Raw genomic sequence first — 72,089 nt, forward strand, 5'->3', positions numbered from 1 at the left:
TGATCTTGGTTAGAAGATATTATGAATAAAACTTTTTGCTGAATCATTAGGAAGATGCCTGCATTAAAAGTTGTTAAAATGGGTTTACTAGATAGAAATTGTGGAGAGAGCGGGAGAGTGTCCAGGGAAAGAGAGTTTTCTTAGTAAATTGCCTTTAATGTACCACTATTGGGCACGTTTAACGTTTAGTGGGCAAACTGTATTCTAAAAAATATTCTTATTTTGTTAAGATTTATATAAATATACGAGATTGTATGTCTCATTAGTAAACATTTAACTTTTTAAACGCGGGTGAAACTGCCGGGCACAGCTAGTCGGTTAATAATGAAAAATAATTAATTACAAATAATTATATACCCTTAATTACCGTAACAAGGTTTTGATCGTGCTATCTGCTCGATGTTTTAATTTTCATACAGTATTTTATTCCAAGGCTGAGTAGAATAAAGTATAATTTATTAGGGGTTTCTGACAGAGTACATGTATGCAATTTGTATTGTACAGTTAAAATGAAGTTTAAAGCATTCTCGCATAATTTTGACACGTTCTATACGTACGCAACTTTAAACTCAGTTCTAAGAATATGCTCCCTCAGTTATATTTACCGGGACGGAACGAAACTTAAATATTCGAGTTCCATATTCAAGATTATTTTCTACCTGGTATTTATCAGCTTGTTCAACTTTCTGCTCGTGTTCTTCAAGATTCAAACTGCCGATATCGTGATTATTAGCACATTCAAGGATTTCATCCAAATGACATTTATATTGGCTTATTTCCAACACCTTACCGATTTGTACTTCGTCTATAAGTATGGTAGAGAAACCGCCTTGGAGTACTTCAGGGTTTACGATCATGTTGACAGAACCCTAAACATGACTTATTATAATGTTATCAAGAGAAACATTTCTTACCTAATGATCTTCATCACAATTTCTGCTGTATCGTGCATTTTATTTGATGGCTTCTTGAGGTATATGTTTGTTAATTGGAGTAATGCAACTATTGAATGTCTAAACAATTTATATTTTTTGGTCCTGATACTGATCGTCATCGATATTATCGCACATATAACTCAAGTACAATTTCGTTTAAAACTGATGGGCGATGTACTAGAAGATTTTTATTTGTCGACTGAATCGTTACCAGAAGTTATGAAGGAAATAATCATAACCATAAAAGATCAACCGAAAAATGAAAAAGTTACGAATCATTTAGATTTATTAAAGACGATTTGTCTTAATCGAAATTATTCAATTCTAAAACTTAGTAGATGCTACTTGCTGTTACTCGAGCAAACAGATTTTATTAACACTATTTTTGGAATCAGGGTAAGAGGTGTAAATCTAATAACATACCTTACCTATATATCCATTATATATCGGAAAGTTGTAGACAAAACGGTTAACTTATGTTTCAGATGTTGTCAACGTATATCATTTTTCTGATTGACGTCACGATTTTGTTAAATTTGCTGATAAGAATAATGTTAGGAGCATTGGTACAGTATATATTGAGTATCTGATTTCACAATTAATAAAACGATCAATTTAAATTTTTGAAGTTATTTATTATATTTTAGGTAGTAAAAGTTAATATCTCGATATGGTATCCACTGGCATCAATCATCTTACATCTCTACACTCGTGGCTCTATCATTTTGTGTGCACTGTATAGAGTGGAGCAGAATTTCAAGGAATTGAAACGGATAGTACGAGTCGTGGACCTCATACTTATTAATAAGAAGATAAGTAGGTTTATGTCATATAATTTCCATTTATAAAAACTGAATGAAAACAACAATGGACATAAGATCTACAAATAAGAATATGCAAAGAGCAAATGGATATAAAAAGGACAAAATCTTACGATTTTGATAGATTTTTACTAATGATAGATTTATTTTCAGACATTGAAACGAAGGATGCATTGAAACAGCTTCGAGACCTGGTAATATCGAGGCCTGTCCAGTTCCATGCAGTTAACTTCTTCACGCTCGACTACCGATTGCTAGTCTCCATAACATCTGTGGTTGTCACGTACACATTAATTTTCTTGCAGTATGTGAAATAAAGGAATAGGAATAAATGTTTCTTAGGAATGGTGTTGTCCTGCTAATTCATCATCAATAAATCAGTAAGGCTCTACAGAAACCTAATGTTAGCATGCGTTTCTTTGTAAAATATAAATTTCTAAATTATTATAAATGTCCAAATTATTATTATTGTAATTCTAATATCATGATTAATAAATAGTTAATTGAATATCTTCTGTTATTATATTATCTTTTGGATATCTTAATAGTTTCCACGTTTAACCTACATAACCCATGAATTAGGTTAGGTTAGGTTACTCACTCAATAACTAAAACTTATTTGTACCGTCTAACTATGTAAAACGATCTGTAGTTCTTTACTACATTTTATTTGCTGATGGCAATTCTGCTGATACATATCTATGTTTACTGACGAGCAATTAAAAGATGAGTGCGTTGATAATAATGCCTATAAAATAGCGAAGCTATATGGCAGTCAGTTTTATGTTAAAAGCATGTTGGTTTCAACAATAAAGGTTCGTGATGTGCGTAGAAGTAATGAAATATATGGTACTTTTTACACGGTTAAAATATTAAATTCAGTTTTAAGACTAGTTGGCCTCAGTTGCATATATCATGACGGATCGAAAATTAAATATTCTTGGTCGATAACTAAAAATCTTCTCCTATCACTCACGTTTGCAGCCTTAAACGGGTTCAATCTTTTCCGCAAGCTTAGTATGATGGAAGGGCATTTCACGTTTACGTTTAAAGACTTCATCAAGATTTTATTTTTATTTGGATATGTGCAATATATCATTGATTTGTACTGCGTTCACAAATATGGAAGACAGATTTGCTTGGAGTACTTCAACATTTTCGACCACATCGATAAAATATTGGGCATGGAATATTACAACAACATCAGGAAGTTAATTATTAGAACCCTGATTACTTTTACTACTTTTGCGGTAATCAGTACTGTTTTCGACGTAGGTGCCTGGTACATCAGCAGTGGTTCGATATTCATTGCAGTGAACATGTTTGATTATATTTACGTTATATTGAGACAATTAACCATTGCTGATTATATAGCACAGGTCACTCAAATCGAGTATCGCCTAAAATTTCATGAAAATTTACTTCATGACTTTTATATGATGTGTGAAACTCTACCAGGTGTGATAAAAGATATAGTAGCAGAAAAAGGTATGAATAAATGTAGAAAAAGAATAAATTCTGTACAGATAATACCAGATAAGATCAGAATACTTGATCAGATCACGAGACTTGGTAGCTGTAATTTACTAATTCTCGAACAAACGGCATATACAAATTCTATGTATGGGATAAGGGTAAGAATACAAATTGTAATGAAATAACTAAGTATTTTATAAATAATAGAAATATATTGAAGTTTTACTATTTAAGGTAATGGCAGCATGTTTGACTATATTGATAGACATGATTATTTTAATGAACGTAGCTATACGAATTTTGGTGGGAACTATTGTAAGTACAAAATTGTTTATAATACCAAATTTAAATTGCCGCATTAAGTTTAAGATATTTAACGATAAAATAGATAGATTATATAAGACCATGTTGGTAGAAAACGTTTGCTGACATTTTTGTTAAGTATGATTATAAAAATAATATCTACGTCATGGTCATTTTCTTATTTTACTGTTATGTGTAAAGGAGGTTACATTTTTTATGTTGTTGTAAATAAATAGATTGTTTGTTTCCTTAATAAATAGATAAAATGTTTTAGTCCTTTGTAATGTAACATTGGTACTGAATGTTAATACATACGGTACCAATGTTCTGATGAAGGAATTAATGGATTTATTTGTTAAAAAACATGCGTTGTTTAATATATGTTACATTGTGTAGTATTTGTAATAATTAGTATTATGAAATTGTATGTTTTACTTAAAGGCCTTGAGCACTTTAATAAAATTGCCTTTCGTGTCGAGTATTTTCAGACTATTTTTATGCGCTTTGGTGCTTCTATGTGCAATGCATAGATGTGAACAAACATACAAACAAAATGAACATCTAATCCTACTTATTTACTACTTGTTAAACAACAAGAGAATTTGTAAGTCAAATGTATTTAAACAAATATGTAAAGATGCTTGCAATGTACTTTTTAATCTATTGACAGCCTTCAATAAGAGTCTTGAACTTGGGCTTCACTATGCTTGTGATGCTAAGATGGATGATGCTGATTCCAGCGATTTTCAGTTTTAGTCTGTTTTCTTTAGGCCATGAGGTCTCCTTATATTTAGTACCAGTTAAATAATATATCCATTGCAGTGAATATGTTTGATGGTGGACTGCATGCTCGTCTGCTACTCCTATATAATATAAAAATAACCTTAATATACATAGTTAACGATATAACAATATTAACCAAAGAATAAAAAAGCATCTTCACTAACATTTAAGTTGCTATACTAATTACTAAGATTACAATTCTTTTTATTTTCAGCCACAGAAATGAAAGAAACTCTTATAAATCTTCAAGCTTTGATGACCGCATGACCTATACAATTTCACGCATTAAAATTTTATAAATACGACTACACCCTACTTCTATCAGTCACGTCTGTAGTTGTTACTTATACTATGATATTTTTGCAGAATTTCAAATAAGTATAATTCGTATTCGTATTATTAGTTCACTAATTTGTGCAACCGACATTAACTCAAGATGTTTCATTATCATATAAATTTATTAGTTCGCCCTAGTCTATATAATTAGTCATCTGAAACCTTTTTGTAATATTGATATTTTTTATCATTATTTTCCAATTAATATATTGTCGTTTTCAATATTGTCGTTTTCATAAGAAATATAATACACTTAAACACAAAATATTCGTTTTCAATTATTTGATGGACCCAAAATATTGCCTTGTAATATAATTGATCAATTTCTGTAATACGGGATTTAATTAAAAGATTCGCGTGTTGATAGAACGTGTCAACAAAAACCAGTCAAGTCCCTGACACACTCATGTCGATTTCGAAAATGAACGTTCGCGACGTGCGTGGAAGAAGTGAAAAAGTGGACGCATTTTATACTCTGAAACCTTTGAATTTCGTGTTGAGCTTGTTCGGCCTTAATTGCATCTATCGAGATCGCGATGGCACTTTTCTAAAATCCGATTGGTCCTGGCCCAAAGTTTCGTTTCTGATACTCCTATTCGGTAGCTTGACTTTGTGCAATTTATACAATAAGTTAAATATTTGGAACGGTGTCATGACTTTTACGTTTCAAGACGTCGCACATATGGTCTTCTTAATTGGATACTTCCATTATTTGCTAGACTTGTTTTACGTTCACAAATACGGGAAAGATAAACATTTGGTTTATTTTCGGGTATATGAGCACATTGACGGCGTTCTGGGTATGATTTACTTCAGGGAAATTCGAAGAAAAACGATTAATCTGTTAATTTCCTTCACTGCGATGAGCATCATTAGTAGTGTAGCAGATTCTGCTGCTTGGCTCATAAGTTTAGGGATACCACTTATTGTTGCAGATTTTATCGATTACATTTTTATTATAATACGAAACCTCGGCATGGCTGATGCCATATCTCAGTTTACTCAGGTTTTTTATAGGCTTAGGAATATTGGAGATTTACTTAAAGAATATCACTCGTTAAGCGAGACTGCACCGGGTGTAAAATATATTAATGATAAGAAGAATGCCATCAGAAAAGTATGGAAGAGGACAACTCATCCACTTTCAATTAGAACCATGGATCAATATGAGTTCTTGATAACGAAGCTTAGTGAATGTTATTTGCTGATTCTTAAGCAATGTGACCATATTAATGCCATGTATGGAGTCAGGGTAAATTATATCAGCATTTTGCAAAATTATTATATTACCAGTTAATTTAACAAACTACAGTTAAATTTTGTTCAATGTTTTGAAAAACATGTTTTTTTATTTACTTATTATAGTCTAGGTACTGTAATTTTTCAGATTTTGATGATATGTTTAACTAATTTAATAGATGTTATAACATTACTAAACATAGCCATAAGGATCGCTCTGGGTTCATTGGTAAGTAAATTATAGATCAAGATTTTATTTAAACGTGGTTTACCATTTTAAAATTACTATTGTATACAATTAGTACGAAGGTACGCCAATTGGTCAGAAACTACTCCTCTCAAACGATGGGCCCTATATTCGATTTCTCTTAAAATGTTCACTTGGCCAGGGGGGTTGACTGTAGCCTAAACTCCTGAGCCTATAATTCTGAGAGAAGACACGTGCGCAGTAGTAGGGCTGTAATGGGGTTGACGAGGACTTTTATACGATATTATACGTGTTCCTACAGGATGTTAAAAATTCAATTTATACAAAGTTATACCATGTACATACATATATTTTAATATTTTCTGTTACCCACAGGTGGTACCGCATGGTCTTCTGCCGATATTATCAAGTTTATTAAGAATATTAGCATGTACCCTTATGCTTGTATTCGAAGTATACAGATGCGAGCAAAACTACAGTCAAGTTGAAAGGATAATTCGCTATGTAGACTACTTACTCATAACCAAGAAGATATGTGAGTATATTTTCAGATTATGTTATTTTAGGACCATATCTTTAACAAAATACCTTGAATTATTTATGCATTTGAAATACCTGGCAATGGCAATAGATTATTTCATTCTAAAGTGTCATTTTCATCTTTTAAAAACAGAAGGATTTGTTATTTTTCTGAACGTGGTATAGACCTATTTGCGTAGGTATATTCTTAGTAGTAAAGAAGAAATACACGTCGAAGTAGTAGCAGCTCCTGGATGATCAGAGAAAGTTTTGTAGAATAAAAGTATTTTTTATTACAGCTTTCGAGGCGAGAGACAAGCTACGGAACTTCCGCGCGCTGGTAATTTCGCGTCCCGTGCAGTTTCACGCCGTTAACTTTTACAAGCTCGACTGCACCTTGCTACTCTCCGTTGGATCTGTCGTCGTTACATATACTATGATCTTGCTGCAGAATATGTCGTAAATTAACTAAGTGTGTAATAAAATTATTTGAGAAATTAAACTGTACCGATTGTTTAAGCACAATTAGATATTTTTAAATGCTAGTAAAATGATTACCAATTTTACTTAAAAACTACTTACATTGATAAATTTATCAATATTATCAAATAAATACATCAATAATATCGTCGTTATTACTTCTCACCTGTCACCATATCGTACAAATATGGAAATTAAAAAACATTTAAACACAATATATTCCTTTCCAATTATTTGATGGAACCGAAACATAGCCCTTTTACATGATTGATCTATTATTGTAATAAGCGATTCAATTACCGTGTTGATAGAGACAACCAGTCAAGTCTTCGACACACTCATGTCGATTCCGATAATGAACGTTCGTAACGTGCGTGGACGAAATGAAAATCTCGACGCATTTTATACTCTTAAACCTTTGAATTTCGTGTTAAGGATGCTTGGTCTTAATTGCATCTATCGCGATGGGGCTGTTCTAAAATATGATTGGTCCGTGGCTAAAACTACGATTCTGATACTTCTATTCGGTGGTTTGAATGTATTCAGTTTGTACTATAAATTGTATATTTGGAATGGAGTCATATCTTTCACGTTTAAAGATGCCATACAAATTGTCTTCATATTCGGATACTTTCAGTATTTGTTAGATTTGTTTTACGTTCACAAATACGGGAGAGATCAACTTTTAGAGTATTTTCGTATATATGAACGTATTGATAGCGTTCTGGGCAAGACTTACTTTAGAGAAATTCGGAGCAGTACCATTCATTTATTAATTTCCTTCACTGCTATCAGTTTTATTAGTAGTGTCATTGATTTTTCTGCTTGGCTCATGACTTTTGGCATGCCAGTTGTTGTTACATTTTTTATCGATTACACCTACGTTATGATAAGAAATTTCAGCATTGCTGATGTAATAGCACAGGTTACTCAAGTTTTATATAGGCTTAAAAGTATCGGAGATTTATTAAAAGAATATCATTCGTTGAGCGAGATTGCACCGGGTGTTAAAGACATTATAGATGAGAAATATAGTAGTAGGAAAGTATGGAAGAAGACGTCTCATCTAGTTCCATTTAAAACTATCGATCAGTATGAGTTTTTAATAACGAAGCTTAGTGGATGCTATTTGCTGATTCTTGAACAATGTGACCATATTAATGCAATGTATGGAGTCAGGGTAATTTCTTTACAATGATTTATTTTAAACATTATTATTGGTATACTAGCGTTCATATTTAAATGAATTTTAATTGAGTTGCTTTGACTATAAGTTCCAGTTCATTTATTAAGGCTTACCGTAATTTTCAGACATTGGCGATATGTTTGAGTAATTTAATAGACATAATTATTTTATTAAATCTAGCCATAAGGATTTCTCTGGATTCAATGGTAAGTAAATTATATTGTAATAAGAAGATATGTACTCGTATATCTTTGTATATTACGTAGGTGATATCCAAAGACGAAAAAATAATAATGTCACAACAAGATTTTATTGCGAAAATATTTACTATCTTTTTTTAAGAATAATATTACTTAAATAACTGCTTCGGTCTTATAATATATATACGTGTAAAGCCTATGAAAAGTTTCAATGTACACATTCTCATATATTATTCTCATTTATGCGATATCTCTTATAACTATATTTTTTTGTCGTTTTTCATTACTCGTGCCTTTATCCATAGCGAGTTTACTATCATGGCATTTATCCAGCATTATCAAGTTTAATACGGACATTGGCGTGCGCTTTGGTACTAGTTTACGAAGTATACAGATGTCAACAGACCTACAATGAGATTAACAGAATTATCCGCTATGTAGACTATTTACTCATCACCAAGAATATATGTGAGTATATTTTTCTTTCATTTCAAGTGTACTACTTTTCATTACATCTTCATATCGTTGCATGAAACCACAAATATTTCATGTTTGTTTTATGTATATTGTAATTTTATTGTCATCCATAATACCTAATTTATTGTTAGGTTATTTACTGAGTTCTAAATTGTTGTCTTTTGGGACATCCTTGTATGCATCCAGCCCTCTCGTTTACGGCAACAACTTTTTTCGCGCTAAAAGTTTTAATAAATAAATATTATATTTTTTAATAATGGAATTATCTTTTGTTTCCTTCCGTATCTTTCCGTTTACGAAACACCTTTTAAAGTGGTAGCGCGTTGATATTTAAAGAGTTGAGTTCCATAAGAACCAAATTTTATAATAATGAATACCATTTGAACTTGAATAACATTTAAATTTCTTTAATTTTAATAACAATGTCAAATCATTTTCAAATTATATTCGTTACAGCTTTCGAAGCGAGAGACAAGCTACGGAACTTCCGCGCGCTGGTAATTTCGCGTCCCGTGCAGTTTCACGCCGTTAACTTTTACAAGCTCGACTGCACCTTGCTACTCTCCGTTGGATCTGTAGTCGTTACATATACTATGATCTTGCTGCAGAATATGGATTAAAGTGATGTTTTCGTCGGCGAATTAGGCAATGAAATTTCAAGCAGTAATCCTTAAGAGTTATTGATTTCCTTAATGTCTGCACATCTAAACTAACTTAAGTTATGTATGATGTAGGGTTAAATTGTTCTACAAATTAAATTATTGTAACAACATTTTTAACTTTGCGTTGTTACACTTTATATGTTCTTAAATGCTAGTGAAATGATTTGTAAAACACTGAATACTAAACATTAATTAATTAATTGTCTTTTCATTGCAAATTCGTGTAAATTTTATTTAATTTAATTACAACTAATACTAATACTATTTTTTTAACACTAATTTTAATTTACATCTAAAAACTACATATTTGTAATATGAATACATTTAACTTCATTACTTTCGAGGTATGTGAATAACAGGTGAATAAATAGGAAATAGAAGTTTCATATTCAGAACTGTTGTGGCGTAATCAGAAAGTGTATGTGAGCAGTCTGACACCAAATGAGTTCCAGATAGAATTGTGTAGCTCGCGAGTGAGTGATATAAAAGATATATATCTTCACCAAAAAGCTAATCACTCATCAACTCCGACGGATTTGAATTATATCTTTATATCCGCATCACATGGTTTAGTTCATAGATTCAAACGATTCCGGATATAAGATCTTCTTCAACTCAACAGTGTTATACTAGCTCGCGAGTCGCGAGTGAGCGATGAGTCAAATGAGCGACTGACTGAGAGTGAGTAGTGAGCCTGATTCGAGTCAAATGCGTTGATTGAGATATATAACAGTTACGGTTACGTATTAAACACTAAATTAAAATATTTTATTGCTAATACATGGAAACCGGGATATACAAATAGCGTTGGCTGTGATAATTCATATATAATTTCTTGCCAGTTTTGTATTAATTATAGGAATCAAAAATGTTGTCAAAACATTTTGATCTGATTCTCTGATATACTGATATAAAATGTCGCGTATCTTTACAGAGCTACTGAGCTAAATTGAGCTATTGAGCTAAAAGAGTGATATATATCACTGAGTTCAAAAGATATATATCACTCTTTTCACTTTAGTGATACATTTTGCGCAACTCTAGTTCCAGATTTAGTCCTCAGATCGGACTTAGAACCCTTTGGAGTATATTTGGAGGCATTTGTCCATGGCAGCTATGAATGTAGAAATTAATATATATGTGTCAGCTTTAAAAATATTTTAAATTATTAATACCTTATAACTATTAGTTACTTATATTACTTACATGTTATATACAAAGACAGACTTAATCCACAGGTTAACCCAAAATGTTAATAAACTTTAATAATTAAAGTTTATTAAACTTCATTACTGCTAAACTACTTAGTCTCTCCAATGTGCTCTAGATAATCCATAACCTATATATGCGAACACAGACAATTAGGCTTCATTCGCGCGGAATTCAGTGTTTGATTTTTTGCACATAAAGGGAATAGGCTGTGGAAACAACTGCGGTTAAATCCGTCATACATCAAATGCATGAATAAAGGCCTGGCCAAACAAAATGTATTGTAGCGCCGCGTACGGCGTAATTTACGCCGCGTTCTAGCGGCACTAAACAACGTACTATTTCAAAATCAATACATTGGTATCACATGTCTTTAATAGTTTTTGGACAATAGATTCGCTATTGAGATGTTGAGTGATTCAGATGTGGAAGAATTATTACGTTTGTGCCAATTATCATGATCAAAGGGAATAAAACAAAAATATTTTTTTTTTAAATTATATTTTTCTATAGTTTTTTATAAGTATCATTTATAATATATATAAATATCTATTATAAAGTAGAGTTTCCGAACGCTTACTATTCGTTTTTCAGTCGGAAAATAAATATTTTGCAAAATTACGCCCGGCGCTAGTACGCAAATCTGTAAAAAATGTTAAAAATCTTACGAATATTTAATAAGGTTGATAAGCAGAGATATATAACGGAAAATTCAATCATCATCTCTTCAACCCTGATAATGCAGAGGAGCCTCCTGCCTCAAGCATACATGTAAGATATCTGGAACTCACGAATATCTGTAACGTTATTTTTCCGCCAAACGAAACCACTTGCCAGTGAATGGAAGATGTAAATTTGATAAAAAAATACGAGTTTTTGTATAGTAGGACTGGCCATTATTGTAACCGAGATCTACTATTTACTAATTAGACTTGCCCTATTAGAAATTTCGATCGTCGCCGTAACTCAAAAACTTTTTAAAGGACAATGCCCATGAAAGTATGGACCGCCGTCCAGAGTTGCATCAAATTGTAAAATGTAGTTCGATTAACATATTCCATTTACTTTAAAAGGTAGTAAGTAGGTAAAAAAACCTGAAATAATCTAATCATGTTGCTAAATAATGTAAAAAATATAGATAAATGTGAAAGGTATATGTAAATACAAATAATCAGCAGCTTAAATAGATTCAGTAGCAAAAAACACTAATATTTCCAAGAAATTATTTTATTTGACTCAGTTACACAGTTTTGGTAGACACAAGTACAACAGTTTCATTATAATACATAATACAGTTTATCACAGATGATGATTTTATTCATCATACTCACACTCATTGAAAAAAGTATGTAAATATGGTGGTGGAACATTGAAGTCATTAAAGCGAGCCCAACTTAAAATTCATACCATAGTCAATACGTGTGTAACCACAAAAAGTACAAGCATTGACAAACACACAAGAACTAAATCTAAAAATAAAACGCCATTGCCTTCAAACGCCAAAACACCTTGCCATCAAATTGTCACTTTATACATCGTTTGTAATTATATTATTTGTTAGTCAAAACACTAATAGATCTTATTGAATTCCGAGTATAAAATACCGCCATTTTAATTTTTATGAACAACAATCAACATTTCGTCTTATTTTATCTTAAATGTAATCCTCTGTTCAAAGAAAGTATTTTGAACGACAAACTATGTAAAAAAAAAAACAAAAAATAATTTTAATATTAAGTACTTTCATTTTGACGCATGAGAAAAATCATTAGTCAAAACACTAATAGATATTATTGGAATTCCGAGTATAAAATACCGCCATTTTAATTTTTATAAACAACAATCAACATTTCGTCTTATTTTATCTTAAATGTAATCCCCTGTTCAAAGAAACTATTCTGAACAACAAACTATGTAAAAACAATCAAAAAATAATTTTAATATGAAATACTTTCATTTTGACGCATGAGAAAAATCATTAGTCAAAAGAAAATGGTCGATGGAATCCACTTGATGGAGAGTAGTCATTATCCCCCACCGAATGTAATCGATTCTCAATATCATTGGCTAACTACTTGTTGGTGACAACAGAACCACAGCAAAATAATAGGATGACGATGATTGAAAGGTGTCTCGGTACTTATTACTGGTTTAGGCAATAGTATATCGATGGGTTTAGGCTATAATAGTTTACGGCGCTGACTTTGACACTTTTAGAACTCTCAGTCGTGAGGATTCTTTATGGAAATTTAAAAAGTATGAGCATTTATGCTCGACCATAAGTACATAGAATTCATGCCATATTTGAAGTTTAGTATACGAGTCATTACCACTGAACATCGCTTATGTACATTGCATATGTACACAACATCGCTCATCTCTGCTGTTATAAACAATCATTGGTTCTTCCATAATAAAGAAAAAAATGGTTGCCTGTAAAGTCGGTTTTACGGGCGAAGATTTTACGTGACAACGTCTTTTTCTCGGTAGAATATTTATTGATATGAATATAATTAAATTGCACAATAGGAACAAGGAATTGAATGAAAATAAGAATTGCACAAATTTTAACTATAGAAATATATTTTGTTTAGTCTCTAGTGCTGCGCGCGCGGCAGACCGATCATAGTTGAGTGGGAGAGAGACGCAAGGCATTCGGCGGGCCTCTCTCTCGTTCGGTGACTCATCGTAACGTTACCGGGCGTTACACTTTTTCATAAGTGACTCCCAGCCGCAACCTAATTTAAGACGTTGTCACGTCAAAAGGTATGATGTCATTCCAACTACATAATGAATTCACTGAAATAGGACTTCAACCACAAAATTATTCTGTAGAAGCAATACTTTCCAGCGAAACAGCACGAACAACTAGACAATCAAATAGCCATTAAAACTATTGCCTTATAACCTAATAACTTAATGATTCCACTAAAGAATATTGCAACGATTCCGATCAAAATAAATGCCTGGAAAGCACTTTATGGATTGTTTTATTAACTCAAAAGAATATTCAATAACGACGAACATAAAAGAGAATTAGGAATATTTTTATAGGTTTTCATCTTTTATTTTATATCAGAGGGTGCATTTTGCAAATTTTTTGTTATATTTGTCTTAGTTATAATTCCTCTACATTTTAACTTCATTGCGCATCGTCGTTGAATAGTTATTTTTTATTTAATTATAATTTGTTTGAACACGCTAATCCCTAGAAATACAGATTCGATTAGAATAAATCTTTTCAAATTTGATACATGATTTATTTACAAAGGCTTTAAGCTATAATTTATTAAAAACGGTTGCCCGGAATGAAGGATACAATCAACTAATTATATCAAGTTTGAGCTCTCTATATCGCTAAGTCTTATACATAAAGGAGGTCTTTTAAACTGGTCGTACCGTGTTAGCCGATGATTTAAATACTGATCTTGGTTATAAGATATTATGAATAAAACTTTTTGCAGAGTCAATAAGAGGATGCCCGTATCAAAATTCGTTTAAATGGGTTTACTAGATACTTTTTAATAGGTTTACTAGATATTAAGTGTGCAGAAAGTGGAAGAGTTTCCAGGAAAAGTAAGTTTTCTTATTAATGATTAGTGGCCAATCTGGCTATATGTTGTTTGATAGACTACACTTTTTTAAGAACATTTTGGCTGATAGTTTTAATATACCGCAGCTTTCCATGAAACTGATGTTTCCTATCTCCAGCCTAAAGATAATGTGTAATGTTTAATGCTAATATCTCTCATATTCTAGGCTTAAGTTGGAGTTACCCTTATACTTTTACTGGATAGCTCTTTGCTTTATGTAAACTAGAAACTTAAAAAAATCAGGAAAAATATTCTTATTTTGTTAAACTTCATAAGTATATACAAGATTAAATGTCACATTAGTAAACATTTATCTTTTTAAACACGGGTGACACCGCTGGGCACAGCTAGTCGCTTAATAATGAAAAAATAATTAATTATTTACCCTTAATTACCGTAACAAGGTTTTGATCGTGCTATCTGCTCGATGTTTTAATTTTCATATAGTATTTTTATTCGAAGGTTGAGTAGAATAAAGTATAATTTAGTAAGAGTTTCTGACAGAGTACATGTATGCAATTTGTATTGTACAGTTAAAATGAAGTTTAAAGCATTCTCGATTAATTTTGACACTTTCTATACGTACGCAACTTTAAACTCGGTTCTAAGAATATGCTCCCTCAGTTATATTTACCGGGATGGAACGAAACTTAAGTATTCGAGTTCCATATTCAAGATTATTTTCTACCTGGTATTTTTCAGCTTGTTCAACTTTCTACTCGTGTTCTTCAAGATTCAAACTGCCGATATCGAGATTACTAGCACATTCAAGGATTTCATCCAATTGACATTTATTTTGGCTTACTTCCAACACCTTACTGATTTGTACTTCGTCTATAAGTATGGTAGAGAAACCGCCTTGGAGTACTTCAGGGTTTACGATCATGTTGACAGAACACTAAACATGACTTATTATAATGTTATCAAGAGAAACATTTCTTACCTAATGATCTTCATCACAATTTCTGCTGTATCGTGCATTTTATTTGATGGCTTCTTGAGGTATATGTTTGTTAATTGGAGTAATGCAACTATTGAATGTCTAAACAATTTATATCTTTTGCTCCTGATACTGATCGTCATCGATATTATCGCACATATAACTCAAGTACAATTTCGTTTGAAACTGATGAGCGATATACTAGAAGATTTTTATTTGTCGACTGAATCGTTACCAGAAGTTATGAAGGAAATAATCATAACCATAAAAGATCAACCGAAAAATAAAAAAGTTACGAATCATTTAGATTAATTAAAGACAATTTGTCTTAATCGAAATTATTCAATTCTAAAACTTAGTAGATGCTACTTGCTGTTACTCGAGCAAACAGATTTTATTAACACAATTTTTGGAATCAGGGTAAGAGGTGTAAATCTAATAACATACCTTACTTATACGAGTATATCCATTATTTATCGGAAAGTTGTAGACAAAACGGTTAACTTATGTTTCAGATGTTGTCAACGTATATCATTTTTCTGATTGACATCACGATTTTGTTAAATTTGCTGATAAGAATAATGTTAGGAGCATTGGTACAGTATATATTGAGTATCTGATTTCACAATTAATAAAACGATCATTTTAAATTTTTGAAGTTATTTATTATATTTTAGGTAGTAAAAGTTAATATCTCGATATGGTATCCACTGGCATCAATCATCTTACATCTCTATACTCGTGGCTCTATCATTTTGTGTGCACTGTATAGAGCGGAGCAGAATGTCAAGGAATTGAAACGGATAGTACGAATCGTGGACCTCATACTTATTAATAAGAAGATAAGTAGGTTTCTGTCATATAATTTATATTTATCAAAACTCAATGAAAACAACAATGGACAAAAGATCTACAAATAAGAATATACAAAGAACAAATGTATATATAAAAAAAACTGTCTTATGATATTGAGAGATTTTTATTGATGATAGATTTATTTTCAGATATTGATACGAAGGATGCGTTGAAACAGCTTCGGAACCTGGTAATATCAAGGCCTGTCCAGTTCCATGCAGTTAACTTCTTCACGCTCGACTACCGATTGCTGGTCTCCATAACATCTGTGGTTGTCACGTACACTTTAATTTTCTTGCAGTATGTGAAATAAAGAATAAATAATACATGTTTCTTAGGAATGGTGTTGTTCTGCTAATTCATCATCAATAAATCAGTAGGGCTCTACAGAAACCTAATGTTAGCATGCGTTTCTTTGTAAAATATAAATTTCTAAATTATTATAAATGTCCAAATTATTATTATTGTAATTCTAATATCATGATTAATAAATAGTTAATTGAATATCTTCTGTTATTATATTATCTTTTGGATATCATAATAGTTTCCACGTTTAACCTACATAACCCATGAATTAGGTTAGGTTAGGTTACTCACTCAATAACTAAAACTTATTTGTACCGTCTAACTATGTAAAACGATCTGTAGTTCTTTACTACATTTTATTTGCTAATGGCAATTCTGCTGATACATATCTATGTTTACTGACGAGCAATTAAAAGATGAGTGCGTTGATAATAATGCCTATAAAATAGCGAAGCTATATGGCAGTCAGTTTTATGTTAAGCATGTTGGTTTCAACAATAAAGGTTCGTGATGTGCGTAGAAGTAATGAAATATATGGTACTTTTTACACGGTTAAAATATTAAATTCAGTTTTAAGACTAGTTGGCCTCAGTTGCATATATCATGACGGATCGAAAATTAAATATTCTTGGTCGATAACTAAAAATCTTCTCCTATCACTCACGTTTGCATCCTTAAACGGGTTCAATCTTTTCCGCAAGCTTAGTATGATGGAAGGGCATTTCACGTTTACGTTTAAAGACTTCATCAAGATTTTATTTTTATTTGGATATGTACAATATATCATTGATTTGTACTGCGTTCACAAATATGGAAGACAGATTTGCTTGGAGTACTTCAACATTTTCGACCACATCGATAAAATATTGGGCATGAAATATTACAACAACATCAGGAAGTTAATTATTAGAACCCTGATTACTTTTACTACTTTTGCGGTAATCAGTACTGTTTTCGACGTAGGTGCCTGGTACAGCAGCAGTGGTTCGATATTCATTGCAGTGAATATGTTTGATTATATTCACGTTATATTGAGACAATTAACCATTGCTGATTATATAGCACAGGTTACACAAATTGAGTATCGCCTAAAAGTTTATGAAAATTTACTTCATGACTTTTATATGACCTGTGAAACTTTACCAGGTTTGATAAAAGATGTAGTAGCAGAACAATATGTGAAAAAAGTTGAAAAACGACTTAACTCTTTACAAATACCAGATCAGAATGAAATCACGAGACTTGGAAGCTGTTATTTACTAATTCTCGAACAAACAGATTATATAAATTCTATGTATGGGATAAGGGTAAGACTAAAAATTATAATGAAATAACTAAGTATTTTTTAAATAATAGAAGTATATTGAAGTTTTCCTATTTAAGGTAATGGCAGCATGTTTGACTATATTGATAGACATGATTATTTTAATAAACGTAGCTATACGAATTTTGGTGGGAACGATTGTAAGTATAAAATTGTTTATAATACCAAATTTAAATCGCCGCATTAAGTTTAAGATATTTAACGAATAAAAGGTAGATGATATTATTATAAGACCATGTTGGTAAAAAACGTTTGCTGACATTTTTGTTAAGTATGATTATTAAAATAATATCTACGTCATGGTCATTTTCTTATTTTACTTTTAAGTGTAAATGAGTTGAATTTTTTCATGTAGTTTTAAATAAATAAATTGTTTGTTTCCTTAATAAATAGACAACATGTTTTAGTCCTTTGTGGATGTGACATTGGTACCGTATGTATGAATTCTGATGAAGGAATTAATGGATTTTTTTTTGTTATCTGTTACATTGCGTAGTATTTGTATTTATTAGTATTATGTAAATTATGTGGTGTACTTACTTAAATTGCTTGAGCACTTAAAAATATATTTTTTATTTTCCAGAAAATTACACTTTATTCAGGGGCATTGCCTTTCGTGTCGAGTATTTTCAGACTATTTTCATGCGCTTTGGTGCTTCTATGTGCAATGCATAGATGCGAACAAACATACAAACAAAATGAACATCTAAATCGACTTATTTACTACTTGTTAAACAACAAGAAAATTTGTAAGTTAAATTTATTTAAACGAATATATAAAGATGCTTGCAATGTACTTATATTTAATTTATTGACAGTCTTCAATAAGAGTCCTGAACTTTGACTTCACTATACTTGTGATACTAAGATGGTCTTAAGCCCTTGCAATCCAGCGAATTTCAGTTTAGTGTGTTCTCTTCAGGCCCTCAGTTCTCCTGATATTTAGTACCAGTTACATAATACATCATGCAAGAATAAATAAAGATTCGTTGCGATTTTAAAATCTATGTTTAAGCCTCATGTAGTTAACGATATAACAATATTAACCAAATGATAATAAAGCAGCTTTACTAACTCGTAAAAGTGCTGTACTAACCGTTTTATACTATGTATCGTGTTTTGCTAATCATATTGCTAATCATTAAGAGCACAATTGTTATTATTTTCAGCCACAGAAATGAAAGAAACTCTTATAAATCTTCAAGCTTTGATGACCGCAAGGCCTATACAATTTCACGCATTAAAATTTTATAAATACGACTACACGCTACTTCTATCAGTCACGTCTGTAGTTGTTACTTATACTATGATATTTTTGCAGAATTTAAAATAAATGTTATATGAATTAGTTTTATCACTGATATTAGTTCAATATCCTGTATAACCAATATAACTACAAGATGTACAATTGTATAATTATAAAACCCAGTTATAAGTTCACCTTAGTCTACTTCTACTTAGTCTTGGAATCCTTTTTGCAATATTGATATTTTTATCACTATTTTCCAATTAATATGTATATCAATATTGTCGTTTTCATAAGAAATATAATACACTTAAAAACAAAATATTCGTTTTCAATTATTTGATGGACCCAAAACATTGCCTTGTAACATAATTGATCAATTTCTGTAATACGGGATTCAATTAAAACATTCGCGTGTTGATAGAACGTGTCAACAAAAACCAGTCAAGTCCCTGACACACTCATGTCGATTTCGAAAATGAACGTTCGCGACGTGCGTGGAAGAAGTGAAAAACTCGACGCATTTTATACTCTCAAACCTTTGAATTTCGTGTTGAGCTTGTTCGGCCTTAATTGCATATATCGAGATCGCGATGGCACTTTTCTAAAATCCCATTGGTCCTGGCCCAAAGTTTCGTTTCTGATACTCCTATTCGGTAGCTTGACTTTGTGCAATTTGTACAATAAGTTAAATATTTGGAACGGTATTATGACTTTTACGTTTCAAGACGTCGTACAAATAGTCTTCGTAATTGAATATTTCCATTATTTGCTAGACTTGTTTTACGTTCACAAATACGGGAGAGACAAACTTTTGGACTATTTTCGGGTATATGAACACATTGATGGTGTTCTAGGTATGATTTACTTCAGGGAAATTCGAAGAAAAACAATTAATCTGTTAATTTCCTTCACTACGATCAGTATTATTAGTACTGTTGCAGATTTTGCTGCTTGGGTCATAAGTGCAGGATTGCCACTTATTGTTGCAGATGTTATTGGTTACATTTTCATTATAATACGAAACTTCGGAACGGTTGACGCCGTATCTCAGTTTACTCAGGTTTTTTATAGGCTTAGGAATATTGGAGATTTACTAAAAGCATATCACTCCTTAAGCGAGACTGCACCGGGTGTAAAATATATTATTGATAAGAAGAAAGGCATATGGATGAGAGCAACTCATCCACTTTCAATTAGAACGATGGATCAATATGAGTTTTTGATAACGAAGCTTAGTGAATTGAGACGTCAATGAAACGACGGGGTTAGCGCCAGACTGATTTATTAACATACCCGTATTCATTACATATTTGTTGCATCTTCTCCCTTCTAAATTACTAACTTATACCTAAACAGATGAGTATATAAACTTAAGATGTAGACTAATCTAATTTCTTAGGCGTATTTTTATTGGCACGATAATGTGCGCGTAAAGCTCGCGCAGAAGCGGCCGGCGCCGGCTTGGGTGTCTGCGGCCGCACGGGAGATGGTGTAGGATCGGTTCCGGCCACTAAATCGGATTTCTTATTAGACTCCTCCCCCTCGACTTCGACAACCGAGCCGTCGGACGCGTCCTCAAATGTGTCATCGGCACCTTTTCTAGCCGCCGTCTCGGATAAACTTGAATCTAGTTTCGCCGTGTCAATTTCGGGGGCAATGCTAGTGCGAGATAGTGAAAATCTATTTTTATTGCTAATAATTTGATCAGCGTGTCTCCGCCACTGCACTCCGCGACCTACGTCTATATTATAAGAGACCGGCCCAGTTTTTTTAACCACTATCCCTTCGGACCACTTATCTCCCCCCGCGGAGTAATCCCTCGCTAACACCGCGTCCCCCACGCCGAAGTCGCGCGACGTGCCCCCGGCGGCTCGCAGCTGCCGCTCCTGCGCGGCTTGCACTCTAGCGGCCACGTCGGGGCGCAGTGTATCTAGTCGCCCGCGGAGCCGTCGGCCTTGTAATGCCACCGCCGGAGACACGCCAGTACTCGCGTGCTCGCAATTTCTATATTGAAATAAAAATCTATTCAAGGCCGCGGCGATATCTTCGCCCTCATATACGGCTCGTTTAATAGCTTTCTTAACCGATTTTACTGCATTTTCGGCGGCGCCGTTACCTTGCGGTCTGTAAGGTGCCGATGTCACATGTTTAATACAATTTTTTGAACAGTATGATTTGAATTCGTGAGAAAAGAAAGGCGGGCCGTTGTCCGTCACGAGTTGAGACGGTAAACCGAACCGTGCAAAAATACTACGAAACGCGGCTACCGTCGATCGGGCGTCCGTTGATCGCATGGGGATCGCCTCGATCCACTTCGAATGTGCATCGATAACGACGAGATAATTTTTACCCGCACACATTCCGAAATCTGCGTGTAGTCTTTGCCAAGGATTCATCGGGAATTCCCAAGGATGCAGTTGTGCATGCGGTGGTGCATCGCGGACCGCCCTGCACGCATCACACCGACGACATAATTCCTCTATGTCCCGATCTAAGCTTGGCCAATACACATAACTTCGTGACAAATTTTTCATTTTACTAATTCCTAAATGACCATCATGTATTTCTGCTAAAATTCGCTTTCTTAGGTTCACCGGAATTACCACTCGATATTTAAAAATAATACATCCTAACTCAACTATTAACTCGTGTTTTCTGATAAAGTATGGCTTTTCTTCGTCACAACTCGTGTCCAACGGCCAACCGAACTGAATATAACCTTTAATCTTACAAAGAAGCTTATCTTTCTCGGTCGCCCTAGCTACTTCGTTACAGCTAACCGGTAACATTTCTTCAACTAAATTTATATAATCTATAGTGTCCACCACGCGACCCTCCTCAGCCAGAGGTAATCGAGACAAAGCATCGGCCGGACCGTTGTCCGCCGATCGCACGTATTCCACACTGAAATCATATGCGGCTAACCGTGCAGCCCACCTTTGTAATCTACTCGCTGCCGTCTGTGGAATACCGCCCTTTATACCGAAAATATGTGACAGCGGTTGATGGTCCGTACGCAACAAGAAATGTCTCCCGAACAAATATTGATGGTGTTTTGTAACTCCGAACAGAATAGCGAGCGCTTCTTTGTCAAGTTGGCTGTAGTTTCGTTCAGACGCCGCAAGCGTGCGTGACACGCACGAGACGGGGCGCTCGCTGCCGTCCGGGTAGCGGTGTGCGAGCACTGCGCCTAGCCCGTACGCGCTGCTGTCCACTGACAGCACCAGCGGCCGCCCCTCCTCGTAATATGCCAATACGCGTTCGCTAAGGAGGGCGCGTTTGGCTTCCAAAAATGCACGATCGCAGCGTGCGTCCCACTTCCAAACGATGTCTTTCTTTAATAATTGGTGTAAAGGGTGCAGCAGGTCGCTTAAATTTGGAATAAATTTACCGTAATAATTTAACATGCCCAAAAAACTTTTTAATTGAGAGACATTGTTTGGAAGAGGTGCGTTCGATATCGCCTCCAATTTTGAAGGATCTGGGCGCAACCCCTCCTTATTAATAATAAATCCTAAATACTTAACACTTTTCTGCAAAAAACTACATTTAGTTCTTTTGACCGTAAGCCCCATCTCACGCAGCCTTTCGAGTACAGCCCGTAAGTTAGCCAAATGTTCCTTTTTATTCGCACCTGTTACACATATGTCGTCTAAAAATACTACAGAACCCGGTATCCCGCGTAGGGTCTCTTCCATCAGTTTCTGGAATTTCTCGGGAATACAGCACAACCCGTATGGCGTGCGACGATACACAAAGGTCCCAATATGGGTAGTGATAGCAGTTAGTGGACGTGACCCCTCGGATAGCAAACACTGCTCATACGCGTGAGTTAAATCTATTTTTGTAAATTCCTCTCCCCCACTAAGGTTTGCAAATAATTCCTCGATTCGCGGCAACGGATAAGGGTCTCTCTTTAATTTAGGATTAATGGTGATCTTGTAATCCCCGCAAATTCGTATATCCCCATTTTTTTTTACGACCGGAACGATCGGCGTTCCATAATCAGAGTACTCGACACGATAAATCGTTCCGTCGGCTTCGAGTCGCGCGAGCTCTCGCTCGACCCGACTGCGCAGCGCAAGCGGCACGGGCCGCGCGCGTACATACACCGGTGTCTCGTCAATCAGCTGTAGTCGAAGGGCGCGCTTGCATGTTCCTAACTTCTCATTAAATACTTCCGGAAATTCTTTACATAATTGATTCACGAATCCGTCCTCAAGTATTTCGTGAAGATTTATTTGGCTTACGTCGAGTGTACGCAACCATTCTCTCCCCAATAATGGACGTGAACCCCCTTTTATAATATACAAACGTAAAGATTTAGCCACCCTTTTACCTATTCGCGCATCCACCTCTATATACCCGAGCGACTCGATTCGTGAACCAGAATAAGAACGTAAAATTAAATTGTCACTTATAATATTCTTATGCAAAAATAATTTTCTATACATTTCCTCGCTAATCGCGGATATACGACTGCCTGTGTCTATTTCACACTCGACCACCACCTTTCCGTCTAAGGTTACGTTAACAAAATAAGGTTTGTTACCTTGAGCTGCTACATCGATATTAAACATATCATCCGAGTCGTCACTCACGTAATTATGTCGACTATTCACTCGACCACTGCCGACCCGACCACTTTTACACATCACTTTCAGATGACCCCTTTGATTGCACTCATCACAATTATAATGAATGTACCGACACCGATCTGCGCGATGCGCCTTGCCGCAGCGCCAGCATGTAGGGATGCCTGCGCCCGCGCCGCCGCCGCCGGGCGCTCCACCGCCCGCGGCCGGGCGGCCGCCGGGCGCGCGCGCCCGCGGTCCGCGTCCTCCGCGCGAGAAATGCAGGCCTTCGCCCGCCTCACCACCACCAGCACCCGAGGTCTCGGCTGGGCCCGTGCTCCCGGCCACCTCCGCGTGCTTCTCCGCGGCCTCCAGAGCCAGCGCCAACTCCACGGCTTCTTTATATTGAATCTTCTTTTCAGCGAATATTCTCGAACGCATGACGTCGTTCGCAAGTCCCGACACGAACTGATCTCTTAAATTTTCTTCGAGTGTAGAACAGTTCTTACATTTTCCAAAGTTACAAGTAGCTGCGAGATGTTTAAGCGCTTGTAGGTATTCCATAAGAGACTCGCCCGCACGCTGTCGACGCAATCTAAACACGTGGCGTTCAGCTATTTCGGACCTTTGAGGCTCCAGGTGCTCTGTTACCAATTTCACTAATTCGTCGTAAGTTTTATTTTCAGGCAAATCCGGCGAACACAAATCACACATTAACGAATATGTTGTTTCACCCACTACCGTTATTAACATCGGTACTTTTAATTCGTTTTTTATTTCGTTAAGCAAAATATATTGATTTACGCGGCGGATATATGCTGGCCACTGTTGCGAATTAATGTTAAAAGGTTCCAACTTTCCGATCGGCATCTTTGATTATTGCTTAGCACACGCGGTTACAAAAGAATATTAATTACGCCTCGAAAATCTCGTCGCCAGTGAGACGTCAATGAAACGACGGGGTTAGCGCCAGACTGATTTATTAACATACCCGTATTCATTACATATTTGTTGCATGAATGTTATTTGCTGATTCTTAAACAATGTGACCATATTAATACCATGTATGGAGTCAGGGTAAATAATTTATAACACAGCATTTTACAATATTACTATACCACCAGCAAATTTAACTAACGGCAGTTAAATTTTGTTTAAAGAGTTATTTTTAACCGACTTCCAAAAAGGAGGAGGTTACTCAATTCGACCGTATATATTTTTTTTTTTTATGTTTGTTCGGCGATTTTTTCACGATGCCGCGACCGATCGACATCGTTCATACACCATTGTATGCGGCTAGTTTCACAGGGGGTCCCATTTCGAGGAAATTTGAAAATTTTCGCCAGTTTTCCCGGGAAATTGGAAAAACCCGATTTCTTTCTTTTCTTTCCCGATATAAACTTCAATAACTCGAGTATTTCTTAACCAATTTCAATTTTCTTTTTTTCATATGAAAGGGTGTTTTGTTGCGGTACTTTACAACTATAACATTAGTATGCTCTGATGATTAGAACTAAAGTAATGGGGTGGAACTCATCATCACTACCCCTGCTTTTTACATATTTTATGACAACTTTCCTTCTGCCCACTCAATTCTCATGAAACTTTAAATGAACATTGAGTATCTAGATTAACATGATATGTTGGAAAATTCGACCTTCAACTCTTCAACCCTGGTAATGCAGAAGTGCCTCCTGCCTCAACCATACAAGTAAGGCATTTGGAATTTATGGATATTTAATAAGGTTGATATATATAGATATATGATGGAAAATTTGGCCTTCAACTCTTCAACTCTGATAATGCAGAGGTGCCTCCTGCCTAAACCATACAAGTTAGGCATTTGGAGCTTACGAATATATGATAAGGTCTTTGAGTAGAGACATATGATGAAAGATATGAACTTCAATTCTTCAATCCTTATGATGCAGAGGTGCCTCCAATGTAAAGACATTTGTTGTAATGAAGTTGGTAGACAGAGATATATGATGAAAAATTTGACCTTCAACTCCTTAGATCTGATGATGCAGAGGTACCTCCAGCCTAAACCACATGAATAAGCCATTTAGTGCTTTCACACATATTTTACAGGTCCTAAGCAGGTACATGTAATGAAAAAAATGACCTTCAACTCTTTCACTCTGATAATGCTGGTGTGCTTTCAAGTTAAACCACAGGAGTTAGCCATTTTGTGCTTTCATATATATATTAACGTCACTAAGCAGACACATATGATACACACATATGAAGGTCTTAACCCTGATAACTTTGACCGTAAAGTCTTCAATCCTAGTGACGCAGGGACACTGCTGGCCTAAACAACAGTAACTTGACAATCACTTCTTACAAATATAAAATATGATTAATGAATACGCTGTAGTTTTCCTTAACTATTGAATTAAGATAAATTGGACCGACTCACTCGCAGAGTTTTACCACCTAGTTTGATTTATTTACTTTTCTGTTCCAACCTAACCTAGCAAACAATATAGAATTGCATGTAGCCTCGCCTATAGTGTTTCGTATTGAATTGGTTAGGTTAGGTTGAAACATATAAGGCAATATAAAACTAAGCGAGCAGAGCGCGGAAGCGCCCTGCGAGCGGGTGGGTCCAATTCGTATGAATTCAGACCTTACCTTTATTCATGATCACCTTTATACAATTTTACATAATATTAATACAAACATTAACATATCATCACTAAAAAGGGTGAAAAAAAAAAATTTTAACAAAAAAATAAAACCGACTTCTATGTCACTACAAAGTAAAAAATAATTGAAATAAGTGTTGGTTTAATACATATTTCTGAAGTCGGCGCTCATATTAGACACGCTGTTTACGCCATTATCAAACGAAATATATTGAGCGCCAACTTCAGAAATATGTATTAAACCAACACTTATTTCAATTATTTTTTACTTTGTAGTGACATAGAAGTCGGTTTTATTTTTTTGTTAAAATTTTTTTTATTGCCTAATGTGATTTTTCAGATTTTGATGATATGTTTAACTAATTTAATAGATGTAGTAACATTATTAAACATAGCTTTAAGAATCGCTTTGGGCTTATTGGTAAGTAAATTATAGATCATGATTTTATTTAAACATGGTTTATTTACTTCATTTTTATTACCATTTTATACTACTACACCGATTGTTTAGAAGTTTCTAGTTAACTCTCTAAAGTTAGTCCTTCACCTAAGGACTAGTTAGTCCTCTCAATCGAGGAGGGGGGATTAGATTTCTTTAAAAATGCTCTCAATAGCGTCTGGAGTCTACCAATTTACATTTGGCCAATGCAGTTGACTATAGCTTAAACTCCTCAAATTCTGAGAGGAGACACGTGCGCAGCAGTAGGGCAGTAATGGGTTGTCGATGACTATTATAATACGATATAATACGTGTACAGTGTGTTAAAAATTCAATTTATACAATGTAAAATTTCCGTTCCACTTTTTTAAAATATTTTCTGTTACCCACAGGTAGTACCGCATGGTATTCTGCCGATATTAGCAAGTTTATTAAGGATATTAGCATGTACCCTTATGCTTGTATTCGAAGTATACAGATGCGAGCAAAACTACAGTCAAATTAAAAGGATAATTCGCTATGTAGACTACTTACTCATAACCAAGAAGATATGTGAGTATATTTTCAGATTATGTTATTTTAGGACCATATCTTTAACAAAATACCTTGAATTATCTATGCTTTTGAAATACCTGTGGCATCAGTGGGCCAGTTTATTATATTTTGACTCTTTAATGTCATATCTGTTTTGTAAGGCATTATTTTAAAGTGTTGGAACATCAGTAGTAGCAGCTCCTGGATGATCAGGGAAAGTTTTTAGAATAAAAGTATTTTTTTATTACAGCTTTCGAGGCGAAAGACAAGCTACGGAACTTCCGCGCGCTGGTAATTTCGCGTCCCGTGCAGTTTCACGCCGTTAACTTTTACAAGCTCGACTTCACCTTGCTACTCTCCGTTGGATCTGTAGTCGTTACATATACTATGATCTTGCTGCAGAATATGTCGTAAATTAACAAAGTGGGTAATAAAATTATTTGACAAATTGAATTTCACCAATTGTTTAATCACAATAATATTTTTTTGAATTGAGACATTCTTAAATGCTATTAAAATTATTTTCAATTTTATTTAAACTACTTAAAAATATTCTATATAAATTTATCAATATTCTCAAATAAATAATTTAATTATATCGTCGTTATTACTGAGTACATGCCACCACACCGTACAAATATGGAAATTAAATAAACACTTAAACACAATATATTCCTTTCCAATAATTTGATGGAACCGAAACATAGCGCTTTTACATGATTGATCTATTTCTGTAATAGGCGATTCAATTAAAATATGACTGTGTTGACAGACACAACCAGTCAAGTCTTCGGCACACTCATGTCGATTCCGATAATGAACGTTCGTAACGTGCGTGGACGAAATGAAATAATCGACGTATTTTATACTCTTAAACCTTTGAATTTCGTGTTAAGGTTTCTTGGTCTTAATTGCATCTATCGCGATGGGGCTGTTCTAAAATATGATTGGTCAGTGGCTAAAACTACGATTCTCATACTTCTATTCGGTGGTTTGAATGTATTCAATTTGTACAATAAATTGTACATTTGGAATGGAGTAATATCTTTCACCTTTAAAGACGCCATACAAATTGTCTTCATATTCGGATACTTTCAGTATTTGTTAGATTTGTTTTACGTTCACAAGTACGGGAGAGATCAACTTTTAGAGTATTTTCGTATATATGAACGTATTGATAGCGTTCTGGGCAAGACTTACTTTAGAGAAATTCGGAGCAGTACCATTCATTTATTAATTTCCTTCACTGCTATCAGTTTTATTAGTAGTGTCATTGATTTTGCTGCTTGGCTCGTAAGTTTTGGCATGCCAGTTATTGTTGCATTTTTCATCGATTACACATATGTTATTATAAGAAACATCAGCATTGCTGACGTAATAGCACAGGTTACCCAAGTTTTATATAGGCTTAAAAGTATCGGAGATTTATTAAAAGAATATCATTCGTTAAGCGAGATTGCACCGGATGTAAAAGACACTATTGATGAAAAGAAAAATAGTAGGAAAGTATGGAGGAAGACGTCTCATCCAGTTCCATTTAAAACTATCGATCAGTATGAGTTTTTAATAACGAAACTTAGTGGATGCTATTTGCTGATTCTTGAACAATGTGACCATATTAATGCTATGTATGGAGTCAGGGTAATTTCTTTACAATGATTTATTTTAAAAATTATTATTAGAACGCTGGTGTAGCGTTCTTATTTGAATGAATTTTAATTGAGTTGTTTTGACTATAAGTTCAAGTTTATTTATTAAAGCTTAACGTGATTTTCAGACTTTGGCGATATGTTTGAGTAATTTAATAGACATAATTATTTTATTAAATCTAGCCATAAGGATTGCTCTGGATACAATGGTAAGTAATTTATATTGTAATTAGAACACATACGGTGGATATCCAAATATGAAAAAATAATAATGTCCCAACAAGATTTTATTGCGACAATATTTAGTATCTTTTTTTAAGAATATTATTACTTAAATAACTGCTTCGGATTTATAATATATACGCTTAAAGTCTATGAAAACTTTCAACATACATAATCTCATATATTATTCTGATTTGTGTGATTTTCGTTATAACAATGTTTTTTGTCTCTTTCCACTACTACTGGCTCCACCCATAGCGAGTATACTATCATGGCATTTATCCAGCAATATCAAGTTTAATACGGACATTGGCGTGTGCCTTGGAACTAATTTACGAAGTATACAGATGTCAACAGACCTACAACGAAATTAACAGAATTATCCGCTATGTAGACTATTTACTCATCACCAAGAAGATATGTGAGTACATTTTTATTTTATTTTAAGAATTCTACTTTTTATTACATCTTCATGTCGTTGCATGCAACTTTATTATATTATATTTATACCTTAATTGGCATCCATAATAACTATTTTTAATAGTTGTTAGGTATATTATTTTTTCAGTGTTAGAATGTGTTTTGTAACATCCCTATAAAATGCATCCAATCCTCTAGTTTAAGGTAACAACCTTTTCCCTCTAAAGGGTTAAATAAATAAATATGTAATTTTCCATAACGGAACTATTTTTAGTTTTTTTCTGAGTCTTTCCATTTACGAAACATTTTTTAAAGTGGTAGCGCGATGACATTCAAAGAGTTGAGATCGATAAGAGTAAATTTTTAATAAATACCATTTGAACTTGAATAATATATAAATTTCTTGATTTAAATAAAACTGTCAACATTCAAAATATTTTGGTTACAGCTTTCGAGACGAGAGACAAGCTACGGAACTTCCGCGCGCTGGTAATTTCGCGTCCCGTGCAGTTTCACGCTGTTAACTTTTACAAGCTCGACTGCACCTTGCTACTCTCCGTTGGATCTGTAGTCGTTACATATACTATGATCTTGCTCCAGAATATGGATTAAAGTGATGTTTTCGTCGGCGAATTAGGCAATGAAATTTCAAGCAGTAATCCTTAAGGAATAGTGATGGTTTACTTAATGTCTTTTATACCATAAATACCTTTTTATTTGCGGCTTAAGACCCGACGCTACTAAATAATGCCAGTAATCCTTCTTAAATGCAATACATATGTAATAAAAGAATAAACTTAAGTTCTATATAATGTAAGGTTAAATTGTTATAGAAATACAAGTATTGTAAGTATTTAAGCACAACAACATTTTTAACTCTCGTTTTTAAACTTTGTGTGTTCTTAAATGCTAGTAAAATGATTTGCAACACGCTGAATACTAAACATTAATTAATTAATTATCTTTTCATCGTGTAAATTTTATTGAATTACAAAATATTTTGTTTTACACCGAATTAATATTTTATTTTACATCACAAAAATATGTATATGAATAATCCATTTACATATAACTTCATTAATACTTTTTAAATAATCTTATTAAAGCGTATTATTTTACATATAGACTTAGAATTGTTTCGCTACGCACATGAAAATGTTATAATAAAAGTGATATTTACAGAGACACGACAACCTAATCCTTTGTTGCACTAATGCATTTTTAATGATCATCACGGCCTCACGGCGCTCATACGTGTATTAGACAATGCACGTCATCAATAATCATTAATGGCGTGGGATAATCTCACGTGTGCTGATGTGTTATCGTTAGTTTATGTGAATAACAGGTGAATAAATGGGAAATAGAAGCTTAATATTCAGAACTGTTGTGGTGTAATCAAAAGGTCTTTGTTAGCGGTCTGACACCAAAAGGGATGCAGGTTCAGTTCTTAGATCGGACTTAGCACCCTTTGGAGATATGTACATTTGGCGGCATCTGTGGTAGCTATGAATGTAGAAAGTATGTCAGCTTTAAAAAATATTTTGTAATTATTAATACCATACAACTATTACTTGTTATTAGTGTACTTACATGTTATATACAAACACAGGCTTAATTCATAGGTATCTACCCAAAATGTTAATAAACTTTAATAATGGTCGCATGACCATTATTAAACTTCATTACTGTTAAACTACTTAGTATCTCCAATGTGGGCTGGATAATTCACCTATATATACCTATATGTGCGTACACAGACAATTAGGCTTCATTCGCGCGGAATTCAGTTTTTTTTTTATATAATATAGGAGTAGCAGACGAGCATGCAGTCCACCTGATGGTAAGTGGCTACTGCCGCCCATGGACATCTGTAATCAACCACAGATAGGATTAGATATTCCTACCTGAGGTCGGCCACAGATGCGCCACTACCCCTGAGGACTAAGCTGGAACGCCTCGGAAAAGTCTGTCTCCCTTACCACACCGTTCAAACCGGAACACAGCAGCGCCTAACACTACTGTTATTAGGCAGAAATAGGTGTGGCATTGGTGCCGCCGGAGTCGAACCACAAAAGGTTCTACCACCTTCAAATTTGATTATTTTGTACAAAAGGGAACAGGCTGTGGAAACAACTGCGGTTAAATTCGTCATACGCGTCTATTTGAGTTACTATAATAAAGTGAACGTATTGAATTTCAGAAAGCGGTTTAAACTTGGTACAATTTCACACGTTATCGGAATTTTTGGAACATTTCATCAATATGTGAATTTTCGGAACACTTCACCAAAATGAAAATATATCCGATTACGAATTTTATTGAACATTTTAGTGATAAAATTGAGTTTATGTTTTATGTAAATAAAGCCTGTAATAGTTAAAATGGAGTTGGAAATTTTTGAGTGGTTGCTACTCGTACCAGTCGAACGTAAATGATAAATGTTTTAGCATTATTTATTCTACAAAATAATAGCACTACGCTGAACTACATTTTTGTGAAATAAACTATTGTACTTGTGAGTAACTGAATATAATATTAATTCTCATCAATCTGAACGTAAAATTGAATAATTCCGGCAATCAAATATAATTTATGTAATTTAATAGTTTAATATTTTAATGTAATTTAAATCAATTGTAATTTTTGGACAAAATTCACATAATAGTGTAAGTACTTACAAAATTACTGAAGCTTTTCGCTTACTCGCTCTAAGAATACGAACACCACGGGTTCCGTTTTTGATAAATAAAAAAAACTGACTCGTGAAAAAATAGTGTGGCAAACTTTGTCAAGTGCGAAGTGGCAGTAATTGAATAAAACATTCATTCTCGTCCGTCGGAGCGCGAAACTGAATAATTCCGGCGGTCGGATGTCATGGTGAATTTTCGGAAAAAATCCAAAAAAAATTCCCGAATGAAAAATGAGTCGCAACGTTCGCGGCTCACAATATGAGCCAAGCGCGGCGCGAACAAACGTAGTTTGGTTTCCACTTTTCAGTTCCAATGGTTTTATTCTTCAGGATTTTCATCTGTCTATCATTTCGAAGTAACTGCCACTTTTCATTTGTTAGCTTGATACAAAAATAATACCCATTTTATTATTTTCTGTGCCATGTTGTGTGTATTTTTACTAAAACGAATTTTCCGCGTATCTTTTTTTACTTTGTTTCTTTTCATAGTTTCATAATATTAAAATTATTCGTAAAGTCATACCACAAAGTTAATACCATTGTACAAAACAAGCAAAATCGTTCCACAATCAGTTTCCAATAATCGTTTAATTAAACCGTTGGCTACAAATTAGGACAAACCGACGGCCACTCGAGAAAATAACTTGCAAACGGAAAAAAACACAATAAATGCCAAAATAAAACAATTTAACGACCGAATATACGCAATCGAGCCGGAGAATTGAATAAAGCTCTGTTTTATCTCTGATGTGCACTAAGAAGCGGTATCTGACATTTTGATTTTGTGGACCTCATTTTATCTGACTGCGGAGGGTAATGTTTTCCACGTGTATTAATATATCGATACCTTAATTTGCAAATGAGCCAACTCCACTTTTTGCCAAAATGTTCTTTTTATTTATTTTGATAGTAAATAGCGTTGAACGAAATCAAAATAAATAAAAAAATCATTTTGAAAAAAAGTGGAGTTGGCTCATTTGCCAATTGAGGTATTGATGTGTATGTCTCATTCTTTGGCATGATATGTAACCCAAACGTCTTGAGGGATTTTCACATAATTATGAGATGTGGTGGAATTTGTCCAAATTTTGGAAGCGATAGGTTTATAGTATCATTTGCATTTGATTATTTATGCACTGTTAGGATGTTTGTTATTAATAGTTACCAGTTATAATCATCATCATCATCATCAACAACCCATTACTGTCCCACTGCTGGGCACGGGTCTCCTCTCATAATGAGAAGGATTAGGCCATAGTCCACCGCGCTGGCCAAGCTGACTTCATATACCTTTGAGATTATTTTTTTTATAAATCTCAGGTATGCAGGTTTCCTCACGATGTTTTCCTTCACCGTTTAGCAAGTGATCATTAATTACGCACATAACTTTGAAAAATCAGAGGTGCGTGCCTGGGATTTGAACCTCGGACCCCTCGATCGAGAGACCGAGTTTCTTAACCACTAGGCTATCCCTGCTTAGTTAGTTATAAATGGGTATGAAATCATTCTCTAATAGATTTTCGACGCAAATATTTTTTTAAATGATAGTTATTCATTAAATTAGACTTCCTTAGATAAAACGGCAGTGTAAGATTAGGACACACTTCTGCATAAATGCGTTTCCACTGATGACTGAGCTCTTGCTCAGTCCAACTCATAAGTCATATAAGTACCTTACAACACTTCCATTTCCGTTTATTCCTTAAATCTTATATATAAAATCTCGTGTCACAATGTTAGTTACCGTACTCCTCCGAAACGGCTTTACCGATATTCACCAAATTTTATATGCATATTCAGTAGGTCTGAGAATTGGCTACTATCTATTTTTCATAACCCTAAGTGATAAGGGTTGTTCATCCTTAATATTTTTTTTATTTATTTGGCAACACAACGTTTGTCAGGTCAGCTATAAATATGCTATTAATCACACACAAAACAAAACTACTGAGCTACAAGTCAGTTACAGCGTTCTACGAGTCAATAAGCTCGATTGTTGGCATTGAGCGTCGAAGCGTATTTTAAAACGGAATCGTCAAAGTTTACACAGTGCTTCTGTATGCCCAAAATGAATATCGATGTGAGTGTTTTAGTCGAGACCCGCCTAATAAGTAGGGATTTTGGAATTATAACGATTTGTTTCACGTGTTTTTTATCTATAATTTGTCTTGTTTCTTATTCGTTTTTTTAGAATCGTTTTTTAGGGTTCCGTAACCAAAGGGCAAAAACGGAACCCTAGTACTAAGTCTCCGCTGTCTGTCCCTTTGCCCAACTGTCACAGGCATTTTTTTTCCGAATCGTAATAGGTATTAGACACTTCAGTTTTTACAATGTATTTAAGTACTTTAATGGCTGCTATAATAACGAATACTAAAATTAAAAAAATATACACGAAAATGTTGGTGGTAGGGAACCCTCTGTGTGGGATTTCTACTTACACTTGGCCATTTACTTAAATCTATTTTACTGAAGGAAGCTTACAGGTAACATTAATATATATTTATATACAAAGGACTGAAGTGCGAGTCATTCAAAAGTTTCCGGATACCATAGGAAAGGGATCGGTAAAAGAAAGACTGAAATAAATATAAATTTAGTGAAGAAATTTATAAAATGTGACTTAAATACACCTATGTATACACCTTATTCTACAGATAAATATTTTTGTATTTATATTTGAAATATTTAGGTAATTTACGCTTCAGCTCAAAATCAGTAGGTAGGTATATATCAGGATATTATTATCTACATCGGATTGATTATGCTCGTCATAGAACCGAAAATTTGCATCGAATAACAGTTTTGAGCGTTGAAAAGCATTCTGGTTTGAAATGTATGGTAATAGAGAAATACTTATTCGAAGCTTTCCTATTTAGTCCGACCTACATTGTACAGACATTATTATTTTATTTTGAAAGAGAATTCCATATATCTATTTCATATTTATCTAGCACTGGATCTATGATCGAGGTCTATCTGACTCGGACTTAAGTCCGATGTCTAAAGTACTCGTCCTCAATTATTATATTTTGTTTAAAAATCGATAAGCATAAATCAGCAGTACATCAGTGATAACCTACGAGTAGTATTCGAGGTCCGAGGTTCAAATTCCAGACACGGACCTCTGATTTTTCAAAAGTTATGTACGTATTAGATTGTAAGGTAAGTGGCTACTACCTCCCATGGACATCTGTAATCAACCCCAGATAGGATTAGACATTCCTACTTGAGGTCGGCCACAGTTGCGCCGCTACCCTTGAGGACTGAGCTGAAACGCCTCGGAAAAGTATGTCTCCCTTACCACAACCTTCAAACCAGAACAAAGCAGCGCCGAACATGCTGTTATTAGGCAGAAATAGGTGTGGCGATGGTGCCGCCGGAGTCGAATCTCAAAGGGTTCTACCACCTTCAAACTTGTCATGCACCTCAGAATGAGAGAGGAATTAGGATAAAAACGACTATACTACATTTTTATTACATTTTGCAATTTTCCGCAGGTACATAACACGATTCGAATTCGCTCCTTTAGGCCGCCATTCGTATCCAATTAGGTCATGAACACAGAAAAAAAATTAAAGACAACACCTCACGGAAAATTGCTTTAATACACAACTTGCGCAGAAGCGTCACATAAGTGACACATTGAGTGCCATGTCACATTGTGTAAGCCAGATGAATGTTAACTTTTATATCGATATCGAAATCTGTTTGCACTTGTAATGATGACGGATTTTTTGCAAGCATTTAATGTTATGATATAATATATATAGGGTAGCGGAAAGGTAATTTTTTTTAAACTGCTTTCAGGCGTATTGATTTTCGCGATGTTTTCCTTCAACGTTATATCAAGTGATAATTTATTTCTAATATGCACATAGCTTTGAAATTTTATAAATGCGTGCCCGAAATTCAATTCTCTGACTATTGAGATGCCAGTTTTAACCTCTTGGTTATCACTGTCTTGCCTTGGTGTCTGTTGTCATAAAATCGGTATTATTTGCATCATGTGGTTACGTGTTTACTATGCTTTGCAGAATGTCAGTACGCTTCAATATTAGAACGGCGAAGTCTATTATTTTTAGTCTGAGGTCTCAAAAATGCACCCTATTCAATGTTTGTTTAAATCAAACACGAGATATCGCGGACGGTTCCGCCTGGGCACGAATTTTCGAATTTTGCACAAAAACCGAAGATAGGACGTTTTGTGGGAGACTCTCACCAATCCATTATAGTCCCACTGCTTGGCACGTCTTACAGGGATTTAGATCTTTGTCAACCGCTCTGACCAAATCAGAATTGGTATTATTTGTTTGTTTTTCAGAACCCTTAGGGTGTAGGTTTTTTCAAGATCTTTTGCTCCTTCTTTTTGAAAAATCTGAGTTTCCAGATATTCAAACCTTGGACCCCAACGGAGAGGCTAAGTTTACCATAAGGACATCACTACATTTAGATCTCAAATATGTTAAACTAACTTAACCTCAATCGGTCAAATCGACAAAAAAAATATAAATCAACAAAAAATAATAAAAATATGTTTATAAAAATCCAAATAACAAGGAAGCAATAATACTCCTAAACTTTATTAACACGAAAGGAAAAGTTTTGAAAAGGGTTCTCTACAAATTGTTTCGAATATTTATTGTGACCTTCGAATTGTTTCGAAAATTTGCACCGAGAACTGACCACGGGAATTATTCGGATCCGTGATCATATAAACTTGTTTTAATATAATTTGATATTCAGATGCCATTTCTGCTCACAACGAACAAGTAGAAAACGAGCATTCAGTCCACAGGATAGCAAGTAGTCACTGCCGCCCATGTTCATCTGTAATTAACCCTAGATAAGTCCGAACTGAGTCTGGCCTCAGACTCGTTACCCTTGAGTTAGAACATCTCGGATAAGTATACCTTACTTGCATACCCTTCAAAGCGAAACATAATAATGCTCGACACAGGTGTTATATAGCAGAAATGCCGAAGACCTGCTACAGAGGCTTTCCTGCTACCGAGGACTAAGTTGGAACGCTTCGGATAAGAATGAGTCATATTTAACACATGAATATCGATGGTGAAAGAACCCTAGAACTATGGTTCGACTTCGGAGATACCACTACCATACCTATTTCTATCTAATAAGGTAAAAGTAGTATTAAGTATGCATTTCAATGAATCAGATCATAGATTGAAACAAAAACGTTATTTATCTTTGAGCATGGGAATAAAGTTGTTGATGAAGATTATTACGAACAAAATTAAACATAACAATAGAATAACATTTAAGTTTTATCATTCTTAGTAACAGCTTTATTAATTACCGACTATAAGCCAAAATAAAGCCCGTAGCACATTAGCATTGGGTGAACTGCCAAAAATTACCCGTGTCGTATAAGCAGCGGAATTATTCCGGAAAATTCCGTAACAGCGGAACAGTTTCAAATTTTCCGTAAGCTTGAAATTGTTCCGACAATTGGAGCATGTGTGAGTGTTCGCTTTATTACGTTTGCGGTTTAAGCGCGACACGACATTCTGAACATTAGCTGTCATGCTTCGTAATGTTTTGTTATGGCCCTAGGAAATATGCTACTTTCAGTATTGGCGCTACGCGTTTTGACGATTACGTCGATGCTGCATCGCGTTTTGGAGAGTTTATGGTCAACGTCGTTCCCCGCATTTTAAAAACTGTGTTACCACTACATTTACGTGTTTCGTGATCGATTGCTGCATCGAGCATCCAAAATTAATGCAACAAATTACAATTGATCGCTGCAACTAATTTTCGACAAGCAGAACAATCGGCGATTGACGACGCTAAAAGAGATAAGACTACTAAGCCTCTTAATGTTTACGGTTGATGACTTTATGTTATTTAATTTTTGTGCTTGATATTGAATTAAAATAAATAAATAATAACAAAACCAAGGCGATAGTCCTTGCATTGAACTAAAAATAAAACTTCTAAGAAATTTTATAAGGGCGAAAATAATCTAATTATTTTAAAAAAATATATACGTACCATTATTCAAAGTGTACCTTTACTGATGTCTTACTCTAAAGTCTTTTTCATGATAATAAATTAATTTATTGCAACTAGATAGGGCTAGAAGCATCAATTATTATTAAGCTGCATTTCCTTCAACTAAAGGATTCTTCAGCGAAAGATAATAGCATTTCCGATAGCCAACCAAACAGCAAAATTGCATCATTACATCCTAGTTATCTTCGTTGCTAAATGGAAATTTGCATGTTCAATGTGCCCGTGACGTAGGATGCGAAGCATGTATGTATGAGTAAGTAGATAAACATCATCTTATTTGGCCATTATCCTCCCAAACACATCTATCGTGAATTTGTGTTCTGGCGAAATGGAATGGCATCGTGCTGAATAATGGTCTTGTATAACGCATATCCTTCACTTAAATCAACATCATTATTGTTATATTTACGAATTAGGAAGAATGAAATTACAGTAGGTATTATTTTTCATTACATCACTTGAAAACTAATGGTTGTTTAGCAAAATCATTAAAAATGTCATTGAGATTACAATGAATAAAGAAACCGTATTTAGAATTAGATATTTTTCGAAAGTAGTTTACCTGCAATCAGGTTATATTCCATTCCTGGGCACGGATCTTCCCACAACTAAGGTGGGCCTTGAATATACTCCACCATGCTGCTACTAAGCGCATTGGTAGAAGAAGTACAGATTAATTGCCACCCTATGTGGGATGTTTTCAAAGCGTCTGATAGTCCAACAACGTTTAACGACTAACTAACGTTTAACCATCAAAACATAACCGGCGATTTAACCTGCTCAAAAATATAAGCAAAAACATAAGCAAAAACCAAAAGAAGATCCTAACTTTACCCAATTTAACTTTCCGCTTTTAAACTCAATAAAATTTCACAACATTGCACATTGCATAAAAACAATAACAAATAACATAGACCCCAAAATAGCTCCCTGTGGAACTCCGTCCCCAAAATTGTTATAACCTTTTATAACAAACTGGGGATTACAAATAAATTAAGAAGACAAACTCCAACGAAGAAGGAAAACATCCTTCATATCGAATGACCCCGTAAGGCTTTCGTAGAACAAAAGAAGATATAGAGTGGAATTACATCAATCCAATTTAAGAAACGGCTAACATTACGCACATTCCAAGATCCAGAAATTATTGCTTGGCATAAGTGATGGGATGAGGCTGGTGTAAGATACAATTATAAAGTCTAAATGAGATTATAGGTATAATGCAGGGTAATATTTATCAAAATTAATACAATATTAAATTAAATTTGTAAATGGTTATAATTTTGCTGTAAGCAAACATATTTTATCTACTTTCAAAAACTTGTGAAAATTAAGATTTTTTTAATTTACCTAATGATTTACCTAACTAAATTATATGAATAAACAAAATATATTATAAATAACAATTATTAAATTACTAAAAAGTCTTAGATCAAATTTGTAACCACTTATTATGGATCTAAAATACCTGTTACTGTGATGTAATAGCACGGTTTTACATTACAGTAACTGTTTTCCATAGTGACAACATGCTGGCATGTAAAAAATTATAACAATTAATTTAATTAATTGGAAGTTATTTTAATGCCTGTGTAATAGTTTCGTAGAAGTAAAGTATTAAGATTCCATATACCATTCAAAATATAATAAATAATTCAAAATTATTTTAGTGAGACAATCGCTTGTAACTTATTCCAAAATCTGCGCGAAGGCCTACAAAATAAAAATGAAATGTCAGACAGTAAAAAATAAGACGTCGAGCGATTGTCCTCAGAAGACTGACGATGTACGACTGAACAGAAACGTTACTTTAATGCCCTTTTGCTTAACAACGGCCCTTTTAAGGCATTTGTTTTATTATCAGCGATTATCTTTTGGTTATTTTTATCCTGGTCCTATAAAATATTAAAAATGTTTGGTCTTGGCATGTAAGATCAAGGGGGGTTAGAGTAAAGCCAAATCTAGGTTTGTGAGATCGCAACTTTTGTCCTTTGAATTGAATGAACACTAGGGACAACAGTTACAACCCCACAAAAATGCATTTACTAATACACTTTCCCCCTATGATATAAAAATGCATTATTTAAGAAAATGTTTTGCTAATACATCATCATCAACCCATTACTGTCCCACTACTGGGACTCCTCTCTGAATGAGAAGGAGTAGGCCATAGTTCACCGGGCTGGTCAAGTAAGTATTGGTAGACTTCACATAGCTTTGAGATTTATAAATCTCTCAAGTATGCAGGTTTCCTCACGATGTTTTCCTTTACCGTTTTAGCAAGTGATAATTAATTTCTAATACGCACATAATTTTGAAAAATCAGAGGTGCACGGCTGGGATTTGAATATTGTTGTTTGTTGTATGTTTTGCCTATTAAAATCGACATTTGTGACAATCATGCAAAAAAAAATAATCTCTAATAGACTAAATTTGGATCGATTGAATATTGATAATCTGCGTTAGTAGATGTGTTACGATTACAAGTTATAGCCGTAAAGCTATGTACGCTTCATAACATAACAACTCGATATTATTTTCGCTTGTTTGTTGTTCGCCTGCGATACGACAAGTACCTATATTGGGGTGAAATTGAAAATAAGGGAATAGCAGTTGGATGCGATTTTTATTAGACGTGTATAATGGAAAGCTTCGTTCTGTTTTGCATGTTTATTTCATGCTGATAGAATTTCCGGAACGGTAAAGGGTGGGACTTCCGTTTATAAAAATATGTGATTGCAAGTTAGAAGATTTTTTAAAGTAAACAAGTAGGTAAAGGGAATTCAGTCCACCTGACGTTAAGTGGATACTGCCCATGGATCTCTGTAATCAATCCCAGACAAGATAGGAGTACTTCTTGTGGCGTAGATGTCTTGGCACCTTTGATATCTAAGTTTAAAAGGCTCGGATAAGTTTGTCTTCCACACGTTTCAAATTCTGGTTGAAAGTGTCGTATACTATCGCTGACCACTACTTACTGTTATTAGACAGAAATAGGGACCGCAGGTGCTTCTGGAGTCGAACCGCAAAGGTTTCAAATTCAAAAACTTTGAAGGGTTTTCGAACAGTTATTTACTGCCATAACAGAAGGTTCTCCTTACATCTACCTTCCATAGGTGTTACGTTAGTCATCTACTGAACTCAGATCTGTACCCATAGTATGAGTCTTTTACGTTTTGACAAAAATGACTGTTTTTGTATTTCCTATACACATCCAATCAGTTCTGATACAATCCGCTAGAGACGCTGATTGGGAATGTATGGGCAATTACGTAAACAAATACAAAAACAGTCCTTTTTGTAAAAAAGTAAAAACTGTTTTAAAATGAAATAATCGATCAAAAAGCGTCTAAATATTTATATAACAAGTCAACTTCTAAAACCTTCACACTAGGCTTGAAACACTAAAGTGTTTTGTCGTACAAAATAGAGGCATTATTGGAAAAATACTACAGGAACTCAAGTTTCGCTCTTGTATCCACGAGGAAAGACTCAATTCTCTTCCGCGTAATCTTGGGCCTCCTTAGCAACTAGAGTTAACTGGATGTGGTATAAGTTGCAAGTTGAGAGCGTATTCTTATTCATTTAACTATTGTGATACCTACTAAGTATCATTTGTACCCATAGATTAGTAAAGATTGCTAACAAGAAAATGTAACCAGTTCTGACAATTGAAATTGTCACTGTCATCTATTTCCGTGTTTGAAAAATATTTAAAAAATGTTGTTTTAAGAGCATTTACGAATGAACTTACATGTGGCACCCATTTAATAACTTCCTTCAATTACAAGGCGGTGAGATATCTCTATCTATCTATCTTCATAAATATATTTTAATGTTATTATACTTCATATAAAGATAATTTTAATTAAAATCAATAAAATAGAGAATAAAATTAACAACAAAATATTACAGTTTTAATTTTTACCTACAATTTTTTTATGAAATAAACGGAAAACAATTTACTGAAACCTTTTTATGATATCTTAATTAATTTTAAATCTTGAGACACAATTTAATAAAAAGATCCTCATATACAAATTACAGCATTGCTTCATGTTATTTACGATAGAAAATCCTATTATTATTTTAAACACAGACGCTTCAAACCGTTTACTGCTTATAACTTATCTCTTAGCGTTCGCGATCCGCCGACACGCGTTCACGATCCATTACACACGACACGACTCCGAGACGACTCCGGCACGGCGAGTTAACGCTTCGTCCGAGTATTAACTGCGGCGACGCTGCGGAAGTAATGCGCTTTGAAACACTTTGTTCGGAGATTTATTTACTGAAAGTGTATAATGTGAGCGAAGTGGATTAGATTCCGAAAAATAGCTTGAAAGAATAAAACTATTACTTCGACCTATTAACCAGTTTTATTGTTCCCGCGCAAAATACGACCCAAACGTCAAGAGAGTTATTTTTCTTTTTTATGCTATCATACAATCGTACCTGCCAGTGATAATAATAAGAACTTAATATTATAAATATAAAACATCATGGAAATAACATAAAATAATTAATTAAAATAATACTACCAAGCTGAAGGTTTAAAGGTGAACCTTTTGTGTTTTGACAAGGTACCACCGTCACACTTATTTCTGTGTTATAATAGCAGGGTTAAATCATGCTATGTTCTGGTTTGAAGGGTGTGGTAGGAGAGACATACTTATCCGAAGTATTACAACTTAAATCTCAGGGATAGTAACGCATTTGTTGTCAACCTCAAGTAGGATTTTAATACTATCTTGGATTGATTACAGCGGCAGTGGCGGTTACCACGGTTACCACGGTTGCATGCTTGTTTGAAGAGAATTCCTTATTTTTAATGAGAAATAGATAATTTCATAAGCAGATTTATCTCACTTTAATACATTATGAGGATCTGAGGCGTGTAGATTTTCCATGATATTTTCTTTCATCGGTAAAACAAGGAATTACTTTCTAATATCAGAATTGAAATATTAGAGGTGCTCCTTTGGAATTTGAGCCCGAATCTCCGAAGTGGAAAACTGAAATTATGTCTTGACTTTCAGACAGTAATTTTTACCTCCCTAGACTTTTGACCTCTGTTTTAGCGATATTACAGAAAAGTATATCGCTATATTTCCTTTTACCGGCAGAACAAACACTAACAAGCAATTAGGAAAATACAAGCAGAAAAATAAAATATCTCTTTATTTATTTATCGGTAAACAAACTGTAGTTATCAGACAAATAGCGGGAATAAAGCCATTTTGAAAACACTATTATGAAGCTGTTACAATAGCGCTTGAAAAGAGCTGCAAACTGTGTCTTTGAAACACCCTTTGTGTTCGCAATACATTTATAGTGCGGGTTTCATTTTATCTATTATATTGTTGTTTGTAGCGGAGAATAATTCAGTTAATCCATTTGTTAGGTACGTACAAAAACATCTACTTAACTAACCTATGTTTAAATGATTAAGCTAAGATTAAAACTACTTCGCAACAATCCGCTACAAATATGTATGATGGTATCATAGATTAGTAAAGATTACTCACTCCTAACAAGAAAATGTACCCAGTTTTGAGAATTGAAATAGTTGCGTAAAAAAGTTTTGCGACATCTCCGTGCTAAAATGTCCCTAAAATATTTGAAATAATTATTTATTTATTATGTAAATTACGCAGTATCAGTTATTTATTCGTAAATTTTCTCTAAAAATGTTTTTATTTGTCAAGAATTCAAAAAAAGAACTTACTAATAAGCCGTTTGTGGATTCATTCAATTTTAAGGCGGCGAAGTATCTTTACTAATCTATGATGATGGTATATATTTTTTAAAAACCACTTAACGATTAACCGTCGTAGGGTCAACATACCCTGATGATGCTCCATTTTGTAGCGAAACACGTGTTGGTGGTGGTATGAATGGTGGTGTATATTTTTATTTTTTGCATCTGCACGCATGCTTTGGGGGAGAGAGGGTGGTACATACTGCAAGGTTTAAGAGACCGGGCATAAAAATCTTAACATATGCCATGTGGATAACATTCGATATGTGGATCATTATAAAATTACAAAATAATGTAATTTTCTTAAGGAAAGTTGAAATAGAAACTTCTAATCTTTAGCTTGTTCTATCACTTTATCCAAATCTATGAAAATATTATATATAATGGCTGGTTAATGTGATTAATTCCGTGTTATTTATCACTTTGACTGTAACATATGTATTATGTATGTCTCATTTTTGTACACACTGCAGCCCAACCAGCAATGTTATCTGATCTTAATAAAATCACAAATAATCATAAAATATAGGTAGACCTCATTTAAACATATAGTATAAAACAAACAAACCTTGTTTTGCAGCTAGCAGCAAAGGACGTTCTATCAATTTATCTTTATACAGTCTTTTTTTTTTTTTGTTTACTAGGGGGAAACCTTCAAAAGGTACCCGGCGCCGTGGGAGCAACGCAGGGTTATGTGGGATTTTGACCGCACTAAAACCCCCCCGGTGGCCGTCCTCGGCGCTGCGTAGAGGGCTCCGGGATCTCCAAAGGAACGCAACCGGAGTCCTCTTAGCGCGTTGCCCCGTCGGGCTCTGCCCAGTTGAGCTTGACGCTCGCCACACCGTCTGGTGCGTACGACGGTATGCGACCACACATACCGTCGCCCTTCCCGGGGTCGCTTACCGGGCGGTTCGAGCTCCCACTCTTGCCGCCCGCAACCCCGGAAGCCCCCTTTTAGTCGCCTCTTACGACAGGCAGGGGATACCGTAGCCCTATTTTGGTCCCGAAACTACAGGGAAAATCTTTATATAGTCTGCTACACAATTTGTAACAAAGAATATATCACAATGCAATTTATATCTATTCGTATTGTTGTTCGATTAAGTTGAAAATACTAAGCATAGTGACAAAAATGTAACTGCTACTAATGTTCTGTTCTACTCTATCTGATATGTTTGTCAATTGAGATTATCAATCTTATGTTGGTACGGGATGTCCGGGATAGGATTTTTTTTTCAAATTCAAAAATTTTAGTTTAGGTTAACAATTGAAGGTTGATATAAAACTAAAGTAATTTTTAATATTTTTTTATTGTTAACCCATTTCCTGCAATGTTTACAAAATACTTATAAATGAATAATTTTTTTGCCATTGGTAGCGCTCGTTAGATCTAAGCAGGAAAAAAATGTAAAGGCCTCAAGCATTGTAATCTAAACCAAACGTGAATTTCAGCTTAATTGTATCGGGAAGTGGGTCAAATTAAAATTTACAAGATTTGATCCACAAATACATACAAAATAACATGCCAAATTAAATAAAAGCTTGTAAACACACAATCATTACTTTTACATTACATCACAAAAATGCTAAATCAAAATTTCAAAACCTTGGCCTTACCACTGCCATAGACTTCAACGTATTGTTACCGCATACCGTAGTATCACAGTGTAAGTATATATACAGTATTCTATCTTCTTACAAACGCACGGAATGCAAGTTATACCAACGTGCCTCGATTTCGGTATGCACTCGGTATGCGAACAGGCGCGAATGTCCCGCAGTGATGAGCGGTCGGTCTGTTTTTAGGTAGTGTTATCTTTATTTAAACAATTATATAGCGTGTGTACTAGTAGGTACCATCATGATTTGTTTATTTGTTTTAAAAGATTGGTATTTCATAAAATAAATAAGAGGACGAAGGAAAATGACATACGAAAGATAATTTAGCAAAAGCTATTCTCGTTGAACAACGTTGAAATTATAACTACAATTTTCATACCTACTAATTTGCAACTTATTTAGTATAACTTATTAATTTACATGTTACTTTCCATTAAAAAAGTCCATTCCATCCATTCCAGTTCCATTAAAATCAGTCAACCTCTCGCCTACTAAGGAGCGGCTATTTAAAGGCTAAAAAATAATATTTACAACACAAAAACTAGAAGAAAGTCAGACGTAATTAAAATACTGTAGGCACGCACCAATAACGCGAACTCTCGCCCAGCGCCCCTGTAGGTATATAATTCAAGGACAGGGCTGAGTTACATTTTTTTTATAATATAAGAGTAGCAGACGAGCATGCAATCCACCTGATGGTAAGTAGCTACTGCCGCCCATGGACATCTCTAATCAACCCCAAATAGGATTAGATATTCCTACCTGAGGTCGGCCACAGATGCGCCGCTACCCCTGAGGACTAAGCTGGAACGCCTCGGAAAAGTCTGTCTCCCTTACCACACCCTTCAAACCGGAACACAGCAGCGCCTAACGCTGCTGTTATTAGGTAGAAATACGTGTGGCGGTGGTGCCGCCGGAGTCGAACCACAAAGGGTTCTACAGAGGGTACCTTCAGAATATACTGTATAGATCCTTATACTGTGGTAGTATACTCGAACAACCCACTAACTTCTCTTGATTTCACTTGGCATTAACTTGGGGAGTTCTAAGTCCTTAGTTTACAGTTAAACTTGGATAGAGTAATAAATTACTGGATATTCACTAATCCGATAGCAATTTAGTGTTTGGAGGTATTAATCAGCATACGAATCAGGTGTACATAGGCTAGTAAAGTATCAAGAGTTATTAAGGTAATTGGGATGTCATTACTTTAGATGTACATGGAGTAGCCATTAGTTTGAATTTTCTAGGATTTGTCCTAGTCCTATCCTAGTTTTTATCAGGAAGGGAATGTTTTTACCCGACTGCCAAGGAAGGGTTATGTTTTTCGCGCGTATCTTGTATGTTTGTCTTTCTTTATTTGTTCGGATGTAACAAACGGCTGGATGAATTTCGACAGTTAAGGTGTCATTTTTAACGTCTCAATGACCCAAGTGTCCTTAGATAGGTATTAGAAAAAAATAAATAAAATGGCGGATATTTGGCGCGAAATAGTAACATATTTAAAAAAAAAAGCTAACCGAACCTATCGAGTAGGGTATCAAATGAAAGGAAATTAAACAAAGATTATAAAAACATATTTATATATATATAAAACAGCAAGGTGACTGACTGACTGACTAACTAAATGACTTTTTAATTTTTTAGAAATCAAAGTACAGCCAAAACCGCTCAACTTAAAGTCCTGAAATTTTGCACAAAGGTTCGTTATATAGCGAAAATTAGTACTAAGAAAGGCTTTTTGGAAATGCTACCCCTAAGAGGGTAAAATAGGGGAAACCAGTTATTTTGAAATCCTTTAATTTTACAGCAACTGCTATAAAATTTAGTATTTTGCTTTTTGGATAGGAACAAGGACATATCTTTTATCCCCATCCGAAAAATTAACCCCGTAGATGGTAAAATAAGGGTTAAAAGTTGAATTACTGAAGTTATATATTTTATGGAGTATAAAAGGTGGATTGTTTTTGCAAAATAGTAACATGTTTTAAAAAAAGTAACCAAACCTCGATAGGTTTGGTTACTACAACCCAACCTATCGAGGTTTGGTTAAAACACACCCAAATCCAAAACAGATAATTTGTGTTGATTATTAAATTAATTCATAAATTGCATCACCGAGATCGAACCCGGAACGCTACACACTGATAGTGTAAAGAGTTCTCAATCAGCGCTAATTAAAGCAACGTCGCGGAAAGCCCTGATAAGCGTTAATAAGCGGGGGTTGGTTTTATCCAAACGCAAACACGGGTTAAGGGTAAAAGGTCAAGACCTTTGGGATAACGTCTTGCAATGTAGCTTAACGCTGACGTTTTACTCATAAGGGCTCTTTCACATTGTCCAAGTAAAGTCTTAAATAAGCTTCTTCCTCGTAAGGCCTGTTTCACAATGTACAAGTCTTAAATAAGTTTTGGAGTTTACATATCCGGTAAATTCAAATTTCATTTATACAAAATTAGTTCATACAGAACTATTTCTGAACATCAACATGCTACCACCGGTTGGGAAGGTATTTTCCTATGGATAATTAATTGAAGGCAGTAGAGCATTTTGTGATGCTACTTCGAGGGCATCACTACAATACCTGTTTCTGCCTAATGTGTTTATGACAAAAATTACTTTAAATAACTATATACCTTTTATGTTGACAGGACGGAAGAGTGCCGTGAGAGCGACATCCGGTTATGTGGGATTTTTACCCACTAAAATCCCCCCGGTGGCCGTCCTCAACGCTATGTGGAGAACTCAACCAGAGCCCTCCAAGCGTGATGCACTTAACGGGGTCCACACTGGAGGAGTAATTTATATAAGGAATAATTTACGCTCCTCCCGCACCATCTGGTGTTTATGACAGTATGCGGCCACACATACCGCCTTTCCCGGGGTCGCTGGCCAGAGCTCCCACTCTTACCGTCCATAACCCCGGAAACCCCCTTTTAGTCGCCTCTTACGACAGGCAGGGAATAACGCTTTATTCTGTACAAAAATGACTCTTGCTATTTGTTTACGTATTTGCCCATACATTTCCAATTAGCACCCCTAGCGGATTGTATCTGAAATGATAGGAAATGTATAGGAAATACGTAAACCAAAACAAAAACAGTCAGTTTTGTAAAAACGTAGGAACTCATACTAAGGGTGCAGGTCTCGAGACTACAAGGACAACCAATGTTATAATAGGTTCTATGTCTTTTGTGAATAGCAATTAGCTATGTGTAGTTATGATAATAATACACATCAGATTGCGAAACAGTAGATTATTGTAGTGGATTATTGGTTTGGTTCCGTCAATTAGTGCGTTAATTTAGCAGATGTAGCGTAATTTCTGGTTGTGTAAGTACTTATGGTAGATTCGGTTCATCATCAACCCATTACTGTCCCACTGCTGGGCACGGGTCTCCTCTCAGAATGAGAAGGATTAGGCCATAGTCCACCGCGCTGGCCAAGTGCGTATTGGTGGACTTCACATACCTTTGAGATATATATATATATATATATATTTTTATAAATCTCTCAGGTACGCAGGTTTCCTCACGATGTTTTCCTTCACCGTTTAAGCAAGTGATAATTAATTTCTAATACGCTCATAAATTTGAAAATCAGAGGTGCGTGCCTGGGATTTGAACCTCGGACCCCTCGATCGAGAGGCCGCGTTTCTTAACCACTAGGCTATCACTGCTACTGATTCGGTTAATATAAGCTTATCTGAAGTTGCCCTGAAGACTTCAGGGTTGTAGGTAGTTGCTACCATTTAATGTCCCACCGCTGGGCACGGGCCTCTTTCCCTACTAAAGGCCTGGGGGGTAACCTACTCGTAACAGAAGGTATGGGTGGTTTAGCCATGACAGATAAATTTAAATCGATTCTAAGATTTCTACCGAGACTGATAGATAATGTGACCTCCGAAGTGTTGAAGTGCGTATGTTTAGCCACTAGCGGACGCCGGACACCAATCCAACTCATGACTGCGTTCGTTGCTTTACTTACTGTTCTCAACTTACTGCTGGAAGTTCCGGTGCACGTGTTTCCTCTCAAAGTAAAGGCTTAAACGCTTTCTACACCTACAGCCCCACACTAGGATTCCCTGTGTCGTGGGTGCCATGGACACACACATAGACAAATACACAAACACCCAGACCCAGAAACAGAAATCTAAATTCATCATTTAGATATCTGTCTGGCCGGGAATCGAACCCGGGACCCATTGCGGGTCAGACCGGTATGGTGGCCGCTCCGCCACGCGGGTAAGAGTGGATTAGTAGATTTCATACCTTCTTAAGAACATATTTTTTAAAGTCAGGCATGCATGTTTCTTCTCATCCTTTTTCTTCACTGTTTAATCTAATCTAATCTGTGGAGCGTGCCTGAGGTTCAAACCCTGAACCCTCTGTTAAGAGGCAGTTCCTTACTAGTGGTAAGGAACTGCCTCTTAACAGTCTATAACCGGTTTAACGGTCTAAGTTTTTGTATATTCTTCTAGTATCAAAAAGTGGATTTGTTCATTTCATATAGCGAAACAAACAAAATTAACATAGAAACTCATATAAAAACACATTTATGCCCTCAATAGTTTTATTGCCCTACAAAGGGTGCAATAAGTGCCCTAACGCCGTTAGGGTGCGAACGTTTTAATAAATAGGTTCAAAACAGTCCGGATAACGACCTAACTTTCTTATATTTCCTTTATATTCTTTTATTGTTAGACTCTGAATTTTGGGGTTTCGGTAAGTTAAATAAAACCTCTGTGAAAACAGATTATAACAGCGCTACACTTATAAGAGATACATAGGTGTGGCTGTGGTACCACCGTAGTCAACCTACCTAATAACAGCAGTATTAGGCGCTGCTGTGTTCCGTTTTGTTGGGTGTGGTAAGGGAGATAGACTTTTCTGAGGCATTCCAGCTTAGTCCTCAGGGGTAGCGGCGCATCTGTGGCCGATCTCAGGTAGGAATATCTAATCCTATCTGGGGTTGATTACAGATGTCCATGGGCGGCAGTAGCCACTTACCATAAGGTGGACTTTTATAACCAGTCTTTAACAAACTTTGACAACTTTTACATTACAAAATCGGTGAATAAACACTTATTCTTCGTTTTACCCAATATAAAACCACTTAGCAGATGCCCAATGTTCAAGAGCGAGTCATCTTAACAGGGATTAGCAGATTGATTAGCCATAATTAATCAGTTTCGTGCTTGGCAGAGCATTAACAGTACAAAGAGAACATCGTATAAGATAAAGTGGCGAAAAATTTACGTATAATATATTATTATGTATTTTTGTGGTAAGTTCGCTACGGAATTTGTAAGAAATATTGCTAAAAGATATTTACGTCGGATATATTTATTGCACGTATTATAAGAATTACGTTTAAATCATCATCAACCCTTTATTGACCCACTGCTGGGCACGGGTCTCCTCCATAGTCCACCGCGCTGGCACTGTGCTCCACGTGCTGCGTATTGGTAGACTTCACATACCTTTGAGATTTTTTTTATAAATCTCTCAGGTATGCACGTTTCCTCACAATGTTTTCCTTCGCCGTTTAGCAAGCGATAATTAATTTGTAATAGGCACATAACTTTGAAAAATCAGAGGTGTGAGGCGTGCCTGGGATTTGAACCTCGGACCCCTCCATCGAGAGGCCGAGATTCTTAACCACTAGGCTATCACTGCCTTAGTTTAAATAGATAACCAAAAATGCACACTATTTATAATATTCTTATAAAATTTCAACTTGCCTTTTTAGTTCGTATGTATTGGAACGAAATTATATAAGTTGTGAAAGCTAATCTATACAAGCTTGGTTTGAATGAAAATCCATGATTAGTGTAGTGATGTCATTCTAAATCCAATATGGCGGTCGTCTCAACATGGCGCATTAATGATTATTTTATAAGAAACCTATAGCCCAATCGCTCTCATTCTGAGAGGAGACCCTGTTGAGAGAGAGAGAGTGAGAGACCCTGTGATTACTGTCATGTGAGTAATGGGTTGACGACGCACTGCAAGCTCGTTTTCTATTTCGACGACATCCACAAATCTACGTAGTGTCTAAGTAGCGTCTCTCACGTAGAGAAGTGTAACTTCTCAAAAACATGAAATTACCAATCAAAAGAGAAGTTTAACTTCGCAAAAAATAAACGAATCACCAAACAAATTTATACGGAACTCCATACATGAGGTTCGTTCATGCCCAATTTTTTACTGTTATTATTGGTCTCAACGGACCGGTTTCGTTCGTATTGTTTTTCATATGAGTTGTTTTTTCCTTTTTATTATTTCAGCTTTGTTCACGAGGAGCGGAATCGTAACAGCCTATTATTATCTCGCTACTGAAATAGACGCCCTTTGTATTTCGTTCTACTCAATGTGTAGACGGGCGTTTTGGCTTCATGTATGGTGCATATGTGCAATGTACCTATATGATCGTATTTATATCTTTTCTAACACGCGTAGACATGGTAGAAAATGCTTTTTTTGACAGTACACATTCAATGCTTGTAGATATGGATCTTACAGGTATTGAGCGTAGAACACAATTGATTACAGTAAAAGTAAAAAATATATAGTAAACACTAAACAGTTAACCCTTAACAACTTTTGGTTCATCGTTACTGCCATCTATTAATATTTTTAACTATGAGTAGCTATTGTTAAAGAAACCAAAGTCCATCTTGTCGCCGTAATAGAATTCTTCATTTTTTATAGCAAGGGTAGTAATTCAAGTTTATAACAACTATGTAAAATGGTTTGTTTCGATTTGAAGGGCGCAGTAAGGCTTACATGAGGCGTTCCTCTGTCTATAAGAATAGCATATGTGTGTATTTATAGCAACCTCGGATATAACTCCAGTTATATTTTTACGTTGAGCTTTATTGTACTTGCTTGCTACTTAAATCTTATATATAAAATTCTCGTGTCCCAATGTTAGTTACCGTACTACTCCGAAACGGCTTTACCGATTTTCACCAAATTTTATATGAATATTCAGTAGGTCTGAGAATCGGCTACTATGTATTTTTCATACTCCTAAGTGAAAGCGGTTGTCCACTTTAACATTTTTTTATTTATCTGGTAACGGGGGCAGCGGGGCAGCTAGTATCATATCAAATCAGTATCAAAATGTCACACAAACCACACAGCTTCTGAAGTCAAATCACGATCGAGCGTTTGATACGCTGCTGTAACGGTTATAAAAACGCTCGTCTGTACTACTCGACTTTGTCCACTACTTATACTAGCTGCGTTATGTTTGGAAACCCTTACACTTATTGCGAGCGCTGATTACAGGCGCCTATCTCCTCTATAATTTCGTCCAGCTTTTTGTGTTAGCTGTTAATTAGTGCAATCTTGTTTTCACGTTATTTCTGCGGACTTTTTGGGATTTTTACATAGAAATATTTCATGGAATAAAGAACAAAAATGTTTATTTTTTTTTATTTCATAGCCTAACATAAACAGGTACCAACGATAAATAAAAAAAACTTTTTTTAGATTTGTAGACCTACTAGTTTGCTTCCGGGGTTGCGGGTGGCCAGAGTGGGAGCTCGAACCGCTCGGGCAGGTTTTGAAGGTTTCCCCCTCAAAACAAAAAAACAGCTTAACTTGACTTAGCAATAAAGAATGATTGCTAAAGATGAGGGCTGGTGTTAAGAGATGCAGAAGCTTATGTGTTACATAAAAAATTGTAAACGCTATAATATGATGTAGTGTGACGACCCTGAAGCACTAATGACTATCTTCATCACATCTTGTCATACATGCAGTGTCCCAGATTCGTTCCCCAGTCAGGCAAACGTTTAATGACGATTTCAGATTTGTATTTTGAGTTTATTCACGACATAGTAAACATCAGCGCTGAAATCTTAATTAATTTATTATTGCAAATTTCATGCTTCAAAGTATGCAAAACAGCAATAAAAATATACATAAGCAAACAAGATCAAACAGCTGACATAATACTTGGCGGATGTTTAAGAAGATTTGTTCTGTAAAACATGGATGTACAAATTGTGGATAATGTTTTAAAAAAATGTTCTAGCATACAAGCGACAGCCCGCGCCGACAGGTCGCTGACGGTTGGCGGAAGTTGATAAGTCGCATTCGGATGTAGAATCCGAAGTTTTGACGGCGAAAAAGATGTCCGCAGGGCGCAAGGACTGCCGCCCATCTGTAATCAACCCCAGATATGGTGGTGGTATGTGGTCGACCACAGATGCGTCGCTACCCCTAAGGATCAAGCTGGAACGCCTCGGAAAAGTAAAGCTCCCTTACCCTTCAAACCAGAACAGTGGCGCTTAACACTGCTGTTTGTAGGTAGAAATAGATGGCGGTGCTGCCGCCGGAGTCAAGCCATAAAAGGTTCTACCACCTTCAAATGCAACACGACACGCTGCCGGCCACAAGAGGAACGTCGCGGACCATATGCGGTCCGCGGGCCGCGGGTTGCCGATCGCTGGTCTAACTAAAATTAATTATAACTATGATGATAATGGTAATATGATTTGATTCATAAAACTCTATTCTTGGGTTTAAAGAATCTTTTATTTTCTCATAAGACATACATGGTCACTTAAAATGAAAAAACTTAAAATATTTACACAATAAAGCTGTGTCCTGGAGTCGTATTATATAAAGTAATAGTTTAATGTGTGTGTGATGTGTGTGTGTGTGTGTGTGTGTGTGTGTGTGTGTGTACGTGCGTGCGTGATACCTTATGAACAAATTCACTTGAAGTATTTGAAAATTAAGTTACCATATCCATTTAAAATAATATCTTTCGTTTATTCTTGTAGCGCGTCCTCAGACGCATTAATCCACAACAATGTCTGCATCGTCTTATTGTGCACCCGGCGCCATCTTAGATTTATTTACAATAGGTTTAGAATTTAATCTGGTAAGTTATTTTGCTGGAATATCTATAGCGGATCTTATGAGCACTGAAATGTTTTCTAATGTTTTATATTTATTATTCTTAGATTATTAAAGTTTCCTGCTTAAGAAAAAACAAGATGTGATGGAATTAGAACTTAAGAAGCTTCGATTGAGCAATAAATAGCTAGGTCTATACAAAATTGTCCCTGTAGTTCCAGGATCAGAATAGGGCTACGGCATACCATCCCTGTCGTAAAGGCGACTTAAAGAGGGCTTCCGGGGTTGCGGACTGCAAGAGTGGGAGCTCGAACCACCCAGCCAGCTACCCCGGGATGGACAGTATTATGAGCGCACATAACCCTATGTCGCTCCCACGGCATCGGGTACCTTTTGAAGGTTTCCCCCTCGTTAACAAAAAAGAAATGGTCTATACGAAATATTGTAATCGTTATAATTAATAAACAGTATCTCATTATCATCAGTATTTGTAAAAGATTGCGTTAAGGCTTCCAACTATCAACTCGACTTCCATATTGTATGAACTGTAGAAACTATAATTCCATATTTCTAAACGTCTCGACTTTAAAAGTACAATATGCAGACAATTTACATAACAACATAAATATATTTGTCTTCAACAGATCAGCTAGACGCGTACTGTCTACCTAGCCTAGCACTATGACAAATTACATTGTCTGGGAACTTTGTATGTAAACTCATGTTTAGGACCTGCGTCACTGTTTATGTTATGTACTGTTATAATGTACATTTGTCAATTGTCTGTGCCTTTGTGTGTAGATAATGAGTTACTAAGCGTGGATTAAAATTTTTAGGTGGTGGACCCGCGTGGCGGAGCGGTCACCATACCGGTTTGACGCGCAGAGGATCCCGGGTTCGAGCCCCGGCCAGACAGATTATCTGAATGATGAATTTAAATTTGTTTCTGGGTCTGGGTGTTTGTGTATTTGTCTCTGTGTGTGTCCATAGCACCCACGATACAGGAACTCCTAGTGTGGGGCTGTGAGTGTAGAAAGCGTTTTTTTTGTGTTTTTACTCTTAAGGCACCACTGCTACACTTATTTCTGCTAATAACAGCAGTGTTAAGCGCTGCTGTATTCTGCCTTGAAGGGTGTGATAAGAAAGACATATTCCTCAAGGGTAGCAATGCAACTGTGAGTGACCTCAGGTAGGGCTCTATTTTTACCTGAAAACCTCATAAGCATGTAGTCAAAAAGTTATTACAGTCTTCGTCTTTTGATTGCGATGGTACGATTACCACACGTATTTCTACTCTATAACAATTTTGTTAACTTCTGATGTGTTCTATTTTGTAGTACTTAGTAATGGAAAGACACAAGGCGTTCGAAATTGGTCCTCAGGGACAGCAATGCGTTTGTGATCTTCGGAAGTAGAATTCTATTTCAGGTTTATTGTGTTCATAGGCAGCAGTAACCACTTACCTACTAACACGGGGACTTCATGCTTATTTGCAAAACAAAACAAAAAAATGCTTTCTACACTCACAACCCCACACTAGGATTCCCTGTATCGTGGGTGCCATAGACACACACAGAGACACACCCATACCCGGAAACAGAGACTAAAATTCATCATTTAGATTTCTGTCTGGCCGGGGATCGATCCCGGGACCCTCTGCGCATCAGACCGGTATGGTGACCGCTCCGCTACGCGGGTCGTCGTTTGCAATTGCAAATACAATTATTACACTTAAAAACTAAGTTAAATTCCTCATATAAATGTCTACACACGAGTACATACGTGCTCATGTAGGCACAGTCACTCACAGAGCAAACTCGGGTGAATTATACTAAATTATTCATATAAAGATACACAATAACTTTGTACATGAAATGTAGCAACGTACCGTGATTTGCATTCGGAGCAGGGTTTTGTTTTTATTGCCCTGATAAGATGCCGCCTGAGTAAGGGATGTTCCGGGAAGGGTTGAAATAGATTTATTTATTATTTTATAAAATTAATAATAAAGTTTGAGTAGTGAATAGCTTAGGGGTTGAAATTCAACCGTTCAATTGACCGGTCCGAGGTTCGATAACTATACTATATCCATTTTTTTATTTTCTCGATGACAGATCGACGCCTATGTAATTTTGCGTTCTTTACGTTAAAATGTCACACAGATAATACTGTACTTCATGGACAGGTAATGATGTGCTCCACGTAATGATTATCTACTATAGGAGCTATAACGATAAACGTAACACGATAACAGACCCGCTTTTTTACAAAATGTAAGAAAGTAAACTACTGCCGGATACTTTTGTACAAATTTATTAATTATAATATCTATTATATTACATATACCTTTATTATATTTCATTACAAGATGTTACACATATAAATTTTTGATTGATAAAATGCAATAAGTAGGTATAAGTAGGTACTCGACAATGAAACGAAATAATTATTACGACAGGTAATCTTAATTTATTTTAATCAAAATTTGATAAATCGTCATCGAGAAAATAAAGAAATAGAAATAGTATAGGCGTCGGTTTTCAAAATTAAGTGTGTATTACAAATTAATTATCATTAGCCTTAAAGGTGAACGAAAACATCGAGTGGTTGCTATTGCTGGGCACGTTCTCTCAAGGGTTTAACGTACGGGTGAACGAAAACATCGAGTGGTTGCTATTGCTGGGCACGTTCTCTCAAGGGGTTAACGTACGGGTGAACGAAAACATCGAGTGGTTGCTATTGCTGGGCACGTTCTCTCAAGGGTTTAACGTACGGGTGAACGAAAACATCGAGTGGTTGCTATTGCTGGGCACGTTCTCTCAAGGGTTTAACGTACGGGTGAACGAAAACATCGAGTGGTTGCTATTGCTGGGCACGTTCTCTCAAGGGTTTAACGTACGGGTGAACGAAAACATCGAGTGGTTGCTATTGCTGGGCACGTTCTCTCAAGGGTTTAACGTACGGGTGAACGAAAACATCGAGTGGTTTTGGGATTTATGTAAGAACTGTTGGGTTGGGTTTTTAGGTGTTCATTACCGGTTTATTTTCCCAATTTTGACCAGTTCAACGATACCTTCTATGTTTAAACTCATTAATTCGTTAAGCTGCAGACCATGCCAAATATTAAGACATATGCTGAGAAACATTACTCTCAGTCGAGTAAAAACTGATTGCAAGCTTCGGATTCAAATCCTGGAATGACCTTCATGGATCCCCATGATTCAGCCTGTACTTGGAGACTACGACCAAACTCATTCTAATAGCACTAAGACGTACCCAGCAGTAAGACAGTAATGGATTCGTGACCATTATAATAATGTTACCCTGTTTACAGACTTATTTATTCGATAAAGAATATTTTTCAGCTTAATACATTTTTGTCACGTCTGTGATTAATTTTAGGAATTTTGGGGAAGCAAAATAAACTTTTAGGCCTACTTGAAGCATCACAGTTTTTACTGCGTAAAATAAGGGAATAATTTTCAATAATCAAGATTTTCAAAGTCTGAGAGTGCTATGTTTTCGTATATTTATCGAAATAACTTTTACAATATTTCTATTTCTAATTCCTTATGCTTAATTCATCCATACATGCACTGTTAAATGCACAATAACCGACACACACACACACCCGCACCCACAGTCTACCACATATGCAAATATACCCATCATACACCCACTCATACACTCGCACACTTACATGTACATGTACACACACATATGCACTACTACACACACGTCTACTTGCTTCCATACAAATGTTTATTGTTTAGTCTTCCGCGGGAGGGCACTGGTGACCTGTAATTCAGGTATTACCTACAATAGGCAACAGTCTCTCACTACCTAAGGTTTAAGATTTTCATATGTTGTAATCATGCAATTTAACATAAGACCTTTTTGTGAGAGAAATAAACTATTTTCATTTCATTTCAATTTCAAAAAACAATTCGTAAAATTGTAACACCCGTTTTTCTGCCGAACACTAACAGTGTTTAGCGCTGTTGCGTTTCGGTATGAAGGGTATGGTAAGGAAGTTATACTTACCCGAGGGGTTCCAACTAAGTCTCCAGTAGTGGCAATACATCTGAGGCCAAGTTAAGGCAGGACTCTAATATTATCTGGGGTTGGTTAGAGATATCCATAGAAGGTCGTAGCAAAAAAAATACAAATTAGTATTAAATTTGGGACTTAGGTACACAAGATTTTTTAAGTAATGGTAATTTCTAATTCATATACTGTTTATATATTAACTACCTAATCAATGAGAACCATAAATCTAACCAATTGAATAGTCATTCATACACAATTAAAATGCAATGTTAAAACTTTTGAGCAAGGAAAATTCTAATGCTTCAAAAGCTTGCGCGGAAATCGAACCCGGGGCTTTTAATGATATGGCACTATAACCATACGTCATGTCAACGGTGTAACTCGTAAAAACGGGAAATAACGAAAAATTGTACTGACGTGATATCACGTGTCATGGACCACAATGGGGATGTAACGAACGTATTCCATGGATCAAATTTTTAAGATGAGGTAACGTGCAAGTTTTAACATTGAATCAGTAAACAGTAGATACTGTATCGACTGGAGAATTATTCCAAAAAGAAAAAACTCGACTGGTTTTAAATATAGCAAATGTTATTCTCACAATTTAGACTAATCCAACGACTCGTCAAACATAAAATCTATCAAGCAGTTTGCGCTGCAGGGGGTGTCACAAATTGAGATATACAAGTCACATAACTTCTTAAAAAAATTCAAGGTAAGGTAAGGTCTGTCAATATGCACTTGGTCAGCGCGATGGAATATTTTTTATGAACCGAAGATGAGTGATAGAGACCTAGATTCAAACATCAGTTCCCAGGGTTCGGAGACCAAAATTTAACCACAATATCACCACTATTTAATAAACTTATATTACGTACCGTAATAATATTATTCGTTAAGTTATTTTAAATTACAATTAATTGTATGATCAGTGCAGAGAACTGCTATAATTACTCTTTAAAATAACGGCCCATAAAGAAATTTCGATTAACTGTAAATGTATCGAAATAATAAGAGTTTTAATCAGATATATTGCCAACGGCGCACTTTCGTGTTAATGATTATTATAATTATCACAGACTAGTAGGGCCCGCGGGTTTTTTTTATAATATAAGAGTAGCAGACGAGCATGCAGTCCACCTGATGGTAAGTGGCTACTGCCGCCCATGGACATCTGTACTCAGCCCCAGATAGGATTAGATATTCCTACCTGAGGTCGGCCACAGATGCGCCGCTACCCCTGAGAACTAAGCTGGAACGCCTCGGAAAAGTCTGTCTCCTTTACCACACCCTTCAAACCGGAACACAGCAGCGCCTAACACTACTGTTATTAGGTAGAAATAGATGTAGCGGTGGTGCCGCCGGAGTCGAACCACAAAGGGTTCTACCACCTTCAAAAAAATTCGCTTCGCCCGCGTTAAAAAAATATGACATACATATAACTGAAAAATTGTACCTTCTTGGAATAATGTCGCCATTTGTCGAAAATTGGTCACACTAGCTCCGAAATCTTTTATAAAAATATAACAAAGAAGCATGCGGTCCACCTGATGGATAGTGGTTACTGTCGATGGACATGTCTCTCTAGATAAGATAAAAGTCATACCTGAGGACGAAGTTGGAACTCTTTTGAAAAATACGTCTTTCTCACCGCACCCTTCAAACCATTAAAAACCAAAGCAGCACCGATTAACTTGAGTGTTAATAAGCAGCAATAGGTGTGACGATGGTGCCTTCGAAGTAGTACTACAAATGATTCTACCACCTTACATGTAAAATACCATCGACATCAACATAATATAACATTTTTAAAATATAGCCCGAGTTATTTAATTTTCATAAAAATAATACAAAGCATTTTTTCTTGCAAAGTTACTCTAAAGTACTATTAACAGGTTCCTTTGAAATCAAAGCAATATAAAGGTCTGTAGATGATCGTCTTAATAAAGCAGAGTTAAACAATAATTGCTTACCCTAATCATAATATTGCCAGATCCAACCATAGCAAACTTTTCCCCAGCTGTTTACTTTTTAAGTGATTTTAGTGTTTACGACACGACCACGACAAAGGTCGTCAGGTGGTGAAAAATATCGGAAATTTTGTGGTAATTACACTGCCAGAAAAACTTTTATATATTTTTATTAATGAAAGACCTGCATGCCAAAGTACCGCAGTTACAGCAGGTGCATGTATGTAATTTTCAGGGTTCAACCTAGGCTGAGTACACTTTTAATTTTTTTTATGAAATTGTAATAGCAACCAAACCCAGGGACATCAGTAATAATCTCTACCTTTACGCCTTTTAGAAACAAAGTGCTTTAAGTTATCTCTACCACTCTACACTAGTGTTTGACTGACATAATCTTCTGTTGCGGCACTGAAATAGATTTAACGTATACGTCCTTCATTATTTACTTATGTATAAATTTACTTCTCTGTCAAATATAATAGTCGTCACGTCGGCGTCGTGTCGAAAAGAATAAAAAATTAAAAACTCTCAGATGTTGCAAGCATTTCTATCAAAATTTAAGTTTATTTCCCAAGGTAGCGATTCTGAAATAATAAACTGCCTTACTTAGCGTCGTAAATTATACATTCTGTCACTTATTTCGTAACGGACGGGGAATGATATATTCAACTCGTGAGGCTTATTTTAGTTTTCCCATAAAATTTAGTTTATTTTAGTTTTGTTTTTGCCCGACTGTGCAGGGAATGTATGTTTTTTGAGTGTATGAATGTCTCATTCTTCGGCACGCCCTATAGCACAAACGACTTGAAAATTTTAATATTAGATGTCGTTGGATTCGTCTAAAACTTTAAATTGTGGCAAACTTTAAATTGTGTAATATAGACATTTTTGTAAGTACCTAGTCGGGATTTTTCTTATAAAAATAAAAAAAAAAAAAATTGTAAAAAATCGTCTAGTTAAAGAGCTTATCGTCGCTAATCGTCTAGTAAAGGTTTAATATACAAACAATTTTTAAATATAACAAACAATATTAAATTCCTTTAAGTTATAACATTTTCTTTGAAATACCTACTGAAAAGAAATTATTCTCAAAGTAATGTTCTATTATGTATTTCTTAAAGTAAGAGTCTAGTTTTTAAATTAACAACCCATTTTCTTTAGAAAAATATGTTTCTAGATAAAGAGGTTATACAGGATAAGTAATCATATTACATTATTTTTTTAAGCTGTAGGTAAATAAAATACATCTATTCAGTATTCAGTAAAAGCGAGTGAGTGAGTGAAATACGCTATTAGAATCAGTTGAATGTAGAAAAACCTTTTATATTTCAACTCCGGCGGCACCACTGTCACACGTTTTCTGCCTAATAACACCAGTGTTCAGCGCTGCTGTATTCCGATTTGAAATGTGATCCTCTGCCTGTCGTTAGAGGCGACTAAAAGGGGACTTCTGAGGACGCGGGTGGCAAGAGTGAGAGCTCGAACCGCCCGGTTAACGGCCCCGGGAAGGACGGCGGTATGTATGGTTTCATACCGTCGTACGCACCAGACAGTGTGGCGAACGTCAAGCTCTCCAGGGCAGGGCCCGCTAAGAGGATTCCGGTTGCGTTCCTTTGGAGATCCCGGAGTTCTCTACGCAGCGCCGAAGACGGCCACCGTGGGGGTTTTAGTGCGGTAAGAGTCCCACATAACCCTGTATCGCTCCTACGACATCGGGTACCTTTTGAAGGTTTCCCCCTCGGGAACAAAAAAAAAGAAGGGTAGCAATGCATCTGTCGTCGACCTCAGAACTCGAATCTTATCTGGTATTGATTACACATGTCATGGGCGGCACTAATCATCATCTAGACTGTATTCTCGTTTTTAATTTCTATATTATAAAAACGTTTCACTTCTGCTTTATCTGTTAAATTCTACAAAGTAGTCCACTTTCCACTGTTATGATTAAGCTGTAATACTTGAAACTGCAGATAAACTATAAGTTATTTATCTTATTATTTCGTAAAAGGTGTATAAAAGAAAGAAAAAGAAAGAAAGAATGGTGTAGAAAGTACTAAAAATAACAAAGAAATAGAGCGTTAAAAGCCACAATCGATGCGTTACGCGCCATCGCACTCCGTCTTAACGACTCATCGCGAGGATTTATTCGTTTCTTAAAGATTGAGCTTGCTTGGAGCACCTCAGACTGGAAAAAAACGCGGCGGCTTATAAATAAATAGACATTTTTACTCTAGGTGTTTACATAATTGTTCCTGTAGTTCCGGGACCAGAGTAGGGCTACGGTATCCCCTGCCTGTGAGTGGGAGCTCAAACCGCCCGGCCAGCGACCCCAGGAAGGAAGGCGGTATGAGTGGCCGCTTACCGTCGTGTACAACAGACGGTGTGGCGAGCGACATGCTCACCTGGGCGGAGCCCTACGGGGCAAAGCGCTAAGAGGACTCCGGTTGCGTTCCTCTGGAGATCCCGGAGTCCTTTACGCAGCGCCGAGGACGGCCACCGGAGGGGGTGCGGTAAGAATCGCACATAACTCTGTGTCATAAGGTCTCACCCTCGAAAAAAAAGGTGTTTACATAATATTGTATGTTCCTTTGTATTGATTTGGTTGTTATAAGACAAGAACTTACTCTTTAGTAAGGACAATTGAAGTCTACCAATATGTTGGTACTTGACCATATAGATTTTGACGCATGTCATTGCAAGAAGATCCTAATGGGGCATTAATGTGTAAATAATTAATCAAAACGCCAAGTAATTTTCATTCAATATTAACAAGTTTAACCAACCGTTCATCGTCTGAAGAGCCCCCTAATTTCTCGCCGGCTTATCAACATTTTCTGCTTTAGCTGGCTCGGGATAATTACTGGATTTCATGAATAATTACATTTTGAGATTTGTTCTAGTCGGACGTGGTTGGGGTGGGTACTCACTAATTATTTCCACGTTGAAATAACCTTGTTTCACCTCTGATAAGTGAAATAGAAAGATACTTCACCGCCTTGAAATTGGATGAAGCCACACAAATCTTTTTGATTTGTCGGTTATTCTTGATAAATAAAAAAAAAAAACATTTTTAGAGAAAATGTACATATAAATTACTAATACTACGTAATTTACGTACTGAATAAATAAGTATTTCAAACATTTTAGGGACATCTTAGCACGGAGATGTGGCGAAACGTTATTTATTCAACAATTCTCAATACTGGTTACACTTTCTTTTTAGGAGTGATCTATCTATGTGTTTTACTCGTCTAAGTGTTACCCTTGCAATGTTAGCATGGCGTACTGACTTGTGCTTCAGCGCCTTTAGTTAAAATAATTAGGAGTAGAGGTACGTTTTAAGGTAAGAATATTTTCTAAAATACAAGACAGGAAAATAAAGATGTTACGTATTTCTGACTGTTCTAGAGAAGAAAAATTCTTGTTCTGTGCCGTTTGCGAACTCTTTGTGAAATCTTCATGGCGCTATGGAATTCTAACAAGAATCCTAGTTTTGAATCCTTTAGACTTTTGCCAGTAGCAGATGGATCCGTATTCAGTGGAAAATAATAAAGTAATTGTAATGAGCCAAGGATGTCTTATAAATATTTGGTTTTAAAATAGAATAAATAGATTTTTAATTGTAATAAATAGATTTTTTGAAGGTGGTAGAACCCTTTGTTGTTCGACTCCGGCGGCACCACCGCCACACCTATTACTACCTAATAACATCAGTGTTAAGCGCTGCTGTGTTCCGGTTTGAAGGGTGTGGTAAGGGACACAGACTTTTCCGAGGCGTTCCAGCTTAGTCCTCAGGGGTAGCGGCGCATCTGTGGCCGACCTCAGGTAGGAATATCTAATCCTATCTCGGGTTGATTACAGATGTCCATGGGCGGCAGTAGCCACTTACCATCAGGTGGACTGCATGCTCGTCTGCTACTCTTGTATTATATAAAAAAAAAAGACACCCCTATTTCTGCCTATTAAGAGCAGTGTTCAGCACTGCTGTGTTTTGTTTTGAAGGGTGTAATAAAGTACTCTTATACCAGGCGTTCCGACTAAGTGCTAAGGGAAGGTAACTCCCATCATGCAGGTTATAGGTATTTGCAATGGTTGTTAACCATTAAATAGAGTGAATACGTATTTTAGTGATACACCAGATAATAATAATAATAAAACGCTTTCTACACTCACAGCCCCACACTAGGATTCCCTGTGTCCTGGGTGCCATAGACACACACATAGACAAATACACAAACACCCAGAAACAGAAATCTAAATTCATCATTTAGATTTCTGTCTGGCCGGGGATCGAACCCGGGACCCTTTGCTCGTCAGACCGGTATGGTAGCCGCTCCGCCACACGGGTCGTCAAAGTTAGTCAAGTCAAGATAAGTTATATATTATGTCACTAAGTTATAGCGTTCCAACACGTTTATAAATTACAGAACTACTACCGATAGTCCTTTATATTGTAACAGCGTAGTCAATGCACCAAGTCTATATTTGCTGTGATAACATCTCCATACGTTAGTGCTAGAAGCTGAACTCAGCTCAGTTCCGATTTGCAAGGTAAGAGACAGTGTAATTATGCACTGGTAGGTACGTGCTATTCAATCAAATGTTGCCAGACCATCAATCAATGTTTGAGCGCTGAGTAAGAGTAAACTGTGTTTAAATTGAATCTATGTTTGTCGTATTCATTTATATGAATGAGGGTCGTGTGTTAATAAGGATTTAGTCAGATATGAAAAGAGCTAAAATTAGATTTGCACTGTTTGAACCAATTTTATGTAATTCAACCTTCAACTTTAAAAGTCTACAAATGTGCCTACAGTGCGACGTAATTAAAGAAATTTAAAAATTATATAATGCCATAGCTCTCATAAATCGTCGAGGTACAGTTATTGATAGCAATCTAAGTGTAAGCTGTTGCTTACACTGAGATTGTTATATTCATTATGTCCCAATGGAATATATATCTAAGGTTAGTTGTTCAGATACTACATAGAGTAAGACATAATAGTGGTGTAACAACGTCCTTTATTCTGCTAACAGCGCAATCAAATGCACCAAGTCTATATTTGCTGTGATAACATCTCCATACATTAGTGCTAGAAGCTGAACTCAGCTCAGTTCCGATTTGCAAGGTAAGAGACAGTGTAATTATGCACTGGTAGGTACGTGCTATTCAATCAAATGTTGCCAGACCATCAATCAATGTTTGAGCGCTGAGTAAGAGTAAATTGTGTTTAAATTGAATTTATGCTGTGTGGAATTTATACGAATGATGGTACTTATTCATGTTTTTGGTCAGAAATTGGATTTGCGTTGCAACCAAATTTCACGATTGAACCGTTTTGTTTCTACTTATAGCTTGGTGTAGTTCAATTTAAGATACTCCGATGATCAAGTTATGATGATGATCCGCTGATGAAACAAATGAATGTAAAACTTAATGCGTAACAAAAATATTTTTTGCGTAAGAAATAGCCAGGTATTACAATGTTTTTTTCACGATTAAATAGTAGGCTAAGGACATATCTATAATATTTTACAAGGTGTATCTCTCTAGGTTATCGCTCTGAAGCATACTTCTTATAAGTATTAGCGAATCCCATTTCATACACTATTAAAACAGCAAAAGACTCTGGATGATACAAAATAATAGAAACGCTAGCATTCATTTACTTAAATTTTGTAATACATTTGAGTATAATAATGATATATGTTTTCAATCGAAAAGGCAAAGCATGTACCATAATAGATAAATTATTATCAAATTATATCAATCTGGCTTTCAAAGGAAGAGCTGCAATATACTACTGGAGCATTTACTCTAAACGGGAACAGGTTGACCTGGTTAGATCGTGATTCGATCAGAAGTTCCGCTGAAACTTGCAGAGCAGCTGTGGCAATTGTTCCTCGCTATACATCTGTGTTAGTTGATCTTCTGCACAAATAATAAAAGTTTCGATGTGCAATCTGTCCATGTGTGTTGTCTTGTAGCTGAAACCTTTGTGTTTAGTAAAGAGAGTTAACTTTATAGTACTAAATAAAAAATAGATCGGACTAAATGGCATCAATGAGTTATTAGCATTTGATACTAAGTCAATGTTAGGATTATCAGCTTTAATATTGAGACATGAACATTCAAGTTGAACGCGATAAAACTCTTTGTGGTTCGACTCCGGCGGCATCACCATCAGGCCAATTTTTGCCTAATAATAGCAGTGCTAAGCGTGTTCCGCTTTGAATGGTGTAAAATTGTAAGGAAGCCATAATTCTCCGACGCGTTCCAACTTAGTCCTCAGGCGTAACAACGCATATTTGACCAACCTTAGGTAAGAATCAAATCTTTTCTGTGGTTGATTACAGATGTCCACGGGGAACCGTGATCACTTACCAGCAAGTGGACTGTAAGCTCCTTTAATCAATCTTACAATTATTGCTACATCAATCTATTTAAAAAAAATTGACAAGAAATTTAAGCTGATTGCCTAAACACCTTGATTGACTGACAAAGAACAAAGCTTGGACACAAATTCAAGGTGCCACTGCCTAAAACACACTCGTTTGGATACCGATTGGACACGAGTGTGAATGTACACGAATCACAAATTAGTCAAACATTGCTTTGTTCGCCCACGAACGGTTTGGTGTAACGAGTTTGTTGGGTCCAAGGTGATGTCACAACTTGGATTTTTTTAATAATATAGGACTACCTAGCAGACGAGCATTCAGTCCACCTGATCGTGGCTACTACCGCCCATGGAGATCTGTAATCGACCCCAGATAGGATTAGATATTCCTACCTGAAGTCGGCCACGGATGCCCCGCTACCCCTGTGGATTACGCTGGAACGTCTCGGAAAAAGTATGTCTCCCTTTTAAAACCCTTCCAATCAGAACACAACAGAGTTTAACACTACTGATAATAGACGGAAATAGGTGTGGCGGTAGTACTGACGGAGTCGAGCCACAAAAGGTTTCACCACCTTTAAACACAACAAAGATATACGCGTAATTATATTTATACAAACATGAAAACGATAAAACCCCGCCCCTTCCATGTGAGACGCATCTTCCTAATTATCGTCAATCACTCAGCTGTAATTAAATAAGATTAATTAAATTAAGCAACGCGTATCTGAGCCGGGTAATTCGTGATTGCGAGTTCCTTACGATTTTATGTAATTTAATCTTAGTAATGGGATATTACATTTGTCGCACAATCTCAGGTGTTGGGAGGTGATGTTTGAATATCCTTGAGCCAGTGTCACGTGATCCCCACGTGATATTCGATTTAGTGTAGACGCTGGGAGAAACTGATATTAGTTAGATTAGCTCAATTATGAAGAATGTGATATTTCTGTTCCATTTTTATTACCCGACTGCCAAGGAAGGGTTATGTTTTTCGCGCGTATCTTGTATGTTTGTCTTTCTTTATTTGATCCGATCTAACAAACGGCTGGATGAATTTCAACAGTTAAAGTGTCATTATATTTGTCTCAATGACCCGAGTGTCCTTAGATAGGTGTTAATAAAAAAAAATCAAAATGGCGGATTTTTGGCGCGAAATAGTAAAACATTTAAAATAAAAAGTTAACCGAACCTATCGAGTAGGGTATCAAATGAAAGGAAATTAAACGGACATTATAAAAACATATTTGTATATATATAAAACAGTAAGGTGACTGACTGACTGACTAACTAAATGAATTTTTCATTTTTCAGAAATCAACGTACAGCCTAAACCAAGGACCTTACAGTTCTGAAATTTTGCACACAGGTTCTCTATATAGCTCGAATAAGTACTAAGAAAGGCCTTTTGGAAATTCTACCCTTAAGAGGGTAAAATAGGGGAAAACAGTTTTTTTGAAATCCTTTAATTTTGAAGCAACTACTATAAAATTTTGTATTTGGCTTTCTGGACAGGAACAAGGACGCACTTATTTATCCCCCTCCGAAAAATCAACCCCGTAGAGGGTAAAATAAGGGTTAAAAGTTCATTTGAACAATCGTCAATTTTGAAGCAAACACTATGACATTTTGTATCAGGCTTGTTGAATATAAATAAAGAAATGCTACCTCTAACGAGGTAAAATAATGACCGAAACTTTGATTTACTGAAGTTATATATTTTATAGACCGTAAATGGTGAATTTTTTCGCGAAATAGTAACACGTTTTAAAAAAGTTAACTAAATCTATCGAGTAGGGTGTCAAAATAAAGAAAATTAAGAGGAGATTACACATACATTATATAATATATCTTATATATAAAATTCTCGTGTTAGTTACCGTACTCCTCCGAAACGGCTTCACCGATTTTCACCAAATTTTATATACATATTCAGTAGGTCTGAGAATCGGACACTATCGATTTTTTTTTTACACCTAAGTGATAAGGATTGTTCATCCTTAACATTTTTTATTTATATGGCAACACAACGTTTGCCGGGTCAGCTAGTACATATATACTCGTATATACACATCGAGATGACTGTCTGACTAAATGAGTGAGTTGCTGTGCCAGAGATCAACGCAATGGGAAACCATTGAACTTAAGCGTGCTGGAATTTTACACATAGGTTCTTTATATAGCGTAAATGAACACTACGAGGATAAAATAGGATAATATTGTTTGAACATCTTTTGTTTTTGAAGCAGACACCTACTATGAAACTTGGTATTTGGCTTTCTGGATAAAAATAATGAAATGCCTATTTCACTGCTTTTGGAAATTCTACTTGAGCCTTTTTGGTGCAGTCGGGTTTTTGATTTTTTAAATTAATTTAATTTTTTTTAACAAGGAAATAGATTTAGTGTATTCTGTACAAAAATTATAATTAGCAGGATAAAATAATATAAGACCAAAAAATTGGACCTGCAAATATAGAAATTTAGGCTAATTTGAGTTAATATTAGTTAATACAGTTCGTCTTTACATTTTACATACTCAACTTATCCTAGAGCCTGTACCATTACTGCGAATCTACTTTTAGACACGAATCTGTAGTTTCGTTCGAATTTTCAACTTAAATGTATTTGTATCGGATAACTAACAAGGGATCATTTGATATCTAAACTTTACCTAAACTCTGCGTACTTTTTATAGCTTTCAGATCGTCTGAAAGATCGTATCTACTTGACAGTTTTTATCGTATCGTAATATCAAATTACACGAAACTTTCAGACGGATCGGATAACAATATTTTCGGGACAGTAATTCGTGTTAAGCTTACAGTTGAATTATTTTTTATCTGATAACATAATCCGCAAGCATGATGAACGTGAAAATTATTTTAGACACGTTTTAATTGGAGCCGACGTGTAATCCGATGCCAATCACACTGATCCGATAACGCGTTGGTGATCCGAGATCTGACACGCAATTGTTTACTAAATATACACACAAATATATTAATACTACTCGAACCATTCATAAACTAATGTATGTTTTTAACATATCACAATCTATCTACCTACTCCTTAACATTTTTTGTTTGAGGAGTTTGTTGATGATGACTTAGCATATATAGAGTGATATTGAATACTTCCCTCGGAGATTTTTGCGAAATAGTTACTTATGAATATAAATTTCTAATGCTGTGTACACAAATTTGCAAGTCAAGCGTTTTATATTCTCAAACGTTTGAATTTTTAACACTTTGTTGAGATTTGGAAATGGTGTGGATGCCGCATAATAACGCTACGTAAATTATGCATCATAAAACACAAACGAATGTAATTTTCAAAATTTATGTGCACAAATTTTTAATTTCAGATTAATTAAACTTAAAACAATATCACCAATTAAATTTTAAAACTCTATATACCCTATACGTACTTACGGCCCCGCGATAATTATTTTGTATTGACTGAAAGTTCCAAATAGGTCGGATCCGAATTTAAAGTGACGCGAGGTTGCCACGCCAATCACCCTGTCCCGTTGATCCACTTTAATTATATCCGTGATCCGACACGCAGAACCGACACTCATTCCGCTGATGTTATTCGAAATTGTGTCATTATAATTATTATTTATTTTTTAATTAATTATGCAAATAAGTAAGTAATATATTTGACGTTAAGTGTCTCTGCTATCTACGGTCGAATCTAAGTGTCCCAAAATGGGTTAGGTGTTCTATAAGGGCTCGATCACTGATGGTTTGTTGTTCCAGAGGACTAAAGGTGCATTCTTGGGATTTGAACCTCGGAACCCGATTGAAAGTCGAGTTAAAACCATGACCTCTTGATCGAAAATTGCTAAGTAATCATTAATTGAGGCACAAAGGGGGCACTTGTACATCGAAGTGATTTTTGGCCCGTCAATCAAACTTAATCCTTGTTCATAATTTACGATTGAACTCAGAATTAATAATGATTTGGTTAAATTTAATAATATAATATTTCCAATAAATAAACAGGATTTAACTCTCACTAATTATAATAACTTTACAGAATTAATTTCAGGCTTATAATTTTTATTTCTACGGGAAATTTGACGTCTGATTTACGTATGCTGATTACGAATTACGTATGCGTAGTACTGTATCTCTATACTCTATATGGAACTGGATACAAATATCCTTGGGCGGCAGTAATATCTTACTATCAGGAGGAATTCATGCTTCGTAGTTACTTCAATTTCATAAACTCAGATCCGGAGCTTATTATAAATCCATTGTTCAGAATGTCTGGCCGGGGTTCGAACCCGGGACCCTTTGGGCATCAGACCGGTATTGTGATAGCTTCATTAATAAGTTCATAAATTAACCTTATAGTATAATAACGGTTTTAATTTTATAAAATTTTGTTAAGCGAAGTTATCCGGGTTACCCTGTCAATCAGTATCCGCATAAACCGCCTTAATTATATCCGTGATCGAACAGAAATGGACATGACGGATTTTTCATTGAGTGTCAAAAAGACAATTAATTTGAATAAAAGCTGTTATAGGGTTCGTTTACTTCGTTCATTTGGTAGGTAGGGTGATATGAATGTGGTAGAAGGGTGTACTTACGTTAGCAATACCGTCACTATTTCTGGTTAATAACAGTAGTTTTACAGGTGGTAGAACCCTTTGTTGTTAGACTCCGGCGGCACCACCGCCACACCTATTTCTACCTAATAACAACAGTGTTAGGCGCTGCTGTGTTCCGGTTTGAAGGGTGTGGTAAGGGAGACAGACTTTTCCGAGGCGTTCCAGCTTAGTCCTCAGGGGTAGCGGCGCATCTGTGGCCGACCTCAAGTAGGAATATCTAATCCTATCTGGGGTTGATTACAGATGTCAATGGGCATCAGTAGCCACTTACCATCAGGTGGACTGCATGCTCGTCTGCTACTCTTATATTATAAAAAAAAAAGTAGTGTTAAGCGTATAGCGTAAGTAGGGGAGACATACTTTTACAAGACGTTTCAATTTAGTCCTCAAAAGAAGCAACGAATTTGTTGCCAGCAACACGCAGGAATCTAAACATATCTAGGGTTGATTACAGATGTCTA

General features: G+C 35.5%; 4 protein-coding genes across 4 annotated transcripts; all 4 read left to right on the forward strand.

The window, feature by feature from the left end:
• Positions 1–755: 755 nt before the first annotated feature.
• On the forward strand, positions 756–2,073 carry LOC140752519 (uncharacterized). The gene is made up of 3 exons (XM_073086855.1): positions 756–1,331; positions 1,583–1,751; positions 1,910–2,073. The coding sequence occupies exons 1-3, from the start codon at positions 756–758 to the stop codon at positions 2,071–2,073; spliced, it is 909 nt and encodes a 302-aa protein (XP_072942956.1).
• Positions 2,074–2,778: 705 nt separating this feature from the next.
• Positions 2,779–4,544, forward strand: LOC140752520 (uncharacterized). The gene is made up of 3 exons (XM_073086856.1): positions 2,779–3,390; positions 3,467–3,547; positions 4,533–4,544. Exons 1-3 carry the CDS (start codon positions 2,779–2,781, stop codon positions 4,542–4,544), a joined length of 705 nt encoding a protein of 234 aa, XP_072942957.1.
• Positions 4,545–5,630: 1,086 nt separating this feature from the next.
• On the forward strand, positions 5,631–7,083 carry LOC140752521 (uncharacterized). Its single transcript, XM_073086857.1, has 4 exons — positions 5,631–5,906; positions 6,042–6,122; positions 6,477–6,636; positions 6,920–7,083. Exons 1-4 carry the CDS (start codon positions 5,631–5,633, stop codon positions 7,081–7,083), a joined length of 681 nt encoding a protein of 226 aa, XP_072942958.1.
• Positions 7,084–7,455: 372 nt separating this feature from the next.
• On the forward strand, positions 7,456–9,583 carry LOC140752522 (uncharacterized). The gene is made up of 4 exons (XM_073086859.1): positions 7,456–8,280; positions 8,412–8,492; positions 8,792–8,954; positions 9,420–9,583. Exons 1-4 carry the CDS (start codon positions 7,456–7,458, stop codon positions 9,581–9,583), a joined length of 1,233 nt encoding a protein of 410 aa, XP_072942960.1.
• Positions 9,584–72,089: the final 62,506 nt, after the last annotated feature.

Source organism: Epargyreus clarus, unplaced genomic scaffold, assembly GCF_041222505.1.
Source record: "Epargyreus clarus isolate Ecla_fem2 unplaced genomic scaffold, WU_Ecla_fem_2.2 ptg000024l, whole genome shotgun sequence".
In the NCBI taxonomy this organism is placed as follows: domain Eukaryota; kingdom Metazoa; phylum Arthropoda; class Insecta; order Lepidoptera; family Hesperiidae; genus Epargyreus; species Epargyreus clarus.

Coding starts and splice junctions, on each gene's coding strand:
- LOC140752522 (XM_073086859.1), top strand. CDS start 7,456: ATGAACGTTCGTAACGTGCGTGGACGAAATGAAAATCTCGACGCATTT. Junction 8,281..8,411: donor ATGCAATGTATGGAGTCAGG/GTAATTTCTTTA, acceptor CGTAATTTTCAG/ACATTGGCGATATGTTTGAG. Junction 8,955..9,419: donor ACTCATCACCAAGAATATAT/GTGAGTATATTT, acceptor TATTCGTTACAG/CTTTCGAAGCGAGAGACAAG.
- LOC140752520 (XM_073086856.1), top strand. CDS start 2,779: ATGGAAGGGCATTTCACGTTTACGTTTAAAGACTTCATCAAGATTTTA. Junction 3,391..3,466: donor ATTCTATGTATGGGATAAGG/GTAAGAATACAA, acceptor TTACTATTTAAG/GTAATGGCAGCATGTTTGAC.
- LOC140752519 (XM_073086855.1), top strand. CDS start 756: ATGACATTTATATTGGCTTATTTCCAACACCTTACCGATTTGTACTTC. Junction 1,332..1,582: donor ACACTATTTTTGGAATCAGG/GTAAGAGGTGTA, acceptor ATTATATTTTAG/GTAGTAAAAGTTAATATCTC. Junction 1,752..1,909: donor ACTTATTAATAAGAAGATAA/GTAGGTTTATGT, acceptor ATTTATTTTCAG/ACATTGAAACGAAGGATGCA.
- LOC140752521 (XM_073086857.1), top strand. CDS start 5,631: ATGGCTGATGCCATATCTCAGTTTACTCAGGTTTTTTATAGGCTTAGG. Junction 5,907..6,041: donor ATGCCATGTATGGAGTCAGG/GTAAATTATATC, acceptor GTAATTTTTCAG/ATTTTGATGATATGTTTAAC. Junction 6,123..6,476: donor GGATCGCTCTGGGTTCATTG/GTAAGTAAATTA, acceptor TGTTACCCACAG/GTGGTACCGCATGGTCTTCT.